The following is a 69,483-nucleotide window of genomic DNA, read 5'->3' as shown; positions in this document are numbered from 1 at the left end:
TGCTTTTTTCTCTTTCTCTCATGAGAGAACCACAGAATCGGCAGAGGCACATGTGGTGTGGTGAGATCATCCCCTGAAGTGTGTTTGTGAATTCTTGTATTTTAAGATGTTCGCTGTTTTAATTTTTAATGTGGTGACGATGAATAGATATATCCAGATAAACAAAAGCTCTTTGAGGGTCTCAGTTTGTAAGGGGAATACGTTTGAGAAAAGCTGCCTTAAAGCAACCACTAGAGGGACGCCTGGGTGGCTCAGTTGGTTAAGCGACTGCCTTCGGCTCAGGTCATGATCCCAGCGTCCTGGGATCGAGTCCCACATCGGGCTCCTTGTTTGGCAGGGAGCCTGCTTTGCCCTCTGCCTCTGCCTGTGCTTGCTCTCTCTCTCTCTCTAATAAATAAATAAAATCTTTAAAAAAAAAAAAAAGCAACCACTAGAAATACTACACAATACATATAATACACGGAATACAGTATGATAAAACACAATATAGTAATTAAAAAAAAGAAAAGCAAAGAAGTAGAATTACAAAGCCAATCTATCAATGAAATTGAAATGGAATTCTGAACTGGCTTAATTTGCAGGACTGTTTCAAACAGGGTGACCTATAGAAATCGTCCTGGTTGGTCTGGGACTGAGCCGTTTCCTGGGACACAGGACTTTCATGACTAAAACTGGTTCAGCCCCACGCAAACTGGGACAATTAGTTATTTCTAGTCCTTCAATCAACTACTTTGTCCCCTTTCCCTTGGCCAAACATGAGCCCCTGAAGAGCAAAACCCTCATCTGTGCTGTGTGTGGGCCCCCGACAGATGAGAGGACCGGATGAAGGAGGGAAAGGAAGCAAGCTATGAATTATAAGTGCACCACGTTCACAAAAATAGAAAACATCCATGAGAACAATTGGAAATGAACGGGACCGTCTTAGAACAGAGGGATGTGGGTGATTTAAAAACGGTTTCTCTGGGGGCGCCTGGGTGGCTCAGTCTTTTAAGCTTCTGCCTTCAGCTCAGGTCATGATCCCAGGGTCCTGGAATCGAGCCCCACTTTGGATTGCTTGCTCAGCGGGAAGGCTGCTTCTCCCTCTCTCACTCCCCCTGCCTGTGTTCCCTCTCTCACTGTGCCTCTCTGACAAATAAATAAATAAAATCTTAAAAAAAAAAACCAAAATGGTTTCTCTGTTTTTGTTTAATGTTATTAAATCACTTTAATAATTATGAGATAAATGTGTTTAGAGTCATAAGTGTGTCCAGGCAGCTCTTTCTAAGCCAGACAAGATCAGAAGGGTGAGGCCATGGATCCTGAAGATGGTGCTGGACCCTGGCTCTGGGGGCACGTTTAATCTGCCTGATTAATGAAGAAGGACTTTTTGTCCTTCGATAGAAACTCAAGCCAGGCACAGATCCTTTCAGCCTTGAGGGGCTTCTACCTAAAGACAAGCTGAGAGCCCGCCGTCCCGTCTCCCCGCTGTGTCTCTGATTCTCACACCTTCTGCACCTGTTTCTGGGTCCATTGTATTTTGTTTCTCACTAACTAAGGAGAGGCAGAGGGCAGAAGCAGAGAGGGGCATAGTCTCTGAAGTTGTGAAAGGGCAGAAAGGAAGCAGAGGGAGTACATCTTGTGAGTGCAGGAGTGCAGGAGAACATTTTCAGTTTGGATTTTTAGTTTTAGTTTCGAATTTTGAAATTCCTGTTGGTGCTGCCACCTGCTGTCCTGCATTGGGATGGGCCTAGGAGGAACAGGAGGTTTTCCTGCAGCCTCCGTTAGACCCCAGCATTCAGAGGGGAGTTTGCTCTTTCTTGGAATCCAAATGGCCATGGGAGACCCTGGGTTGGCAGAGGTGGGGGGGCAGTTTCCTGTCTTTAGACACCTTGCCCTGGGCCAGGACACATTGGGGCTTTTATGCCCCCCATCAGGCAAGGAGAGAGGTACAGGAAATGTGTCGAAAGCAGAGGGGGCTGAGGAGGCCAGGGTCAGCTGGATTGAGATCCTGGGCTTACATTCCTAATGGACACTAAAGCTGTGGGCAGGGATGCTTGGGTGGCTCAGTCAGTTAAGTGTCTGCCTTCAGCTCCCGTCATGATCCTGGGGTCCTGGGATCGAGTCCCTCATCGGGCTCCCTGCTTAGCAGGCAGTCTGCTTCTTCCTCTGCCTGATGTTCCCCCTGCTTGTGCTCTCTCTCTCTGACAAATAAATAAAAAAAATCTTAAACAACAACAACAACAACAACAGCAAATGGAGCTGTGGACGATATTTAGGGGATGGGAGTGACTCTAACAAGAGTTGAGTCTGTCCTGCAAGCTCCACTCTCCCCAAGTCTTCTCAAGTATGCAAGTTAGGGCCTCGATGCCCATAGGTTAGGGATCTTTGGGCAGAGGATAAATCAGTCCCGAAGGAGTGTCAGCCACTTGTGTTGGCCCTCCAGCCTACCTTCCCTCCTCTGTCAGCTGTCTGTCTACGGCATCAAGGGGTCATGCTCTTCCCCAGCTTAAAACCTTTCAACGAATGCACCCTCTGATCCACAACGTGAAGCCCAAGCTACTTGACCGTTGTGCCCCATTCTTCATTCATACTTGGGCTCTTCTTGCCTTATGCCCTGCGGTTCCCTCCCGTCATATGTGTTCCAGCCTTACTGGTGATCTTTCTCTTACTAAACATTGCCTTATATTTGCACCCATGACTTCTTGGCCAGTTCTGAGAGTTTTCCAGGTCTCAGAGACCAAAAGATAGCATAACACAGAGGCTAAAGGAGTTGGCTTCTAAGTCAGATTCACCTGGTTCAAATCCAGGCCCTGCCTCTTAGAAGCTTTGTGACCATGCCCAGATTATGCAGTTTCTCTGTGCCTTGAAAAGTCCTTACCTGTAGAAGAAAGATGAAGACAATTGTGCCCATTGGGGTGTTGTGAGGATTACATGAGCTAATAACCAAAATGTCTTTGGACAGTGTCTGGTATTTGGTAAACACTCGATAAATATCTTACTTAGAAAGCCTGGTCAGTGGTTTTCAACCAAGAGCAAGGAAAACTTGAAAATATCTAGAAGTTTTTGGCTTTCACAGCTGTGGGGGTGCTCCTGACAGCTAGTGGACAGAGGCCAAAGACGCTGCTAAGCATTCTACAATGCGTAAGACAGCACCTCCACGACAAAGAATTATCTGGCCCAAAATTTCAATAGTGCTGAGGTTGAGAAGTTGTGGGTTAAGTGGTCAGTCTCCTCTAGAACCAATCTGTTTGGGTTCGAATCCTGACTCTGCCTTTGATAGGCGACCTTTGGCAAATTAGCAAGGGACTCTGTGTTCCTTAATTTTCGTGATGGTTAATTTTGTGTGTCAACTTGCCCAGGTCAAGGGATGCCCGGCAAGCTAATTAAACATTGTTTCTTGGTGTATACATGAGGGTGTTTCCAGAAGAGGTTAGCATTTCAGTTGGTGGACTGAGTAAAGCAGGTTGGCCTCCCACTATGGGGGAGCATCGTTCAACGCATGGAGAACCTGCCTGGAGAGAACAAAAAGCAGAAGAAGGGAGGATTAGCTGGGACGTTGGTCTTGTGCCTTTGGACTGGGATTTACGCCACCAGCTCCCCTTGTCCCCAGGCTTTCAGACTCAGACTACAATTACACTGCCCACGTTCCTGGGTTTCTATCTTGCAGCCAGCAGATCATGAGACCTGCCTTGGCCTCCATAATTGTTTGAGCCAATACCTTATCTTAAATCTCTGGAGAATCCTGACAATACAGTTTCCTTACCAGTAAAGTAAGGATAACATTATGTTATAGGATTCTTGAGAGGAGTAAATGAGTTGAAAGGCCATCCATTATTATTACTTCCCCCTCGTGGGTTCCCTCCTCTGGGAAGCCCTCCTGGAGTCATGGTTAGATGACTTCCCTGTGCTTATCACACATTAGCACTCATCTTGATGTACCATAACTGCCTGTGCTCGTGGCTATCTTTCTTACAAGACCATGAGCTCCTTGAGGGAGGAACTGCTCTATTGCTTTCAATATCCCCAGGACTGATCATGACGCCTGGCGCCTGTGTCTGTAGGATAAGCTCATGGATGAGGTAGAGAGGAATAAGATGGGCCAGGCATTGGAGTTTCCAAGAAAGGTGCCCAGGGAGGAAGAGAGCATGGGGTAAATAGGCAGGTCCAGGAGCTGAGGTTGGCGGTAGGGACAGATGCTCCAAGAGAGGATGTCTGAACTCCTTTCCTGTTTTCCCGATCTGGAGGGAGAGGGAGTGAAGTTTACCCCGAGGATAGCCCTGCCCCATTTATTGTTCCGCAGGCCTATGAATACAACAGGTCCTTGAGAGGGCTCAGCTGGTTCTTCCCGGGGGGGGGGGGGGGGGGGGGGGGGGGGGGGGGGGGGGGGGGGGGCGGCTACTACCCTCTCTGGTCTTCATTAAGTAATAGAGCTTTGGGACCTGATGTGCATTCTGTTTCTCTTCGGTGGCAGCAGAGGTTACTGTACGGCAGGCTCAGGGGTTGCCCATAAGCCAAGATTGTTAGGGAGAGCATGGCAGAACAGAGAGCCATTAAAACACCTTCCCTGGTGTTCCTCTCTTTCCAGCCATCAGATTTGGCTAAACCTGCTGGCCTCTGCAATAGCCCTTTCCCATCTGTGTTTCTCTGTTTCACCCTCCCTCTTTTCAACAAAGAAATCTTTGGCTCGGGTATCACCAGGCTGGCCTTGGAGGCCTAGGGAGGACCCCAAAGATTCCTTACTCTGCAAGGGATGGCTGGCCACCCAGGTGTGGCTCTCCGCCTTGTATGTCTGGACACCACCTTCTGCTCATTGCTGCTGGTCCTCAGGACTCCGATGCTCTGTCATTGCAGAATTTGTCTATTAGCTTCCCACAAGCAAAAATCTGATGCTATCTGTGATATTCTCCCTGCCCCTGGATGTACAATCTCTCTAATGCTGTGAGGCTTATTGAGTTGTATTCTGCTGCATTTGTCCTATTAAAGCCACAAGGTAAGTTTACACATATGTGAAAGTGGGGGGGTATTATCTAAAGACGTTGGACATTCTTTTTAACAATTACCTAGGGAAAAGGTGGATTCTCAGAAAGTATTCCAGCAGGTGGAGCTAAGAGAGGAAAGAAAGGAGGCACCTGCCTACCTCTGAACTTCATTTTCTTTAGACTTCTAGGGGGGCACACACTGAGATGTGGGTTCCTGGCACTGGAGACTCAGGTGGTGTGTGGGCCTAGGGCTGGGATGGAAGGGCCTAGGACACTGAGTGTAGAGCTAGACCTTTTTGTGGTTGGACAGGTTTTTATTGCCCTAAGTTACTTGCTCATGTCCTTTAGCCAACTTGGCAAATATTGAAGCTGTGGTGCTGGGAAGAGGGTCATTTATGATGAAATTCAAAGCTGAGAAGAAGTGTTAGTTACCTGTTGTTGTGTAATCAATCACTCATACATTTAGCAGTTTAGAACAGCAAACGTATTATTTTACATAGTTTCTGAAGGTCAGAAATCCAGAAGAAGCTTGATGAGTAATATTAGCTGAGTCTCTCATAAGGCTTCAGTCAATGTGTTGGCCAGGGCTGCACTCATCTGAAGGCGTGACTGGGGCTGGAGGTTCTGCTTCCACAATGGTTCCCTCCCATGATCGTGGGCAGTTCACTCCCATGCCCCTGATGTAGTGTAAGAGAAGATTCCACAAGAATGGGAATGCCAGGAAGCAGGGATCATTGGGGGCCATCTTGGAGATTGGTCGAGTATCACAGACCAATTTTTAGCACAATAAATGCCGAAGACCAGCTAGTAGGGTGTTATTTTTGTTAGGTATGGTTGTTTTCAGATGCATTAACCTGAAGCCAGAGTGCCGTTGGGGGCTCTGACCCTCTCCTTCACCTTAAGACCTGAAGGGCTCCTTCACTCATCCCCACCAAGTAGCAGGGCCATACAGATCAAAGTATGACCTACAGGAGACCAAACACCAAAGAGGTGAGGCTTTGGGAAGAGAGCAAAGAATTAAAAAGGACCAAGAAGCTGTCAAGAAGGAGAAAGGAAGAGAAGCAAGGAGAAGCCCTAAATAGAATGCCTTTTCCAACCTAAGGGACAGTAACCATAGCATGAGTCTTAAGAATCTAGGACAATGGTCCCACATCAACAGATTGTCTAAAGGGACAAGTTCAGAGGCTGGAGATTCCAGTTCCAAATCTCCCATGTCCCATGGGCTTTGTGTGGACTTTCAAGCCTGAAATAAAGTCCTTTAGTAAAGAACTCTTTAAGCATACTGTGTGTGTGCTTTGCTTGTTAATAGCAAGGCTGTTCTGCCGTCTTCTGTACCATCCTTCCATCCACAATGAGTTGATGGGTGAGGCTGCATTTGTACCTCAGATAATTAACTCCTATATTACTCTCTGTTCTATTTCATTTTTGTTTTCTCCAAGGCTTTCCTAAACTCTTATTTTACATGGTTCACCTTTCTCCGATCTGTGCTACTCAGCAAGAACTGAGTGGTGGGGAAGCAGACCAGGGCGGTGAGTGGCAGCCGAGGTGGGGGGGGGGCACCTCGAAGAGAGAGTGCTCTGTGATCTAGCTGTTCCTTCCCACATTGGAATTCTTTCTCCCGCCGCGGCCTTGCAGGATAGACTTCAGTTACATGAAGGATGACAATTTCCCGACTGCTGGGTCAAGGGCAGGGAAAGAGAAAGGAAGCCAAGGGGAGGCTGTGGGTGTGGAAGTCAAGATAGTAGATCAGTCATAGAACATCGAGGCTGAGCAGAACGAGTTCTGTGGCACAGAGAAATGAAATAATTTGCCGGAGATCACACAGCGAGGTGGCAATAAATGACTCCTCAAGTAGGGCTGTTAGCTCTGCCTCGCTTGTCTGCTTAGGTCAATGAATACACACGGCTATTGTTCTGTGCATGAAGGAAAGAGAAGAGCAGGGACTGGCTCTCAGCAGTCTTGTAGAACAGGGGATGAAAAGGCCCACACGGGCAACACACACATCTCTCCCCACACACTGTCCTCTGCGGAAGAGACATTGTGAGACAGACTCAGGAGGGATGTGCACATTTGTGTGGAAGGAAGACTGCCATTAATGCTGCCAGGACCCTCCTCCTCCTGGCTCATCTGATGGTCAGCAGGGCTGCGGAAGCCCTACTGAGGCTTGAATGGAGCGGTTGCTGGGGCTTCACCAGTGCTCCAGGAGGACCCAAGATAATTCTGCAGGGGACCTGGGGCAGGTGGATGGAGGCCTCTCAGGCAAAGGGGAAGCATGAGAAAAAGCCCCAGGGCAGGGGTCAAGGTGCTGGCTGGTTTTGGGTTTTGGCATCCATAGGCAAGGACAGCGAGGATGGAAGTGGGGTGGGGGGACTGTCAAGGGAAAGTGGCCGCACCTGCAGCTGGCCACTGGAGGCTTCTGGAAGCCTAGTGGGCAGAAGGAGAAGTAGCCGTTCAGATTCCAGCACTGGAATGGCCCAGTCTGGGATGGCCCATTTGTACTCATGGGGAGGAGGGGGACACAGGACAGAGGGAGAGGTTCTGGTTCTGGAACCCCCGAGTAGACTGATGTTTTATCTGCCTGAATAGCCAATGGGAAGGTGATACTATCTCTAAATCTTTGGTATCACTGAACACTTCGGTATAAATATAAGCCACTCTGGGACCTCAGAGGCCCTGGCGGTGACGCCTTTTCCTTCACTTCCAGTTAAAGAGAATTTCAATCAGCAAGTGAAGGGGTAAGAGATAACAAAACTAATAATAGCCAAGATTCATCAGTTCTTTCTCTATTCCAGGCATTATGCTGAGTGATTTTACATGGAATCGTCACAGAATTCCTCGGAGGAAGGAAATGCTCTTGGAATTGTTTTGTGTGACCAGCAAAGCTGTCTTTTTAACTGTAGTGGCTTATTTGGTGCTTGGATACGCTCACACAGCTAGTAAGATGGGGCAGTTTGACCCCAGAGCCTACTCCCCTGACCACTGCGTAATACTCCTCCCCAGTTTTTGGGTGTGATTTGAGGTTGACCTAGAACTTCTGAGGCAAGTGATTTATCCACAAACTCAATGGTCTGGCTAGGCTGCTAACCCTCTCTGCTTGGGCACTGGCCATGGGGGACAGAAAGGAGGCTCCCAGGGCTGCCCATCTCCGCAGGGGCCAGAACAAAAGCGAGGGCAGAGGGAAGTGAAATGTGGGACTGGGTAGGTGGAGAAAGGCAGGAGGTCTACCCCCAGTTAGGCGGTGGGCCGGGAAGTCCTGGAGAGAACAGTGGTCTCCTTGTTCTTTCTGGAAGGTCAGCTCCATCTTATGCAGAGGCCAATTAGAATTCAGATGCCTTTGGAATCTAAATGGCCTCTGGTGAGGGTGGGTGTATAGTGTGGAGCGTAGGTGCCCACAGAGCTGGCCCAGAGCCATCCTGTTGGCTGAGATCTAGAGGAGGAGGGGGAGGGTGTGATGGGTACTGTTTTTGGCCCCTGGTCCGGCAGGGTCACTGCTTGCACGTTTGGTCTCAGTGGCTTTGGCTTGCTCTTTCCTTCCTTCATCACTTTCTCCCTCTCTCATCCCTTCACCTCTCTTTCCTTCTTTTCTTTCTCTCCTCCTCCCTCCCTCCCTTCCTTCCTTCTCTTGACGCAAACCCAGGTGAGCCTTTCAGAGTCCTTCCCAGAGCTCCCTGATTTGGCCATCAAGTCCCTTTCATACCCTGCTATACCTACAAGGTCTTCTCCATCCTCACCTGTCCATAATCATGGGTATAGCACTAGGATGACTCCAGATCAGTCCTTGGGGGGCCTGATGGCATGGGTCCTGCTGTGGTTGAGGGGCTTATAGCCCAGGAAAGTCAGGGGAGACATCCCAGAAAGCTGAGTGGCGGTGCTAGAGGTGGTTCCCAGGCTGGGTAGGAGCAGCACGCTCCAGAAGAGGAAGAGCCCATGGCAGGGAGAGGCAGGAGGGAAGGAGCAGGCCATCCTTAGCTATATTGGGAACTTCTGGCCTCATAGTAGCCTTTGGGTATGTGAACCTAGACCAGAGTTGTTCCTGCCTTGTAGGGGATAACATTTGTGTTGGCGAAAGGGGTCAATATGGACAGGCCTCTGCTCTCTCTTGGGATCCCAGGATTTGCAGTGGCTTCTGAGGGTCCCCTGCTGCCAGTAAGGGGTCCAACTGTGTTATAGGTTGGAGCTCCTGGCTGGGATGACCTTTGTACTTTAGAGTTGAGGAATGTCCTCTTTTGCCTGAGCTTTCTTTTCAACATGCAGGTCTGGGCATATGGGGTGGAGGATCACATGGGAGATCATAGCTCAAGTGGGGGAGGAGCAGCGGGGAGGGGTACTTGGCTAGACTTTGCTGCTCCTGCCTACTTTCTGGTCTCCTACCAGAATGTGGAGCCCGAGGCCTTGGGCAGCATGTGGTTCTCTGCTTCAGCAGGCATACACCTACTCTTGGTGCTTCCACCGTTGGTCACTTTCTTCTGGGAAGAGGGATCTGTAGTGATTCCCTGTAGGGAATCGAGACCAAAGGATCATCTGAAGTTCAGGCCAGAAGTTTGTGAGCATATGGTGCTATCTGGGCCTGAGGAAGAGGGAGTGGGGTAGGTGCCTGGTGCGGGGCTGGCTTAGAAGGGTGCCATTATTCCCTCTCACACGGAAATAAACATTTTGGATCGCTGACTATCTCCCTGGGGGCTAGGACACTGGTCAACAAAGTAGTCAAAGTTGGTCCTGGATCTGCAGCGTGGGGTGCTCCAGGACAGGCTGGGGGCGGGGAGGGCTATTTCCCTCCCTTCTTTCCCAGCTGGTGCTCTGGTAATCATCCCTTCCACCTGAGGACAGATGGAGAAGGCTGATTGGAATGAGAGGTTGGGGTTTTGTCAGGGTGAGTATGCAGGTTGGGAATTGGCGGTGGTGGTACAGGGTGTGTGTGTGTGTGTGTGTGTTGGTGGGAAATGGAATATTCAAGAAGGTGGTGGGAGGGAGGATTAAACTTGGTGTTTCTTTGAGACTCCCACTGCGGAGATCAGCGCCCCCCTGCGGCCCACAGGGGAAACAGCAGCGCGGACTTACAGGTCCCAGTAGGTCCTTGCTCCCGCCCACCCCCTTGGTGATGTTTCTGAAGCTGCTCAGTTCTCCTCTAATTGCTTGTATTCCTGGGGATCTCCAGGCTTCTTGTTGGACCCTGGCTCCTGAGGAGGTAAGGTCAAGTGAAGGATGTGGATTTGCAGTGTGGATGGCTTGACGCTCATGTCACGGGAGATTTGAAGGGGTTTAGATTGGACCTAACAAGTCACCATGGGGGCCTCCAAGCTTCCGGGTCAGGTCCTCTGGCAAGACTGCAGCAAGGAGCGCTGGGCCAACATGAAGGGCACAGAGCACAGTCCTGTGGGGAGAGGCTTGAACCTGCACTGTGAACTCAGAGGGGCGAGGACAAAGCATTGCCCTCGTGACTTAGGCAATGGGTAACTATACATGGAGCATCTTCCTTTGGCTTCACTGTGCCTTGGAAAGGGACAAGGTAGGATCCAGCAGTCCCCAGAGCTCCTGCTGGGTGGCTTTGTCCGGAGGAGGGCTCTCTACTCCCCACTCCACTGGGAACATCTGCTGAGAGGCTGGCAGGGAATAAGCTATTCAGTTCCACTCTGAGTTCTTTTCTTTTTCTTTTCCAAACTCATTTCAGGACATCTAGTAAGATCAGTGTTTCCAAACTAGTGATTGTCTTGAACGTGTAGGGGTTTAACCATTGCAGGAAGAGGAGTAGGGGTGATCATGTAATAAGTACAGGCCAGGGACTTTCCAGCAATCCCTACCTCCCACACAGTCAGGCTCTGACCCCACATGGCACTGAGCCCTCTTCTCCCGACTCTTGCCCCACAGGACTTTTATTCTGAAAGGACCAATGCCCCTGGGGGTGGGGAGGTATCCAAAGGCAGGAGCTGGCCCTGATCCAGAACAGGCCCTGCCCTTTGGGCTCTTTTCCAGGGTATTCTGGGACCCTTAGGGAGGGGCCTTGCTCTTCTCCCTTCTCCCTCTTATCCTCTGTTCCAGCCTTCCTGGCCTTCGAGCAGAGGGTCCCTATAACCAGGCATGTCCTTCTTCTCCCTGCTTTTGCCTTTACACCCCCATGTCCCTCACCTTCCTAGCCTTGGCCTTGTATTTTCCATCTGTCTCTCCTTTCAATCTTTTCTAGCCTTCTTGCTGCCTATCCTTCCCAAGGCAGACACGGAAGCCAGGTCACTGTTCCGAAGCTTCATAACCTCCTCCAGCACTAGACAAAGGTCTCGCCCTGTCCCATCCCACTTCCTCAAAATGTAGCATGGAAATATAAGATAGCCAGGTCTGTTGAACTCTGTGTGGGTGAGGGCTTGCCTTGGGCCTGGTTCTGCTGAGCACATGCGGCTTTCTCGAGAATAAGGACAGGAAACAGACAAAAGATTCTACCAGTAGTTCCTGTTTAAATTCTTGAACCCCGGTCAATTTTCCCAAAGTTCTACCAGGACTGATTTCTCACTTGTCCCCAAATGCTCAAAGCTCAGTTCTTTCGTAGACAGAAGATAAGGGACCACATGAACTAAAGACAGTTGAGATCCTTGTTCTCAAGGGGTCTTTCCCCTTTGCCTGGTTCTTTCATCCAGGAGGCCACACCAGGAATTGGGTCTGACGCCATAGTTGGGCAATGGAGTGTGAGGAAAAGGACTTTGGTCCGGGGGCTGCAAGTTATAGATTAACATGGGGAGGGGGGAGGAGGGACCCAGAGGCAGAGTAAGTGGCCCAAGGAAGGGACAGCTGACCTGAGATACTTTGGGCTTCAAGGGGTATGAGCGAGAGGAGTCTGGGGACCCGTGCAGTCTGGAGGGGCCCTCAGTGCCTCTCTGGCTACTTGACCTTCCTGAAGACCTGCTCGCACACTGCATCCCTTGCAGTCAGCTCCTGGGGACAGAGTGGGAATAATGAGGAGAGAGAAAGAAGGTTCTTCCCAGCCGGAGCTCCTTTCTTAAGGTCCTTGAGCTCTGTTTAGTCCTTCAGGATACAACAGCTAGAGCATTTGATATATGGGGAATTGTATCATTGTCCCACACCTTCAAGTTTTCACCCCAGAGGAAGGAAGAGAGCTGGGTCACGGAATGGGAAGTGGCTAGTCTCCATCTCTAGTCACAATTTATGGACATTCATCTGACTTGTAGCCAAGGCCCACCGGTCCCTGGATTTCTTCCTCTCTCTACTCTTCCCAGGGCTTTTGTTTTTCCTTTCTCGGTTGCCCTCCTTGGAGGGGGGCAGGGAGTAGAGTAAGGGACTGATTTGATTTGGGCAAGGGGATGAGTCCTGGGTGGAGGCCCCCTTCCTGGCCCAGCTTACCAGATACAACTTCTCTCCCTCCAGCCAGTGTCTCCAGCCTCGGTTGGGGACCTCCCCTTTCTGCACACATACCAACTGCTCCTCCTCCCAGGTTACAATGGTCTATAGGGAAAGCAGGAATAAGGGAAGATTTGGGGGCTGAATACCCCAAATGCATCCAACTCACTTTGGCTGGGCTGCCCTCGTCACATCACAGCTGATACTGTCTAGCTCCAGCCCCTTCATTCTGAATAAGATGGCTGCTCTGATTCAGCAGGACTCCCCTCCCCAACCCCCAAAGGGCACAGAAGGGAGTCCACAGTTTGTCTACAGCGACTGCTAGGGCAGATACTGCTAAGTATCCTGGAGCAGGATAACCAGGGGTAAAACTGGGGAGAGGGTGGAGGGTGATGAAGAACAAAGACCGTGTCCTTTGGATACTTCCAGCTGGACTTAGAGGGTCTTTCAGGAAAGAAGAGGATTGGTTGGGAATCCCAGCAGGGAATCTCTCTCCTTTCTCAATTTCAAGGACAGCTGAAGTGTCCCTGAGAGTAAAAGATCATCACCCACTCACCCCCGAATCAGAGTGGGGTGGGCTTGGGCATTCCAACTGGCATTTATCAAACCCTCCCATAGGATAGGCCCTGCTAACCAAGACCCTGCTAACCAAGGAGCTCCGAATCTTGGTCAGACAGAGCAGGAAACAGGTGCCTGTGATGCCAGGCAAGGGTTGGGGATGGGAGTGGGGAGGCAAGCGCTGAGTCTTCAAGGAAGTGAGGAGTTAGTTCGATTGGAGATACTGGGCAATTTCTAGCAAGGGAAGGAGTAGCATAGAGGTAAGAAAGAAGGGCACATGGTTGTAAGCGGCTCTGAACTAGAGTGTTTGTGGGAAAGACCCTTGTATGCCACGGACCTCATCTGGAATGTAAAGGATTGTCTCTGAGAGGTTTCATTCATGATCACTTTTACATCCTCGGTAAATCCTTCTGGCTACAGTATGCAGAGTGGGTTAGAGAACGATTAAGACTGGGGGAACACATTCCGGCACCAGACGAGAAATGAGGGCTTGGCTGAAGGTGGCACTACGGAAAGGCTGGAAAGAATCAACAACGTTCAATGGAGATACAGTGGGCCATGAACACAAGGTCCATTAGAAAATGCAAGATCCCTAGTAGCTGTGTTAGAAAAGGAAGAAGAAACAAGTGAAATTAATTTTAATAATATATTTATTTAATGTAGAATATCTAAAATATTGTCTTTTCAGTATGTGATTAAAATAAAAATTACTGAGATGTTTTACATTTTTTGGTATTGTCTCAAAAACCCATTATGTATTTTACGCCTATAACACACTTTATAAGTTTGGATCAGTTGCATTTCAAGTGTTCAAAGGCCGTATATGGCTAGTAGCAACTATACTGGACAGTGAAGAGAAGTTATAAAGACTTCCTGACCAACTAGATGGTGTGTGTGTGTGTGTGTGTGTGTGTGTGTGTGTGTGTGTGTGTGTGATTGTTGGGGTGGAGGGGTGGTCTGGGTTGTTGGGGTGGTCTGTGGTCTGGCTGGTTATTGCCATTAATGAAGACAGTAAATACACAAGCAGAGACAGTTTGGGTAGGAAGATAGTAAATTTGGCTTTGAGCTTGGGGCATGTATATGGAAACATAGGCAGATGAAAACTTCACCGTGGAGCTCAGGAGGCAGCTCTGGCTGGAGAATCCATGTCAAGGGCAGTTTATAGATGGTGGCAGGAAGCATGGGTATAGATGATTTAGCCCATGCTTTGGTGCACAGACAAAAGAGAGAAAGTCAAGAACAAAACACTGGGGGAAACCCCAGTTAAAGGGATTCATAGGAGAGCTAGGGTCTGCAAAGGAGACCAAAAGGAAGGCATAAGAAGCAGAAAGAAAGAGAGGAAAGGAAACCCATAGAAGCTAAGAGAATAGAGATTCTGCTTTGACCAACAGGGTCACAGGCTAGAGGGTGAGCCATTTCTTCTTTGGGTTGGGGTGACCTACCCTCTTCGTCCTTTTGGCTGGCAATGAGCGGTTGGGGGACTGTTACACTGGGGACTCCGCAGCCTGCTGTAGCTGTCCCTCTCTCTGGCTCGAGTTGGGGGAGAAGGCATTTCATTTTGCCCCGGATTGTTAAGAGCCACCTGCCTGCTCGCCCACGTGCCCTCCCCCAAGCCTGAGGAGAAGTACCTGGCATTTTCGTCCATCCACGATCCTTAGATCCTCCTCAAACTCAACTCCCACCTCGAATTCCAGAATGTAGTTGTGGAACGTGCTGAGGGTCTTCACTATCATGTGGTTGCCCTGGTGGTCGATCTCCTTGTCTGGCTTGAGCAGCAGGGCTATCTTCCGCAGAGCCACGCTGATGTCTGTGGGGGCTGTCTTTTAGTGGGGCTCCTACAAGCCACCCGGGGGGCTCCCCCACCGGCAGCAGTACCATGGGGCTGTAGGCCACCCCTGAGCTGGATCTGGGACGGTAGACTGACTCTTACCAATGCCCTGACTAGAAATGGATCCCAAGTCCGGTGCTACCACCTGAACCCTTCCATAGCATCCAACCCCAGCACCCCCTCTTCTCCATGGGACAGAGAGGCAGAGAGGGAAAGGGGAAAAGGGGAGGGAAAGGGGTCTGGGAGGGTGAGGCCATTACTTAGGGCTTGGAGGTAATCCTCCATGTTCTTCTGGGAGACAAAGCGGTAGTAGCCGGTGAGGTTGGGAGGCATTGTCTGGGCTGGCCAAGTTGGAGATGGAGCTTTCTGGAGCCTAGAGCTGGCAGGGTGCGGAGGGAGCGGGTGTTGTCTGGCAGGTGAGGCTGAGAGAGTCCGGGCTAGCCTAAACACACACACACCACACACACACACACACACACACACACACACACACACACACACACACACAGAGGCTGTGTGAAGGTCTGTGCTTACCAGGGTTTTTATAGGGCTGGGTCCTGCTGCAATAAGAGTTCCTACCAGACTTCCTCCCTCCTCCCATATTGAGTTTGGGGCTGGTGCCTGGAGCCTGAGGGAGGGGTAGGAACTTGGCCAGTTGGTGCCGACCTCGACTTTTCCTGAGGAAGGAACCTGGAGCAGAACCTGGGGCTGTCAGTCATCCAAGACCTGAACCTTTTCAAAGGTCAGTTTTGGCTTCCAGCCCATTTTCAGCAGGCTTGGGAAATGTCCCTGAGCTCTGAGGTCTGGTCTTGCTGTGTGGAGTGGGGGCTTCCGGGCTTCTCCAGGAATGAGTTCTAACAATATCCTGAGACCCCAAGACTGAGTCAGGATCCCGAAAGGTATCGGGGGAAGAAGTGGAAAAAGATGGGGGATAGTCAGCTGGCCAGGAGGCCACGGTGAAGGAAATGCTAGAGGGCTGCCTCGCACAACTCCCTCAGACAGCTTCCCTGAGCTGGGGCTGCAGCCCTGGCGTTCCAGACTCTTTGTCCTGTAGGGCCATGAGGAAGGAGGCAGAGCAACTGCTCTTCCCAAGCACAAGAAGGGCTTGCCAGCATGACAAGGTGTTGAGTTCAAAGTCTGGAGTAGAAAGTGAGAAAGTTTTGTTGGCTATTCTGGAACATTTTGGCTTGGACCCAGGGGTTTCCCTCTCCCTCTGAAGTCAATGATGCAACCATCACTTCCAGTCCCCAGTCTTTGGACAGCTCATGCTTACCAGACGCATTACCACGGTGGGGGCTGCCTAAATTATTGTGTACCTTGCCTTCACCCTCCGAGCTCCTTCTCTCTCTCTCTCTCAAACATACCAACTCCCCTGGCTTCAGAATCAGCTGGGTTGGTTCATCATAGTTTAAGATGGGAAATTCGTAGAGAGGGAGGCAGGGAGCCTAGGCAGTGGAAGAAATCCCACCTAGGAGTAAATCATCTGGACAGGTGTGTGTGTGTATGTGTGTGTGTGTGTGTGTGTGTGTGTGTGTGTGTGTGTGTGTACACAAATCTCTAGCTCTTCCTCCAGTCCTAGAACACTTTCCATCTCCCTGCTGACCATCCCATGGTTTTCTCAGACACCTGGGGCTGGGAACGGAAATGCTAGGATCTCTTGGGTTCAGGCTGTGGGTGTTGCTTCTAGGCTCCCAGGAGGCACGCAGCAGGGACCTGCTGATGAGCTGAGCTGTGAAAAGAGGTTAATGCAGAGTTGGTTGTGGTGATGGTGGTGGTGGTGGGGTGACGTGATACTGCCCCTCCTCTCCTCCCTCAGGTCTCCGTTGACGTCTCTCCATTTCCCACCCCCAGGGCTTATAGAGCTTCTCCATTTTCCTGATGCTCCTCTTATTTCCCACCCCCTCTACGGTTTTCCAGCTTCCGCCCCAGCCCCCGCAGTTTCCTTGCTCCCCCAAATTGCAGTCTAGGGAAAAAGCCCTACCACAGTCTCCCGCCCCTGCTCCCTAGTCCCATTGGTTGCCTCCCCCCCTGCAGCACCTGGCCCCCCCCCCAGCCATCCGATTGGCCAGCGGCCCCATCAGTCCTCGCCTGGCCGTCCTGACGTCATCCTGCAGTAGCGGGGATGGGGTGGGAATGAGGGAGAGAGTGAGGACGCCCGTCTCGAGAGCGAACGGGAAGCCTCTGCAAGTCCCCCACCTCAGCCACACAGGTTGGGGTCTGTCTAGGTCCGCTCTATGCACTAGTGTGGACGGCAGGCTCTTTTCTGTCCCTGCCCTGCGGCCCGCTGTCTTCCCTTCCCTCCTTGGAGAGCCTCTGCATCCCTCCCCCAAGGTGGAATCAGCCGGCTGCAGGCTCCTGGGGGCGAGCGGTCGCCTGGCCCTGCCCTGCCCTGCCCACACCACACCACACCATGACTCTCCTGCTGTTGCCCCTCTTGCTGGCCTCCCTGCTCCCCTCCAGCTCCTGTAACAAAGGTGAGTGAGGTGGGGGAAGGGGGGCACTGAAAAAGGGGTATCCGGCAGAGCCATGTGGGGGTAGGGGTGAGCAGGGGCTGTTGAAGCTCTCTGGCAAATGACAGGTGTGGGTTCTTCAGACCATTCCCCTTCCCATCCGTTTTCTGAGAGCTGCCCCTTCTCTCCCTCACATCCGCTTCTCCACATCGTCCTCTCTGGGCTGTTTCTACCCATGTGCTTCTCTGGCTCCCATTTGGTCCTCATTTCCATCCTGGGGTCTCCGTCTCCCCCTCCTCCAATTTCTGCCTGCGGGAGATACCTCAGGTCAGAAGGACTTGCCCCGAAAGGGTGAGACACATCTCTGGACGGTTCTCCGTGTTCACTGGGGTGTGCCTGCACTAAGGGTGTGTGACAGATCCATCTGGTTCATCTCCATCCCATCCTGGGGAGAGACAGTTCCTTGCAGCTCAGCGATTCGGAGCACGTATGTTTTGGCGTGTTGCTCCGGATCCGTACCCTGCATACAGCTGGGCTGAGGGTTACCAGAGCTGCCCTCTCTGGCAGACAGCAGAGAAATTCAGCTGGGTGAGGCCATCAGAGGGACGAAGGCGGAGGGGGGCAGGGAGAGAGGGGTTGGGGGAAGAGGGCTCAGGTAGGTGGAGAAAGGCAGGTAAGGGCAGAAGTGGGTGTGTGGGGGGGGCACTTAATGAGTGGTGAGAGGGAAAGCTGAGAAGGACGAGGGAGATGGGGCGTGGGAGGCGGTGAGACAGAGGGTGAAGAGAGTAAAGGTGGAGGCAAAGAAAGGAGAGAAGACTGAAAGGGGAGGCAAGAAGAACAGGTGAGGAGAGGGGGAAGGGAAAGTCAAAGAGGGAAGGGCAGGGAGCCAGGAGCCAGTGAAGGAAATGAACACCAGGAGAGTCTGTGGCAGGGAGACCTGGGGGCGAGCCGTGGAGAGGGTGCCCAGCATGGGCCTTGCTGCTCTGCAGGTCCTTCATCTTGAGGCTCCTCGCCTCAGTCTCTGACCTCAGCCCAGCTTCTTAGCCTCCTGCCACTTCCTGTGCTTGCTTTCTGAGCACCATCTTGTGGCTTTCTCCTCTGCCATTAGACAAGGGGGTTTTGGTGGTCATCTGTAAGAAAGGGGCAGGCATTCTGGTACCAGAAGGCTTTTTTGTGCTGTGGTTGGAGGAAAGAGTGGAAATCAGGCCTTTTTATTCACTGTCACATACTGGGCATGTTTTCTTTTCGTGACTCAGTTTCCCTCTGATGATATGTCTTCCTCCACCCATGTTCCACGGATAGGCCGTCACAAATGTGCTTTGGGAGCCTGGTGGTTGGCACGGGGGGATTAGATAGAGCAAGCAGTAGCAGTTGGGTTGGCGGGTGATTAGAGGGAAAGGGAACACATTGTGCCTTCCCCGTAGCCCCTCACCAGGCTAGTGGGAGTTGGGTCCTGGGGAGGAGACACGATTGAGCGAGCTGAGTGTGGCAAGGAGATGGGGAAGTCTAGAGGCTGAGTGGGTCCCGCATCCCTCCTGGTTGGCTGGTGGTTGAAGGGAAGAGGGGTGGGGTAGGCAAGAAGTAACATGAAGTCATGAGCCTGTATACGAAGTGAGGTTCAGGGAGTGTGGGGTTGGGGGGGACACAGAGTTGTGCTGGCTGTGAGTGTGCTCTCTCGGGTGTAGGGATGAGAAGCGGGGAGGGGATCCGTCATGTTTCTAGGCCATCTCAATAATCCCTTAGGATGTCGGCTGTGCTGGGTCCAGTCATTTGGCATTGATTCCCCTGCTCCATCCCTGCCCCTCTCTGTCCCCCTCCTTCTGTCCTATATTTTCCCTCCTCTTAGGTTAAATGGACTTAGGTTGGGGCTTGGCTGGGAGAAGTGCAGAGTGGAGGGATCAGGACTGAAATGGGATGATGGTGGTCGTGGAGAGTGTAGATACTCATGATCTCAGGAAACATCTAGATCTTTTTCTAATCACAACTCTGCCCTTAATCTATGCCTTCCCTTTCCCGGGGCCTTCTGATGGCCTACCACTGCTCCCTGAATCTCCAGTCTGCACTCTCTAGCACTTGAAATCCCTAAAGAAAATTCTTCACCCTCTGACCACGTTTCCCAGGGAAGATAGTGGTCCCCCACCTCCCCCAGGGCAGGCTGTTGCCACGGAAACTACCAATCCTGCCACAGAAGGCGGCTGTCACAGATACTCTGACTCCTTTAATGCTGATTTCTTGTCCTCAGCCCTTCCTTCTGCAGGTCCTTCTGCAGCGGGTGGGAAGGGTGATAAGCTGGAGTGTGTCTGAGTTGCGTGGGAGTGGAGGGTCAGCTCACACGTGCTTTCTGTCCTCATCCTGGGTGGGGGTCAGCCAACAAGCACAAGCCATGGATCGAGGCAGAATACCAAGGCATCGTCATGGAGAATGACAACACGGTCCTGCTGAACCCACCACTATTTGCCTTGGACAAGGATGCCCCCTTGCGCTATGCAGGTGATTGGGGTTGGGGGATGGCAAGGTGGGTAGGGCAGAGAAAAATGGTTGGGAAGGCAGAGGGCAAGGGAAGAGAGGGGAGGAAGTCCCTGGAGGGAGAGCAGTGGAAGCGGGGAAGAGACCTTGGCAAAGTGGTAGCAGTAGGCTTAAAGATGGTGGCTGAGTAAAGGGAGCCAGAGAGAAGGAGGTGGGAAGGCAGGGGTTAAGCACACTATTTTGTCAGATCTCAGACCCAGTAGCTCTGAGAGGTTACAGCTCGGGGGAAGCTGGTGTTGGAGCTGTATGTCTGATGATTAACATTTTCACATGTACAAGAGAAGGGCTGGGGTTTGGAGGGAGCGGTGAAGCCGAACCAAAGGCAGGGAGGTTGAGGCTGGGAAGAAGATGCTGGAAGTGGCGAAGGAGAAAGAGCCTCACCCTCTCTCCCCATCCTGGGCCAGGTGAGATCTGTGGCTTCCGGCTCCATGGGTCTGGGGTGCCCTTTGAGGCCGTGATTCTGGACAAAGCAACTGGAGAAGGGCTGATCCGGGCCAAGGAGCCAGTGGACTGTGAGGCCCAGAAGGAGCACACCTTCACCATCCAGGCCTACGACTGTGGCGAGGGCCCAGACGGAGCCAACACCAAGAAGTCCCACAAGTGAGGAAGCCCTTGTCTCCTGCTCCCTGCTGCTGGGCCCCCCTCTCTTCTCCCAAGCCCCTCACTGTTTTCTGCCCATGCTCTCACTGATACCTGCCCCTCGCCTGTCTATTCATCGGGTCAGGGACAGGGAACATGTCCTCCTGAGCCTTCACTCAAGGTGACGGAAACATGTAGTAGACTCATGGGATCTAATTCTGGTTCTGCCTCTTATGACCTTGGGCGACTTACTTAGCCCTTCTGGATCTGCTTTAAATTCTCTGTAAAATGGGGAACATGATGATCCCGATTTCCCTAGGTTGCTGTGAAGGGTAAAGGAGATGGTTTGTGTAAAAAGCGTGTAACAGCGCTGATACATGAGAAAGGCTCAGCACATGGAGGTATGATGATGAGGAGGGTAATGAGAAGGGCGATGAGCACCTCGGCCCACGTCCTGATTCCTTCCGCCTGCCCCACCATATACTCACACGCATGGGAAACTCATGCATAGTGCGAGGGTGGGCAGGAGAGGGCTCTGGCATGAATGAAGCCGGGGCCTGAGAATCCTATGACTGTGCCCAGCTAACTTCTCATCTGAGAATGGGAAAAAAATTGGCAGTCAGGGTTCCTGGGCTGCTAGGAGGCATTGGTGATAAAGGGCTCCTTGGGATTCAGTTTCCCATTTGGAGATAGGACCCTGCCTCTGAGACCTGGGCACCTAGATCTCGGCAAGGGGGCAGGGCTCAGCATGAAGGGCAGAGGGCTGCTCACTCCATGGGGCCCAGGTTGCGGGGAGGCACACTGGACATGCACATTGCACACGGGTACACAGAAGGCAGCACTCCTCTTGCACTCATGTCAAATGATTTATGGCTTTTATATAAATACCACTTCCCTTTTCCTGGTTGGTCTTAAAGATTTTATTTTATTTTAATTAATTTAGTTTTTTAAGGATTTATTTATTTATTTAGAGAGAGAGAGCATGGGCACGCACAGCATGCAGCTGGGAGGGGCAGAGGGAGAGGGAGGGAGAAACTCAGGCAGACTCCGTGCTGAGTGGGGCACCCAATGTGGGGCTTGATCTCAGGACCCTGAGATCGGGACCTGAGCCAAAACCAAGACTCAGCTGCTCAACTGATGGCGCCATCCAGGTGCCCCATAAGGATTTTTATTTTTAAGGAATTTCTACACCCAGTGGGGTCTTGAACTCACAACCCTGAGACCACGAGTGGGTACTCCCCTGACTGAGCCAGCCAGGCACCCCATACCCTGGTTGGTTTTAATTTGGCTTTTATTCTATGTCTTCCTTGATCATCCCATTGGATTTGATTATTGTGGAGGAAAAACCAACTGGATGTAAAATTCTGTTTTACCCCGTGTCTTGGCACCCAACCTATAGCATTCTGTACAGGAGTCCTCCAAGTCAACTGCTGGTGTCCCCTTCCTTTACCCCTTACATCAGTCACCCCTTCCCTCGTGGAGCCTGGAGTCCTGGGGGGTGGGATGGGCACGCCCATGGCCCTAGGCTCAGGGCACACTGGTTCCCGCCAGCTCTGACTCCAGTCTGCATTCCTACTTGTGCCTCTCTCCACATTTTGAGGCTGACTGACTCTTCCCTGTCCCTTCGCCTGCTCTGGTACACAGGGCGACGGTGCATGTGCGGGTCAACGATGTCAATGAGTTTGCCCCTGTGTTTGTGGAGCGGCTGTACCGGGCTGCCGTCACCGAGGGGAAGCTGTATGACCGCATCCTGAGGGTGGAAGCCATCGATGGCGACTGCTCCCCCCAGTACAGCCAGATCTGCTACTATGAGATCCTCACCCCCAACACCCCCTTCCTCATCGACAATGACGGTGAGTCCATCCCTTGCCGCCCCGATCGCCCTGCCCGGTACACCCCACATTCATCAGAACGCCCTGGCGCTGAGCTCTCCACTTGTGCCCCTCAGATCCTCATTCAGAACCTCCTTCCCAATGTAGAGTCCTTTTCCCCCCAGACACCCCCTTCCCAACTTCCTGCTGCCTAATTCACCCGCTGCTCAGTTGACACGTGAACCCTCTAGGAAACCCTAGGCTTTCCTCTAGTGTTCCTTACCCTCTTTGTCTCCCCCCCACACCCATCCCAGGAAACATTGAGAACACGGAGAAGCTGCAGTACAGTGGCGAGAGGCTCTACAAGTTCACGGTGACGGCTTATGACTGTGGGAAGAAGCGGGCAGCAGATGACGCTGAGGTGGAGATCCAGGTGAAGCCTACCTGTAAGCCAAGCTGGCAAGGTGAGGAGCTCCGCTCTGTGGCTCGCCTTGTGAATCCTCTTCCCCTGGGTCTCCCTTCTTGTCCCTTCTGACAGTCAGAGCCCTAGCTTAGGAGCCAGGGGAGAGATATTCAGGGGCAGGCTTGCAGCTGTCTATCCAAGAGCGTCAGGGGACACGACAAGGGCAGAATGGATAAGAGGGGCTGCCTTCCTCGCCTCTCTCTCCACTTCCCTCTCCCTTTCCCCTATGCAGGCTGGAACAAAAGGATTGAATATGCACCAGGTGCAGGGAGCTTGGCTTTGTTCCCTGGCATCCGTCTGGAGACCTGTGATGAACCTCTCTGGAATATTCAGGCGACCATAGAGTTACAGACCAGCCACGTGGCCAAGGGCTGTGACCGTGACAACTACTCAGAGCGGGCCCTCCGGAAACTCTGTGGTGGGTGTGCCCTCCCCCTTTCCAGACCTCTCCTGGACCCTCCTCTGCCTCTTTCCTAAGACTCTTGCCTTACTCCTTCCCTTGCCCACCCACAGGGGTAGCTATCTGCAGAGGTTATAGCATATGGTTAACTCTGTGGCCTCCAAAGCAAATCAATATGTCGTTTGCAAAGACGGGTGATTCTAGCACAAGACCATCACCAGGTCCCTTGTGGAGCAATGGTAGGGTGAGAGGAAGAGGTGCAGAATGAGTGAATTGGAGAGCCGTTCCTAGAAGAGGGGTCCACCCTCTGGGGTCTTTGAAAGGCCAGAAGAGGCCATGGAACTAGCTGGGGGATATCTCTCTCCTTCAGTCCCTGTTGCCCTGGCTGCTTCCTGTCTCTCCATCTGCTGCCTCCCAGCTCTGACACTTGTGTCTTCTGGGGCTTCTGCAGGTGCTGCCCCTGGGGAGGTAGATCTGTTGCCCATGCCTGGCCCCAATGCCAACTGGACGGCGGGACTCTCGGTACACTACAGCCAGGACAGCAGTCTTATCTACTGGTTCAATGGCACCCAAGCTGTGCAGGTGCCCCTGGGTGGCACGGCTGGGCTAGGCTCTGGACCCCAGGACAGCCTCAGTGACCATTTTACTCTGTCCTTTTGGATGAAACATGGTGTCACTCCCAACAAGGGCAAGAAGGAAGAGGAAACCATCGTGTGTAACACCGTCCAGAATGGTGAGCCTTCCCCACGGTACTGGTCTGAGAGTGAGGAAACTGGCTTCTTATCCTGCCTCTGTCACTGCCCAGTTTGTGGCTATGGACAGGTCACTTCCTCTCTCTTCCTCTGCAACTTGGCAGTGCTAGGTTTGACGATCCCTGATATTGGGTGGCTTACTGCCTGCATAACTGGTTGAGACCCTACTGCTCTCCAAGTGCAATGGAACTACTCGCTGCCCTTCTCACCTACAATCACTGAGTCTCCCTGCATCCCACCATGTGGTACACTGTCCCCCAGTCTACTCCCATTAAGCCTGTCCACTGCAATGGAAAAGCTTGGATAGTGGTGTACCCCATTCTTTCGCTCCCACCACCATCCCGTCCTCCTCTTAGAAGGGCGAGTTGGCTCCACCTCCAACTTCCCCTCTTCCCTCAATCGCAGTGGCACAGTCAGTCCCGTTCGGCTCCATCTTGTCCTGACCTTTTATTTCTGCTGCTTCTCTAAGCTCACTTCTCTTGACCTGAAAAGGGTTATCACACATGGAGCTTGCATCAACCAAAGGACCTATAGAAATCTGGGTGGGAGCAGGCTGGCCAGTGTTCCACCTTGGCCAATCAGAATGCTTGAGAAGCCCTAGTGATCCATTGGCTTGGACTCTGTGTGTGTGTCAGAGGGGGAGAAAGAGAGAAGACTTCAGGGAATATGGGAGGGAGAGCCCCTGAGAGAGTGATGAGAATCCTGTGTCCTCGCCCTCTGGGGCTTTGAACCTGTCCTTGCCTCAGGCCCTGTGTTTGACCCCTGTCTCCATCCTCTCCCCTCAGAGGATGGCTTCTCTCACTACTCACTGACCGTCCATGGCTGTAGAATTGCCTTCCTCTATTGGCCTCTGCTTGAGAGTGCCCGCCCAGTCAAGTTCCTCTGGAAGCTGGAGCAGGTGAGGCCAGTGACAGGTTCCTCGGAGAGCTGGGTGGGTGTATCTTACTTCAAGGGAAGGAGGGTCCTGGGGCAGGGGTTGGTGTTTTCTGGGTTGCCCTGTGCCCCCTTCATGCTGCATTTTCAGTTCCTGACCATTCTACCCCTAAGTTCTCTTGTTCTCCTCTTCCAAGTCTTGTCTCCTGCAGAAAGCACTCTGGGATTAAAAGGAAATTGGGAACACATTACTACTAACATCATACCCAACAAACATCTTTTCTCCTTTGTTTATTTCATCCCTTTCTTACCTAGAACCTTCACAATACATATCCCTGACTCTGAAGCAGTTAGGATGTTGTAAGCCAGAAAGTAAGTAATTCGGGGGTATGCAGATTGGGTTTGAGTCTGGCCAGGGCAGCTCACTAGACACGAAATCTTCCTTGGTGTGTCTACATCTCAGTTTCTTGGCCTATGAAATGGGAATAATAGGAATTGTTGTTGCAGGACTGTTGCAGGATTAAAGGATGTGATAGACCTTTTAAGTCAGGAGGAATGTTAATCTTCATTACTATTCTCTGCGATTATGAAGGATAAATAAAAAGAGGCAAAAAATGTGTAAAATCCTCTCTTCAGCTGACAGTTGCAGCCTGTGCTTTATTCATTCTCTAAGCTGACCACGAGAAACAGTGGAACTAATTTGAGTTCCCATCTCCCTTTTTTCTTGTAAGCCCCAGTGGAGCACTGAGTAAGCAAATAGCTGAAAGAAGGCAGGAAGTGGGAGAAAGAGAACAGGAAAGGAAGGGTCTAGAAAATCCACAAATTGGATAATTGAGGGCTGTCTACAAAGGCTTTTGCTTTCTGTGGCACTCTTTGAAAGAGACAGTCCGCCATTTGCTGCTCCTTGATCTTTCCCCCTTGTTGCTAATATTAGTAACATGACTCTGCTTTTCTTCTCTCTTCCTTTATTTAGTCAACAAATATTTGTTAAATACCGAGTAAGGCTCTATCAATCTGCTTCATTCTGGGGATACAACGGAGTATAAGATAGAACAAAATCTTTGCCTTTTCGAGCTTACATTTTAGTTGGAGAGATAGATTTTTGAAGAGTAAGAAGTCATATACAAAGGGTAAATTGTAATACATTTTCTGAAAGAAGCAGCAGGGAACTGAAGTAGAGAATGGGGGAAAGGCAAAGAGAGGGGAATTCACCTTAGGTCAGATGTTCAGGGAAGACCTGATGACGTGAAATTTAAGTCTTGCTCTAAAGGATGAGAAATGGGTGAGAAGAAAGTGCTTTGGGCAGGCAGAAGAACTGATGCAAAGGCCCTGAGGCAGGAAAGCGCTCAGCATGTTCCAAGCATGGAAGAAGGCCACTGGGGTTAGAATACAGTGAACAAGGGGGAAAAACTGGACATGAGTTTGGAGAGATGAGCAGTGATCAGGTCGTACAGTGGACTTTGACAGCTGGGGTTTGTTTAGGTATTGTCCTATGAGAGGCAGGAAGCCTTTTGAAGGGTCTGAAGCAGGGAGGTGATCTGATCAGATTTACATTTTAAGATGTAAACTTGGCAACTATGGGAGGAATGTATTGAAGAGACCTAAAAGTGGAAGGATCCAGATAAGGCTGTGGCCGCAGTAAAGGCTGAAGACTTGACTGATGCGTGGCAGTGTAGAGAACTGCACAGAAACCTAGAGCTTTTAGCTCTATTTGGACCTAGGATCAATAGCGCCGCTGATGGATTGGGTGTGGAAGGCAAGGGAAAGAGAAGGATCAAAGGTATCCTGCGGGTCATCCATTTGAGAAACTGGATGGACTGTGGAGCCTTTATGCTGCCTCAGAGAGAAGTGAGGGGACTGGGAAGGGGTGTGGACTTCCATCTTGCATGTGTTAAATCTGAGAGACCTGTGAGACATCAAGTGGAAAGCCCAGCATTCACAGGAGAGCTCTGGGCTGGAGATGTAGATTCTGGAGTGATCGGCATAACTATGGTATCTGAGCCCATGGGAAACAGTTACTTCCTAGTAACTCCCAGGAATAGCCTGTAGAAAGAAAAGGGAGAAGAGTCGAGGTTGAATCTTAAGACATTCCAGCACTTAGAAGCTGATAAGGCAGAGAACTCTACACCTGATTCCTCTATTCCCCACCTCCATCTTGACTGACCTTAGGAGAAACTTCCAAGGAGCCTCTTTGTTTTACTGTTGGGTTACAAGTTTCTCTAGACCTTCCAGTGCATGCATGCATACATACATACATTTTTGGGCAAAGATTTATTAACAAAATAGTGTGGTCCTCCTCTTAGGAACGTTTATAGTGTTAGAGATTTGCCTGAAGAATGGAATTTTAGATACTTGCTTGGTTGGTGTTGATAGATTTTGGGTAGGGATGTTATTTCTGGAACTGGGTAGGCAGCAATTCACTAGTAAGCCTTGCTGATAGAGCGGGGAATGTGAGGGACTGTACACTGTCTCCCAGGAGAAGGGGTAGTACCTTGTATTGGTTCCCTGAAGATAAAGTAACTGAGTGTTCTTGCCCTTATGCTGCCCTCCCCCCAGGTCTGTGATGATGAGTGGCACCACTATGCTTTGAACCTGGAGTTCCCCACAGTCACACTTTATGCCGACGGCATCTCATTTGACCCTGCCCTCATCCATGACAATGGTCTCATCCACCCACCCCGAAGGGAACCCGCTCTCATGATTGGGGCCTGCTGGACTGGTAAGTCCCCTCGAGCTTCTCAGTGAAGACACTGAAAGTTAGCGCCTCTAATGGCTTAGGATTATTGGTGAAGGAGCAAGGGCAGCTTGACTTGTAGTTGGACAGGATGATTCAGAGAGATCTCCAGGGGAGGAGACCACAACCCCCCTGAACCCCCTTCCCCCAATCTGTAACCTATTCAACTAGTCATCACCTCAGAGAGATTCACTGGAATCTCTCTTTGTGTAACTTTGGGCAGTGCCCATGTTGTTTCATCAAAGGGATGACTTCCATGGTACATTCCCTTGCTGGAGGTCAGTAATAATTAAGAGAGTCACCAGTTTTCCTTAAGCTATTCCTTTCATTTTTTTTTTTTCCTTATGGGAGCATGTGTGCATATGTGTGTGTGTGTGTGTGTGTGTCTTACCAGAGATCTCGTGTTTTCTCAGCAACATACTTGAGGGTTGGTCTCTAGCAGAGGCGGGAGAGATTAGATGTAACATCGGCGGACAGCAGTCCTATGCAGACGGGACAGAGCAGGGAAGACCTCTTCCTCACTGCCAATCTGTCCCCACAACCCTAAACTCATTGCCACTTTGTTTTTCCTCCAGAGGAAAAGAACAAAGAGAAGGAAAAGGGAGGAGACAACAGTACAGACACCACACAAGGTACTCTGTGATTAAGAACTGGAGACCAGAGAGTTCTCACCTTAACTTTCTGTGCTGTGCTTCTAATTCCATCCCAACCCTAAATCCCAGTCTGCCTCATAGTTACTACTGCCCAGGCCTCCAGGGGGCAGAGCCTGCACGAACTACTGCAAGGCAGGGCTCCCTTGGCGAGGTAAGGCCAGATGGAGCTTGGTGGCATCCTGGGTGTCCCTTCATGCCCAGAGAAGGAAGTGGAGGAGTTCTCTTGCTGGCTTTCCACATAGTGTATCGGATTGTGGGAGGCAGGAGGTGGTCCCAGGCAGGGAGATCTGGGCAACTGTGAAGCTCCACACGTCCCCCTGGGTCCCCTTGCATGCCCTATGACCACGCCCTCTCACCTTCTCTGCCTTTTCCTCCACCGGCTCCTCTTTCCTCCTTTTGGTTCCACTCCTGTCCTTCCCTTTCTGCCTCTCCTGGGAGCTTTTCTCATTTCTGTGGCTTCTGTTTTTCACCCTTCTCCTCTCCTTGGATTTATTCCCTCTCGGTCTTCCTTTCTCCTTTCTCGGGTTTCCCAGCCTCACTTCCTGGTCTCTTCTTTTCATTTCCATATTCTTCTCATGCTCTTCCTCCAGCCTTCTGCCCTTCCTCTCTGCCCCCTTTCCTGCTCCAGCCACCTCTCCCCTCTCATACTCTCACCTCCCGTCCCCTGTGTTCCTGCCCTAGGAGACCCCTTGCCGATCCACCACTACTTCCACGGCTACCTGGCTGGTTTCAGCGTGCGCTCAGGCCGCCTGGAGAGCCGCGAGGTCATCGAGTGCCTCTATGCATGCCGGGAGGGGCTGGACTATAGGGATTTCGAGAGCCTGGGCAAAGGCATGAAGGTATAGCCCCTTCCTCTAGCCCTGCCCTTCCAGGCATGCCCCCAGCCCCCGAGCCCTGCCCACCTCTCCTCCTCTGTGCCCTTCCTCTCCCACGGCCTGCCCGGTCCTGCTCTCAGCTATCTGTGTCTGGGGCCCAGGTCCACGTGAACCCCTCGCAGTCCCTGCTCACCTTGGAGGGGGATGATGTGGAGACCTTCAACCATGCCCTGCAGCACGTGGCTTACATGAACACTCTGCGCTTTGCCACGCCCGGCGTCAGACCCTTGCGCCTCACCACTGCCGTCAAGTGAGTGTTGGGTGGGGAGGGCAAATCTCAGAGCAGAGTCAGAAGGTGTCCGAACTCCTTGGCCTTCGAGGTCCCCCAGGGCTAGACACCCCTCCCTCACTGTATGGATGGGGAGATTGGGGCCCCCAGGGACAACGGACCTACCTACCTGCTTAGTTGACATAGCAATGTTTGTGGAAGAGCCTGGACTACACTCAGAATTCATCAACGGATTCATTACTCCTTCCGCCAACCACCCTTCCGGGACTTTGGGGTTTTAATTTTCCCTGTGCCTCTGTGCTGATATATAAAGTGGGACAGACAGGGTTCTGGATTGGGAGCTGGGAGATCTGACATTAATTCTGACTCAATACTAATTGCCTGGATGAACTTGAGCAAATAGCTAGGGCTGTTTCACCTATTTTAGTCTTGATTCATCAAGTTCTTACAAGGTCAAATAAGATGATCTAAATCTGGGGGGTTGGCAACCTAGGCTCTGGGGCCAAATCTGGCCTATGGCCTGATTTTGTAAATAAAGTTTTATTAGAACACAGCCATCCTCATTCATTTGCATATTATTTCACACTAACATGGCAGAGCTGAGTAATTGGGACAAAGTCCGTACTGTCTGGCCCTTCACAGAAAGCTTGCCGACCTTTGAAATCTAAGTAAATAATTTTAATTCTTTAAAATAAAAATTGTACATTATTTCCAGTTTAAGTATAGTAGGTGTTTAAAATACAGATTGAGAGGTAATGAAGGCATAATAGTTATGGACATAGAGTCTATTCACATTGAGCAAATGCAGGGATGACAATAGAATCTAAGTCACAGAATTGTTACCAGAGCTAAATGATACAATCCAGATCCAATGCCTGGCAGAGCGCCTATTCCACCAATGGGGGTGATTATATGCAAGCATTTTCAACCCCCACAACCCCCGAATGTTTGTGGGGCAGATTTTTTCTTTTTAAGATTTTATTTGTTTATTCGACAGAGATCACAAGTAGGCAAAGAGGCAGGGGTGGGGAGGGGAAAGCAGGCTCCCCGCTGAGCAGAGAGCCCTGATGCAGGGCTCCATCCCAGGACCCTGGGATCAAGACCTGAGCAGAAGGCAGAGGTTTTAACTTGCTGAGCCACCCAGGCGCCCCTGTGGGCCAGTTTTTAGGACATACTGCCATCTAGTGGATGGATTACGCAATGCAGGAGTCAGGATTCTTGAACAAGCAGTCCCTTCTCCCCAGCTCTGCCTCAGTTTCTCCATAAGCGAAACGAAGATAAACAGCTCTGGCTTGTCCCTGTGCTGGGAAGGGTGGGTTGAGAGAGGAGAGAGGAGAGAGCTCTGAGCCCTGCAGAGTGATTGGGCATGCTTATCAGGTCTCACAATTAGAGCTCTTGGAAGGTGAGGGCAGCAGCTTTTGGGAATTGTGCTGCCAGCCTGTGGTGTGGTCACGGTGTGGAGCTGAAGGCAGCAGGTAGTTGGAGTCATGAGGGCATAGACCAGAGCTGAGTGTTCTCTCCCCACCGCTCCCCCCCACCTCCATGTTCTAGCTGGAACTCTAGCTGTTCAAAGGCAGACATGTGGTTATACAAGGTTTAACTCACCAGAGATCAAGCAATTGGCTCATGCTCTTTACTAGACTCAGGAACCCTTTCGGAAGGGAGGGCATTGTCCTGTGGCTCAGGGTGGGGCTCTGCAAGGGGAGGGTCCCGCAGCCGGAGGGGTTGACATCCTCTTGTGTTCAAGGACTCAACTGAATTCCTCCTACCTCTTTCGTGCCCCCGGGAGAGGCTTATCCCAGGGCTGGGAACCTGACTTTGGCCTTTTAGTAGAGGGAAGGGGCCTTGTTTTCTGTAGGAGGTTGAGAAAGAGAGCTCATATTTTTGCATTCATGAGTCTACCATGGGGTTAGTGCTAGTCTAATCCTTCTTTGAGGTCATTGGGGAAAATAGAGGTGTGTGTGTGTGTGTGTGTGTGTGTGTGTGTATGTGTCTGTGTGTGTGTCTCTCTGTGTGTGTGTTCGTGCTCCTGTGAAAGAGGGAGAGCCAGGGGCCTAACAGTACCTCCCTTTCTCTGATACATAGCCTCACCCTAGTCCCTGTGGCTTCCCTGGGTTCTAGAGTTCAGTTCTTGGATCTCTGTTCATTTAGAGCCAGATATCTGCAACTGTTTGGTCAGTGTAGATTTTCCCTAAGGTTTTTTATCCTCTCTTTCTTGGAAAACCCATCTAGTTTGTGACATTAACCCCTGAATAAATGGCTGCCACATCTTTTCGGCTAACTTTGTCCTTTTCCCTTAGCCCTTGACTCTCTGCCTGTATCTTGCTGTAACCTCTATCAAGAAATTCTGCCAGCACCTCCAACAGATGAGCTGAAGGTGGAATAATGACCTCTGTTACCCAGACTAGGCCCTCTCCCTGAATTCTCTATTTCTGTGATGGTGTCTCTGCCTTTGCAGTCACTCAGGCTGGAGACCTCTGAGTCATCTTGGACTTCTCCACTGTCTGTCCTGCATGCCCCATCAGTTGGCCAGGTCACCTTGATCCTGCCTGTGCTGGATGTCAGGGAATCTTTCTCCTTTTTTCCCATTCCTGCTGTTAAGACTCCAGCCCTGGCTCTGATTGTCTCTCACCTGCCCTATTGCCGTAACCTCCTCACGAGTTGACCCATCTCTAGTATTCTAACTTCAGATCACCCTCCCCGGGAGGCTGGGTTAGTAGTGGTCACGCATGAGAATTTTCATCCTCCTATTTCCCTGATATAGAAGATATCAATGGCCTCCTGTCAGCCAGTGCTCAGAAACTGCCCTCAAAGCCCTCAACCATCTGATCCCGGCTTTCCTGCTGCATGTTCCTCTATTTCCCTCGGTACACTCCTCACTATCCACTCGAGGGTCTACCTTCTTCCTGGTGAAGTCCTACCCTCCCTCCAAGGCAGCTCAGCCGCTACTTCTTTTGACTCTTCCTCCGTTCCCTTGCCAAATGCCCCAGTGCGGTCCTAGCCAGAAATCACGTCTGCTTCTCTAAACTCTCAGGGGTTTTTGTTTGTTCCACTTCCCTGATGGTGACGACGTTTGCCATTGCTTTGAGGTTGTGTGCCATAGCTGAGCTCTTGACCAGATCATTAGTGCCTTCGGGTCAGGACCAGCCCCCTGTTGCCCTTTGGGTCTCCTTTGGATTGCTCACTACAAGGCGGACATGTCTGTTGGAGTCCGAGCTTTCAGGGTCAGCTGGATCTGGGCCCCTTGGGATGACCATGCAGATTCTTAGGCCCCACTCCTTGTGGCGCAGGAACTCAGCAGGCTGTGGATGCCGATGACATCATGGGCTCTGAGTTCATCGTATCTGCTGGGGTTGCCCTTTTCCCTTCCCCTTTTGGCTCCTGTGGTCAAGCCAGGCATGCTCAGTAGCACTCCCTCAGTTCGCACAAGCATAGGGACCATTGGTCCTACTTCCAGTTACCAGCTCCCTTGTGAAGGCTGCTTGTTCAAGGGGTGCTTCTTTATAAACAAATTTGGTGCAAACCCAGGCCCCAAATAGTGGGCTGTGGTTCAGTGAAAGGAGTGTGACCTTGAAATAAGAAGAGTAGGTTTAAGCCTTGGCTCTGACACGTATTTCTCGTGTGGCCAAGATGCTCGATCTTCTCTGGTTTCTTACCCCAAGTCCACAGTGTTGCAATAAGGTGAATGAAACAATGTGTACAATGCCTCAGAAACCAGTGAGTGTGATGAGAATGTGTGGTGTCATTCTTACTGATTGGCAAAACATGGGGCTAGAGGTGACCCTGGGAACACCTTCCCGAGGAGCTGTCCTGTGGGTTGGTTGGCCTGGCCGAGTGCTTTAGGAAGTCTTTCCTGGCACTGAGGTCAGTGAGGCTTCATGGGACCATGGATGCTGGTCCAAGATTGTCACATTAGCTCACCTACCAGCGTAGGTTTCTCTGATAGTGAAGGGAATGAATGGAAGACACACCAAGGGAGGAGGACATCCTTGGAGAGGCTCCCCCACCATATCCCTCCCCTCCTCTTTTGTTACTGAGTATTTCTTTAAAAAATTTTATTTATTTTAAATAAAATAAGAATTTTATTTATTTTAAATAAAATGAGAGAGAGAGAGAGTGCGTGCACGAACATGAGCAGGGTGAGGGGCAGAGGGAGAAGCAGACTCCCCGCCAAGCAGGGAGCCCAACGTGGGGCTCGATCCCAGGACTCTGGGACCATGACTTGAGCTGAAGACAGACACTTAAACTACCGAGCCACCCAGGTGCCCCTGTTGAATATTTCTGGACATGTATCTGCCACATATTTTTCTGAACACAGGTTTTAATTTAAATCTCCTGAGTAAAGCACTGTGTATGTGTAAACATTTTTGTAGGTTCAGCTTGTAGAATGAAGTTTGATAGATGTTCCATAATCTTGGGTGAGGGCATTGACAATGGGCTCATCCCTGCAGGTTGGGGTTGCCTGATCTCTCCCTGACCCTTTCCCACAGTGGCATCCTCCCAGGAAGGCTATCTTCCCTCCAGCTCTGCTATGGAGGGCTAGTGATGCTGCTGCATAGACACTGTCTCTCTCTTCCCTCGCCCTCCCTGACATGGGGGACTCTGTTGTAGAGATGGAGGCCCAGAAGGATGAAACAGAATATGGATCATAGGGGAGGAGGTGTTGGGGTCACAAGCTGCCTCTCTCCCCTCTTGTCATACAGGTGCTTCAGCGAGGAATCCTGTGTCTCCATCCCCGAAGTGGAGGGCTACGTGGTGGTTCTTCAGCCTGATGCCCCCCAGATCTTGCTAAGTGGCACTGCTCATTTTGCCCGCCCGGCTGTGGACTTTGAGGGACCTGAGGGGATCCCCCTGTTCCCCGATCTTCAAATCACTTGCTCCATTTCTCACCAGGTGGAGGCCAAAAAGGATGAGAGTTGGCAGGGCACAGGTAAGGATGACTGCAGAGAATGATGTCATCCTGAGAAGCGGCCCATGTCTGGAACCAGAGGGAGGGAGAAGAAAATCTGGGGCTAGAAAATGGGAATGACTTCATCCCACATTTTGCTTGCCGAGAACCATTTACGCGAGGACAGAGAGCCAGGAAGAGACCTGTGGGTGTGAGGAAGAGGGGGTAGTGGCATTTTTGAACATGTTGCTGACTGCTCTCGGGGCCTGAGCCTGGAAGGGGAGGAAGAATGGCCACGAGGTGGGCCCCTTGGCTGTGACTTATATGCTGACTCTCTCCCATTCAGTGACAGACACACGCATGTCAGATGAGATCGTGCACAACCTGGATGGCTGTGAGATTTCCCTGGTGGGGGATGACCTAGACCCAGAGCGGGAAAGCCTGCTCCTGGACATGGCATCCTTGCAGCAGCGAGGGCTGGAACTCACCAACACGTCCGCCTACCTCACCATTGCTGGTCAGTGGGGACTGAGAGCCTGTCTTCTTTTTCTGTGGGTGCCCCTTCCCATGATCAAGTCTCTGGGAGTTCCAGAGAATCCTCCTTCCAGGCCTAGGGACATGGCCAAGTGCTATCTTGCACCTTTCCGGCTTGGAAGCTCCTCTGGCTTCCAGACTGCCCCTGGAGGTACCGGTATGCTGGGGTTTGGGCTCCCGAGTGGTTCTTTCTCCCTGCTTCTCTCCACACCTTGGCTCCCCTCTCTTCCTGGTTTCCCTCCTCCTGTGGACCAGTCTTCCCTGATGAGCTTCCAGTCCTCCAGCTGTTCAGTCCTAGCTACCTTCTCTATGTCTTCCACCTCTCTAATCTCTTGCACACACCAGATCTTTAACTCACGTGCCCACATCTTTGTGAATAGTAGCAATGACTTGGTAGCTTCAAAAGGAAGCCTGTTCTTCTCTGCAGGACTCTCCCTAAGGGAGGATGGGAGAAGATGGTCATATCTGGTTCCCTCCCATTTCCATCCCCTTCCAGAGCCTTGCCGAGGACTTCTGTATTTTCTATTCTCTCCATTTCCCTCCTGCTTGCCGTCTCCCTCTGTCTTGCAGGGTGTCCTTATTGCCATCTCTTCTGCCCTACCCAGAAGCCTCAGAGCTTTTGGAGAAGAGCAGGGCAGGAAATGGACCCCAGTCACTTTATCCCAGTCAGGCAGAGCCGGGGTGGGGGTGGAGGGGGACATCTCTTGGGAGAACTCAAGTCATAACCTTGTGGAGGAGATGGGACAGACCCATGCTGCGGCTGCGTGTGCTGTCAGCTGGTCTGAGGGAGCGGGTCCTGCCCTGAGCTGCTTCCTCCTCCTGCAGGGGTGGAGAGCATCACTGTGTACGAAGAGATCCTGAGGCAGGCTCATTACCGGCTAAGACACGGAGCTGCCCTCTACGCCAGGAAATTCCGGCTGTCTTGCTCAGAAATGAATGGTCGCTACTCCAGCAACGAATTCATCGTGGAGGTATTCAGAGTCTCCTTCCCTCCACAGCTCCCTGCCCAGCTGTCGAGGAGGAGCCTGGGTGTAGCGGACTGAGACCCAGAGGTGGTGGGATGGCAGTGGGCCTCGAAGCATGGAGGAGCCCTCGGCGGTGGTGGAGAAGGAGATGCTGTGGGGCAGGCTTAGTGATGGGCTCTAGAAAGTGGAGTGGGGCGAGCAGAGAAGCGGGTGCCCATTGAGCTCTCCTTCCCCAGGTCAACGTCCTGCACAGCATGAACCGAGTGGCCCACCCCAGCCACATGCTCAGCTCCCAGCAGTTCCTGCACCGTGGTCACCAGCCCCCCCCTGAGATGGCCGGACACAGCTTGGCCAGCTCCCATCGAAACTCCAGTAAGTAAGCCCGAGCCTGGTCAGGCAGGGTGGGGCAGTGGTGGGGAATGGGCTGGGCTCGGGCATCTTCTCCACCACCGGGAGGGGAGGAGGCTAGTGGAGCGGAGCTACAGTTCTGTTCCCTGTGCTGCCTGACTTTACTGACCACTCTGTGGTCCGCTAACTTTCCACCAGGGAGACTATGAGCCTGTGTCATTCATGGCGGGGCTCGGAGGGGGGCCGCTCATGCCCAGAATCATAAAGTTGGTGTGCGGTTTAGGGGCCTTTGTTGTTCCTGCTGCCTCCCCCCAGCAATGTCAAAGTAGCCTTGCACCTAGGGACCTTCTGTAGTGAAGCTATCAATATTTATGAAGCACCTCCTGTGTACTAGCATGGTCTTAAAGTGCTATTAGGAACATAAAAGAATTATATGCTGGATACAGTTTCTATCCTCAAGGAGAAGGTTGGTGCTATTACGTGTATTATCATGTGCTATCTGGAAAGTCATGAGTCTTTCTAAACCAAAGTGTGCGGCTTGGCAAAGTACTAAATCTAGATGGACAGCTGCCCTTCCAAACAATCTTGTTCCCTGGCGGTTGTCCTTTACCAGTGAGGCAGAGTTTAATCACCAACTTAAGAGTTGCTTAATTGTAGACAAACTGGAAACTACAAGTATAAAGATGAAAAACCAGCCATAATTCCATCGCAGAGAAGAAATCATTGTTAATGTTCCAGTTTTTTTCCGTGCCTATTTTTTTTTCTTTTTACAAAGGTGAGGTCAAACTATTTTATAAACTGGTACTTACACCTATATAAAATGATTTTCTTCCACATTATTAAAAGCTGCAAAATGATTCTGACGATGCTGAAAATGATTTTTGGAATCCCTTTTAGAATTGCTTTCAAAGCCAATTTATGTGATACATTTATTTTTTTCATTTTTTAAAAAAAGATTTTATTTATGTATTTGACACAGAGAGAGAGATCACAAGTAGGCAGAGAGGTAGATGGAGAGAGAGGAGGAAGCAGGCTCCCCACTGAGCAGAGAGCCCGATGCGGCGCTCAACCTCAGGACCCTGAGATCATGACCTGAGCCCAAGGCAGAGGCTTAACCCACCGAGCCACCCAGGTGCCGCTGCATTTATTTTTATTTCTTTTTCGATACACCTTGCTTTTGACCCGTTTCCGTTTTACCCAGTTTCATCAGACACTTTTGTCAGAGTTGCTCTGGATGTCATTTGGAGTTTTTAAGCATACGACCTCCTCTCAGAGGGCCCAGATTTGTCACTTCTGAAGAAAGTCAAAAGGTGTATCACTGACTCTGAAGGCAATTCCCTAAGGAATTCTGAAAATATTTCCTTGGAAGAAGTCCATGTCACCAAACATGACTTTGAAAGTTACAGAGCTCATAGCAATACATTTAATAAGAATAGTGAACACATCGATGTGTACTAGGTGCCACGCTCATGGACTCTTACACACATCAACTTTAGTCCTCACAAACAACGAATGAAATAAGTACTAGAGATATCCCCTTTAAAAAAGGCAAGGGAGGGGCACCTGGGTGGCTCAGTGGGTTAAGCCTCTGCTTTTGACTCAGGTCGTGATCTCAGGATCCTGGGATCAAGCCCCACATCCCGCTCTCTGCACAGAAGGACAGAAGGGAGCCTGCTTCCCCTTCTCTCTCTGCTTGTCTTTCTGCTTATTTGTGGTTTCCCTCTCTATCAAATAAATAATAATAATAATAATAATAAAGGCAAGGGAATGGAAGCCCAGAGAGGTTAAGCGCTTTATCCAAGATCACAACAGCTAGAGAGTGGTAAGAACCAGGATTCAGATCCAGGCAGGAGGAATCCTGAGCCTGTGTACCAACCATTGACTTCCATATTTTCTCCGGTTATGTTTGATGCTTTCTTGCTTTTCCTTTTCCTTACCTTTCCTTTTCTTTTTTTCTCTTCTCCTTTCTTTTACCTTGCCTTCTCCTTTCCCTCCCTCCCTCCCTCCCTCCCTTTCCCTCCCTCCCTTTCTTCCTTCCCTTCTTTCCTTCTTTTCTTATTACTTTATAGTTTAATCTAATTTGGAGGAGCTCCAAGGGCTTCCTAGGGCTTTTTCGACTGAGGCTAACTCCCTCGTATCCCCAGAGATTCTGTCTTGTTTCTCCCTTAAGTGGTGGCCACCACTAGAGTCTCTTGTGTTGCCTTTCCCTGGGACTGGCTCCCTTCTTCCTTGCTCTTTCTGAAAACAGCTGCAGGGGCCTCTCTAAGTGTTCTTACTCACTATAACAAAACAATTGGAGGTAGGGGTGGAGAGAGAAGGGAAGCAGGGGTGAAGAGAGAGCTTGATGCATAACCAAGTTGCAAAGGTTCATAGAAACTTCACACAATCTTTAGAGACCTGTGAGCAAGTTAAACCCATTTTTGTTAAAAAGACCCTTGGGCCAGCTTCTGCACCCTTCCCCCTCATTATGATCCCCTAGCTCTTTCTCCAGTTCTTTCCTTGGGAATCGTCCCATTCAACTTCATTGGATACTGGGTCCTGCTACTCAGTTTAGGCTCAGAGTAGACAAGGATTGGCCTGGCTGCTGGCCGGCTGAGATTCTCAGTCCTCGTTTCTGGGAGGCGGGAATCCCTGTTGTAACTACCACAGAACTTCATGCCCTGAGTGGCCAGCTGCCCCACACTGGCTGGCCTGACAGGCCATGTTTCTCACCCCTCATCCCCTGAAGCTGCCTGGGGGTGCTCCAGGGGTGCTCCATCTTCCCTCTCCACTCTTCTGAGCCGATGTCTAGGCCAACCACACTTCCTTATGAGATTTCAGTTGAGAGAGGCAGCTTGCTTTTGCTTTTCCCCTTATTTTGGTCTGAGTAGGATGCTGAGTTCATAGCTCACCTAAAGCCATTGGTGACAGACATCTCCTGAGTGTACCTGTTCCATATGTCTTCTCTGACTCTTCACGGTGTTCCTTCCCCTCACCTCCTGACTGTCCCCGAACCCTCCCAACTGCAAGTGTGGGGTTACGGAGTCATGGCTTTGCCATTTCCAATTGTGCTAGCCAGGGGGAAACCGAAGGAGACATAGTAGTGCCTTCCAGTGGGATGGGGGTTCATTTCTCCCAAGCTCCTAAGATCGGCGTGAATTGGGACAGTCTGGGAAGGTTTGGGGACGCAGGTAGAGTTTAAGCTTGGACCCTGAAAGGTAGAAGGGATTTTGGCTGGGCAGGAGAGAGAATGAGAAGTTGAGAATGGGGGGCGGGCAGCTGGTTTGGGGTGTTCATGGTTAGGGAGAATAAGGTCGTCTCCCAAGGGTGAGGCAAGATGATGAAGACAATATTTATCTAATTATCCCGGACTTTGATACACATCAGATCGGCTGGGGAGCTGTAAAAGTCCTTGGTGCCTAGGTTACTTTACGCCCCATACTAGTTAAATCAGAATGGAGGTGGGAGCCAGGCATCAGTGGGTTTTAAAAATCCCCAGGTGATTCCAGTGTGCAGCAAGTTTGGGAACTGTTTCCCTGCTTTGTTCCCTACAAGTATCTGAAGCTTTGCAGGAAGACACGCAGCGAAGTAGGGTTAAGTGTAGGGACACCTGGGTGGCTCAGTCAGTTAAGTGTCTGACTGTTGATCTCAGTTCAGGTCTTGATCTCAGGGTTGTGAGTTCAAACGCCACATCGGGCTCCACGCTGGACATGCGGCCTACATTTAAAAAAAAAAAAAAAAGGAAATAAGGGAAGAATAGAAAATGAACTAGGGAGTGAACTAAGGACAGTTCTGAAAGAATAAGGTGCCAGGGGGAGTGCAGTCCGTTCACAAAATACATACCCTGAGATATATGTGGTTGCTGGAGTGGGCCAGAATTTGGTTTCTGAGCTTAGGCAAAAGGAAGCCTGAGCAGTTATGAAGGTCATATGATATAAGCCGACCAGTATCTCAAGGGAAGTTCTGGGACTGAGAGCAGAGAGAAGTTTCTACCCAGGATCTTCAGAAAGAGGGCACCAAGCGGGGCTGTGGACAGAGCTTTCAACAGTGTCCTCACAACCAAATGAAACCAGAAATTTCACAAGGGCTGTTTGATAAAACAGCTCTTCCTGCTGGCTGTGCGGGTCATCCAAGGCCAGAATTAACTGCTTGGATCTAAGGCAGCAAGGAAGGTTGATTGCACTTTTTATAAACTCTTGATTTTTGTCTGTCGCTAATTTAAAAATCCTGCCATCTCGCTGGCTTCCAGGCTCATTTTAAATTAATTAACTCTACTTGTTTGCCCGCAGACACAGGGTCTGCATTTTGTCTTTCATGGGGCCATTTCTTATTCCTGGCAATCAACTTGTCGTTTTCTTCACCGGGCTTGGGGCTCAGAAGGACAAATACATTTGATTAAGGCACAAACTAGGAACTTTGGCTTGTCATCATTGGGCGCCTAGAGCAACTTTGCCTGCGATGGCCTCCTCTCTGAGTCGGGGGAGCATTCTCTGCTCCTTCTGGAGCCTGGGCTTAGCCACAGGGGGCATCTCTTGGCAGGATTACTGCTCCTGGATCTTGCCCACTGACATGGAGACCTGGCCTCCCAGCTCTCTCATTTCCTGCAGATGGCCAGAAAAAGCACCTCTGTCCCCTTCTTCCCTCCTCCCCCATCCCTAGGCAGTTGAGAAACGCTGAGCTGGCCATCTCTGCCCTGGAGCCAGTACCCAGGGAGCCTCCCTGCCCTGTTTAGCAGGATCGGCTCTCATTGGCAAGTGGCCCCAAGTGAGTTATGGGTCGGGTCAGGACAGGGACCAGATTGGCAGAGAGCCATCAGGGTGGCCCCCCAGAGGTGTGAGGCTGGTGTGCCTGCTCAGGCAGGACATTCTCCACACTCCTGGCTGGCCCTGGAGCTCGTGGCAGTCTGCAGGTGCTGGTGGCTGGGAAGGAGGGGTTTTGCCACAGCCAGTGTGTGCGGCTCCTCTGCCCTGTGCTTTGCGTTCTGCTTTGTCTCTCAACATGTGAGTCTTAAAGGCTGTGGGTGAATTTGGGACCGGGAGATCTACCTGCTGGCTGCATGTGTGTATGGGACGCTTACATGTAATCATCCCGTAGCCACGGGACAGTCCAGATTCTGGGCCTCACGGAGCCCTCTGCGGTGGGCCGGGCTTCTGTGCACAAGACCGGTGAGCAGGGGGTGTGCCCCATGTGGGGTGCAGTGACTCAGCAGTCCATGCGGGCCCTCCGCCTGGGGACACGGGTGGGGGCTCGCCACCTTCACGTGCTGTCTGAGGGGCTGTGGGCTCTCCTGCTGGGCCTCGTCCTGCCGCTCCAGGTGCTGCTCGCGTGTGTGCGGGAGGGGGCCAGGGCCGTGCTTGCGGCTGCTAGCTCTGCAGCACTCAAAGCCCGTGTCTGTGCTGTTTACACCTGCCTTCAGGGGGTGGCCTGGGTTGCCCGGCTGCTGGGGGGCTGGGTGGCGCTGCACCTACGGCTCTCCTCTGCCCTGCTGGAGACCCTCAGATGCATCCCTTTGCTCCCACTGTGCGCGCAGGCTGCCAGGTGGCTGGTGCGCACGGGGGTGTGGGCCGGCGGAGTCTTGGCTCAGGTGCGGGGTGTGGTGGCTCTGGTCCAGCTGTGTGCCCACGCGCTCTTCCTGGGCTGGTGTTTGTGCTTCCACATCTGCTTTGCCGCCATCAGCTCTAAGGTCCGTGTGTGGGTCCACGGGCCTCTTCCCATCTCACTGGCCTTCAGGGCTCATGCTCCCCTGAGCCTAGGCATCAAAGTGAGCCTACCTGGCCAGAGGCGCGACAGGGCCCGGGGGGAGGTGGGTAACCCTCAGGGGGAGATTTGGGAAGAGCAGGAGCCCCAGATGCCCAGGAGCCCTGAGCCCACAGGAAGAAGAGAGGTGTCACAGAGCAGGAGTGAGCTCAGTTCAGGTGGGTGAGTAAAGGGGCTGCTCTTTGCCCCTGGGACCTGTCCCCCAGTCTGGTTGCTACTTCTCCTCTTATGATGCAGGAGGACTGTCTCCTCTTGCACCACTGGGCGTGTGTGGCTGCCTCTCTCCTTCCCCCACTGAACACCAGGTACCTCTTCTCTAGGCTGAGTGGTCCCTGGGGAAGGCACAGGCAGAATGACCTGGGTAGGCTCCAATCCTTGCCCTCTGTCTGCTGAGAATAGAGCTGCTCATGAGAGCATTGGGCCGGCAGCTCTCCTCCCTTGGCCTGTGTCCCACTTTGGACACCTCCCTCCCTCTGTCTCTGTCCCTCTGGCCTCAGCAGCTCTTCGACCACCTTTCCTCCCTATCTCCTGCTCTTCTCAGTAGGGCTCTATTTCTCCTCCAGCTTGCACAGGGGATTCCCTCCTTCTGGGCCATCAGGTTTCCTGTCTTCTCCTACTCTAAGGCTCTCTCTTCCCCTGGGTGCCCCCCACCATTGCCCACTCCCTGCTGTGCCAAGCCCCTGCAGTTGTGCCCGGCCGGTGCCCTCACCGCATGCTTTCCCTGCAGTGGTCCCTAGCGCGGCGACTCTCATCATCGTGGTGTGTGTGGGCTTCCTGGTGCTCATGGTTGTCTTGGGCCTCGTGCGCATCCACTCCCTCCACCGCCGTGTCTCCGGGGCCGGCGGGCCTCCAGAGGCCTCCAGCGACCCCAAGGACCCTGACCTCTTCTGGGATGACTCAGCGCTCACCATTATTGTGAACCCCATGGAGGTGAGTGGCACTGGGAAGTGGGCAAGTCCACAGTCAGGAGGCGGCTGGAGCATCTGCATGGCCAGGCCCTGGGCAGAAAGCTCCAGGCTGAGCTGCCCTGGGTGAGGAGGAAGGTGTAGAGGGGGTGGGGTAGAGGGCCCAAGGGAGTGCGATCCTCGCAGGAGAGGCTCTGGGCTCTGTGCAGACCCCTGAGCTCCATGCTCTCTGCTCTTACCTTGTCCAGTCCTACGAGAATCGGCAGGCCTGTGTGGCGGGGGCTGCCGGTGGCCAGCAGGAGGACGAGGACAGCAGTGACTCAGAGGCGGCGGACTCCCCCAGCAGCAATGAGAGACGCATCATTGAGACTCCTCCACACCGCTACTAAGGCTGCACCCCTCCCCAAACAGAGAATTCTGCCCGGTGAGACAGAGACACCCCCAGAAAAGAAACAAGGACATTCTGAGAGAAGAGACCAAGAGGGAGAGAGCTCTTCAGAATGAGTCGCCCTTTAATCCCCAAATCCCAGGGGGCCCCGCTGGGATCTGCCTCCCCTTATGCCCCCAGCCCACCTCTCTCCTGTCCGTCTGGGCTCCTGTTCCCCAGAAGACTCTGGCTGCCTTCTCTGCCCCCAAGACAGCGACGCCCTAGCTTGCCCAGGTCTCTGTCTCTCCCCTACCAACCATCCTCTCTATGGGGGGCTGGGGACATCACTAGTGGCCAGGGGTGGGATCAAAGGGAACCCTTCCCTACTCTCCTGTCCATGGAGGCCTTCCTTCCCCGGGACTCTCTCAGCTGGGCCTTTATGGCTTCTCTTCTGCCCCCTCCTCTCTCTGTCTTTCCACGTCACTCTGGGGACCCCTGCTTCTTCATCTCGCCCACTCTCCTTCCTTCTCTGTCCTCTTTCCTCTCTTCCCCTTGCCTGAGGTCCTGCAGCCCCTGCCCCTTCCTGTGTGACCCGGCCACGGCCAGGTTGTGGGGATGGCAGAGGGAGAGTGGTGGGGGGGCCCAGGTATTATATATAATGTATATTTTTTCATGTCGCTGTGAGCGCAGCCCCTGTGTTCTGTGTGCAGCTCACAGCCTTGTGTGTGTGTGCGTGGCATCGTCATGTCCTGGGGTGGGGGTAGGGGGATGGGTGTGGTGAGGGAGAGGATACACCCTAGGGTTTTCAAATAAAACAACCAGAAAAAACCCTTCGAGCTGCCTCCTGCCTCATCCTGTGTGGGTGCTGCGTAGGTGGCAGGCTCTCCGGTCCCAGGGCCCGCTCGGGTTTCTGAGCAGGGCCAAAGTGAGGGGACAGGGTATCAGAGCACCCCCCAGGTAAATCTCCAGAATCCAGGGCACTGGGATGTGACACGATTGGCCCTACTGCCTTCTTCCTCCAGCACCCCCTAGAAAAGCATAGACAAGTCAGGGAATGCCCCAGAAGCCTGGGCTTCAGGGGAGACACTGTCAACCCCTCCCCATCGTTTGGAGATTCTGCCTGTATTTTCTAGCCCAGGAGCCCAGGGCGGGAGGGCAGGCAACCCTACTATCTGTATAAGAGGACAGGCTCCTGTTCATGTTCCCAGGTAGTGGGGAACAGGAACAAGATGGGCTCATTTCAGAAGAGGGGACTGTATTGGGAGCATCCTTCTGGTCCCCACCCTGTCCCAGGAAATACCAGGGATCCACATCTTCATTCATTCCTGTCCCATGAGGAGCTTCAAGCAACAGCGGTTCTCTATCGTTCTCAGGAACACAGTTTGGGTGGAGATGGAGCTCATTGGCCCAGCTGAGGCTCCATCCAGGCCTGGTCTGACCCCTGCCGGGTGCCCTGACCTTACCTATGGTTTCCTCCGCCAGCTGTATGTTGACGCCTCCAACCTGTGTGTCTCCCTCCCAAACCCTTTCCCCACCCCTGTGTGCAACTATTGTTGTCCCCACATTGTTGTCCCCACCCAGGCAGCTGGTGCCTCAAAGCCACCCTTTCCCCGATTTCTGCTCTCCTTACTCCCTATTGCCTATCCCTTTCCCCTTTTGCGGAGTACGGGGGAAGCCGAAAGCCTGGGAGTCCATCTCTATTCCTCCCTCTCCCTTAACCTCCTGTCAATTTTACCCCTTAAAATCTCTCAGATGTGTCTTTCTTTCTCTTTCCTCTACTGCTATTGCTGTCTCAAATCCTACTGCTTCAAGATATACAGGTTGCCTCTCTGTTGAAAGAGCCTCCTCCTTCCTACCTGTTCTCCTGGTCCCGGGGTGTCTTGCTCTAGTCCCGCCCAATGGGTCTGCGGGACCTTTTTACACCTCTCTCCTACTGAGTGGCCCTGTCACTGCCAGGGTCAAGTCCTGAAACCTTGGGAGGTCCTCTAATGCTCCGGCCCTGCCTCCCTCTCGCCCCCCCTCTGTCTGCCTCCCCCACCCCCTGCCCCTGGGCTCCGGTCACACGAACCACTGGTGCTTCTCCCAGCTCACCCTGCTCTTCCGCTGCCGTCCTGTCTTTGCGTGTTCTGTTCCCGGTGCCCAGCGCGCCCCTTCCCCTTTGCACGCCTCACAGTCTTCCACCTATCCCTGGAGACTCCGTTCGGATGTCAACTCTTCCAGGACGTCCGTGCTCCCTTCCAGGTCATCTGTGCTCTGGTGCCCCTTGATTGCGACTTCACCATGGCAGCCCCTCCTGCACTGTGGCACCCGTCTGCCTCCCCCGCGGCTTCTGCTGTATCCTCAGCACCTTGTGCAGTGCCCGGTGCAAGGGCAGGAGCTCCATGGATATGGAGCAAGGGATAATGCGTGGCTCTCAGACTGAGAGAGGACTTTATTAGCAGGAGGAGGGGCTCTGGTGGCCTCTGGCCTGGGGGGTCCGTGCACAGAGCACCCAGCAGTTGCTCCCCAGCAGCCTCCTGGATGCCAAGCTGATGGTTCGAGGTCTGTGGGAATATCAAGTGGGAGGCAGCCGGACCTGGTCAGCCGAGAGGCCCTCAGAAGCTCAGGTGGTGGCTGCGTAGGTAGAGCCTTCAGACATCTGAGAGCCTTCGCTCTCAAAGGGGTAGAAGAGAGAGTTTTTAGTGAGTTATCTCCCTCTTCTCCTTGTTGCCATCCTTCCAGTCCTCCCCTGGCCCTGGTCTTGGGGACTACTGCTTCCCACGCAGTGGGTCCCATTTTTCTTGTGTTGGTCCTTGGAGCCCCACCCCAGTGTGACTGAGGCTTGGGGTCTTCACCGCTGGCTCAAGCCATGGTACGAGGGAGCAGGTGGAGGAGAGGGTAACCTTGTTGTGATCTCTGCCCACCCCCACCCCCACCCCCAGTCCTGTCCTTGACGTCCAGACTCCTAGAGCCTGCAGAGCAAGTGGTGACGTAGAGACTTTCTCTTAACATCTGCCCAACCTTGGCCTGACTCTCGGTCTTCCCGGATCATGTCTCGGGGACTGAACAGGGGTTTCTCCTGAAATGTATCATTCTGCATTTGTTTCTTGGAGACTTGCTCCGTAATTAGAACCATGGATCACCGATTAGTTCTTATAGGTGTGAGCTTTCCTGTCTCTGCTCTGCACCTTCCCTCGTTGTCTGATACCACAGATCTCAGGCCTTGATGACCACTATCTCCCTCTATGACAACTGGACAGGCAGATGTGTCGTGTAGTCTGAGGGTAGAAATAGGAGCCTGGAGGCCTACAGAAGACTTTGAACTCCTTGGGCCACCACCTGCCCCAGACTGTTGCTCTTACTGAACAGCCTGCCCTACCTCTCGCAATCTCTCTGTCCCTGTCTCTTTGTATCTCTCTCCGCTTTACCCGCCCCACCCACTTCACACCCACCCACCCACACACACACACAAATAGGAATCAGGAGTGAGGCAGGATGCCAACTACAATCATGTAGAGAAAGGGCACCAGGCAGGAGTCCAATGGGTTTTTATTTTGTTGCTCAAGATCTCCTAGAAGGTTGCTCTCTAACCTCCCTCCCAGCAGCTGCTAAAGCCTCGGCATGCCAGGCCTTGGACAGGGTTTCCAGTTTGCCTGTTCTCAAGTTCATCAGAAACAGCGAACACATCTCTCTTGGCCTAACTCAGATCTTTCCTTCTGCACTGGGAGGCTGTTTTCCCATTAGGTCCCTTCTCTGCAGTGTAAATTGATGAGCTTGCTGAAGGGTGTGTGATGAAAAAGCTATGCCCTTGGGAAAAGCCATGCTGTCACCACCGGTTCAAGAACAGAGTGTGTCCTTCTTCCTGTTACCAGACTGGAGACTTGAAAACTCACCTGCGCCTTCTGGGCAGGTGGACACAGACACACTGGTGGTGTGTAAACCCAGCACGCACCCTGACCCTTCAGGAGTTTCTGATTCCACTCTGCACCCTTGGGGCTGATGCACTAATCAGTAACAATAAGGAAGCCTCCATTTCCCCACCTACTAGCCCCCACCCCTGGGGCTCTGTTGGGAGAGGTCAAGAATGACGAAATTGCTCCCGGTCTTCTAGGAGCTATGGAAGATCTCATATTCCCTTCAGATTTTGATCTCCACTCCTGAGAGCGTGTCTCCTGGATCCCCCAGACTTAGGACACCTCAGGGCTCCTCTGGACTGTGTGTTGATCCATCCAGTGAGTCTCTTGGACACTGGGGTGTTTCACGGCAGTGTCTGCAAGTGTGGACCAAGGAGGAGTTTGTGTGCATTAGGTCCCCCTGTGGTACTGCTGGGACCTCTGTGGTACTGTGGGTCCTGTTTTCCCAGACTTCACCTCCTGGGGATCCTCTCCTCTCCCAGTGTCCTGCTGAGGGCTCCCAGTGAGGTCCCTCCTGGGAGAGAGTCAGAGCAGGGGTCAGGGGGATAGATGGGAGGTGGATGGGGGAGTCCCTGGCGGGCGGGTGCGTCTGACAGACAGAGGGGAGGAGCTGGCATGCTTATTTTCACAGCGCTGGTGTCCCTGCCTCTCCTGTGGCACCACGCTGTCACTCCCTTAAAATACTCGCATCCTACAGGAAAAGGACAGATGAGGGTTTAAATATAGCAACAGTGGGTGGGAGGAGGGGGGATAGAGGCGCTGGGATGTGGTGGAGCTGGCTGTGTCAGAAAAGGAGTAGGAACCCCATGGGGCCTGGTGAAGATTCTGACCCACACGGATAAGGGAACCAGTCTCAAAGACCTGACCCCAAATTTTCAAGTTCTCACCCCACCTCTATAGCCCTCTGCCACCTCCCCCATCACATGCAGTCTTTTCTCCTCAAGTGTGTGTGGCTTGGGATTATGCTGCCCTTTTTCCATGGGCTGCAGTGTGGCTGGCTCTCTAGGGCGTTGTTAAATGGCCAAAGCAACATTTGGGAAGACCAAATGGTGGTTTTTACTCAGGCCACTGGAGGGGGACTAGTCTTCCTTCATTCCATGTCATTACAGAGAGAGTAGAGTCCAAAAGGCAATGAAGAGAGGGTAATGCAACTTCCACCCAACAACTGGGCAAGGCACCAGGGTACCAGTCCCAAGGTGCACTTGGGCTGTTCATACTACCTTGTCCCTGGAAATCCAGCCTTCCCCTCACAGACCACTGGTAGTCCTGAGACTACCTCAGGACTCTACTCTTGAGCTGCCATCTTGTTGTTTTGAGAAAGTCCTAACATCTGGCACCTCTTGCCAGGGGAGGCGGTGGGTGAGGAGGAGGGGTTGAGATGGGCTTTGCTGTCAGGCTTCTGTGTTGGGATCCCAGCAACTTAGAGTCCAGTCTTGGTCTTTAATTTCTCTGAGCTTTGGTTCATCACTTGACAAGGGGAAATTGCTTACTCAAAGGTTTGAATGAGGCTTAAATAAGGTGACTTTTTCTGTAGTATCTCAGAATCAGGATATTACATTAGTTATCATTATCATTGATTCATTGATTATCGGGAGATGGGCAAAGCCATCCCAGGCCCCAGTGGCAATGGGGTCTTCAGAAACGCAAGGTCTTGGGGATGGCAGGATCCCTGAAGTTCCTTTCACCCAAAGCCCAGGCTTGTGGTTTTGAACACATACTTTGGAGTCAGGCACACTTGGGTTTTCTCTTACCTTGGCAGCTTACAGAAGCTTGTGGCTCATGCCCATAGGAGAGTAACTCTCTTTATAGCTTCCAGGCTGTTTTAAATGGGCACAGGGTTATTTTTTAATAGGTGGGGGCTTCAGCAACAGGAATTGCTAGGGTCTTAGTAGTCAAGAGCTCACAGGGGCTGACTCCTGCAGTTGACCTTGGGCTAGATGGGCAAAGGTGACCTGAAGCTTCCGTTAAAGCAAACATAGAGATTAGTTCACATAGAGATGGTCTTTTGATCTCACTTCAAAATAGGCAGAATTTTAGCTATGCAGTCTTTCCACATCAGATGTTGGTGGATGGAATAACTTTTTGTTCTGCTATGTTTTTCAGTCTGGTTTTCAGGCTGGGCCTCAAATGTCAAAGGAGCCAAGTGTCACTCCCCAGCGTGTTTGTGTGTGAACTTTGTGCAGGCCTAGGTGGGCTGTGCCTGGTCAGCCTCTCATTGTCACTGGGGACTGTGTTATGCAACAAGGGAATGGGGTGTGGGGAGGCCTGGAGTTCCTTCCAGTCATCTCAAGGTGGCTCTGGAATTGTGTCCTTTATACTCCTTTGGCTAAGTAGATGGTCCTTGGTCATGAATTTGAACCTCGTAGACCCAGACTGCAGTTTCACCTACCAAGGTTGGCATACTTTTTCTTTCCAACAAAAGATCAAAAGAAGGGGGGTCCTTTATTATATATAGGGGATATACTACTTTCCTATTAAGATAAATAATTGAACTTACAGAAACCCAAAGTCTCAGGAAGGTGATTAATAAGGTCTGTGTCTGGAACTTTCTGGTTCTAAGAATCATGTTTGCTCAAGAAGTCGGGAAGAACTGCTTAAGAACAACAACAATCACTTCTCGGCCTTTTGGCTAAGATCATTACTCCTGGAACAGGACAGGTGGGAAATTGAAAGAAAAATAGAAGGCTGATTAAACTAGAGGAAGGGATAGATTTCCCTGGAAGAAAGATTTACGGTTTTTGAAGACAGGCTAGACACATAGGAAAGGAACATGGGGTCTCAGAGGTCAGGCCAGGGGGTGCGAATGGGAAAAAATTAATGTGAATTTGATGCCCCTTAATTAGAGGATTAGAAAAGAGGCCAGTGACAGGGCTAGAGAATTGGGTAAGACAAGCAAAACAGAGAAGGAATGGAAGACCTAATAAGTGAAGTGAAAATTGCTGAGAGATAGATGGGGTGCAGGAGGCATTCATCTATCCAAGATGGGAAGCACGTGAGAGATGCTCTGATTTGAACTGTGAATTGTGAGCTGGTCTAACTGAAAGCCCAGCGCTACAGTCCACACAGGAGGCTCTGCCAGGAGGATTTGCAGTGAGTTCACTGGGGAGAATTATCCTGACTACATGCAGCCCCTTCACCTCTCTGGTGCCTCCGTCCTGCTCTTCAATCTGATAACTAACTGTTTCGTTGGCATTAAATTTTTGAACTAATAACCTCAGCCTTCCTGACGTAGTCCAACCAATCTTCTGAGAAGGTATAAAATTTGGTATAGAGATAATGAAGTAAATCATAATATTTTGATGTTAAGCTTATGGTAAGTTTAAAAATCTGAATTTAAGTTAAGTTTTGCATTTTCAACATGGAATATCGTTGATTTTAGAGTTATGACTTTTAGTTGAAAGTTATAAGATAGTGCTCAAGCTTATAGACAGTATTAGAACATTTAAGACAAATCTAACATCTGAACAGGGTAAATGAAGTAATGAGATTTGTAAGAGTCGCTTATGTTATAAGAAAGATTTTTTTTTTGGTAAGAAAGATTTTGCATGTAAGGATTTTAACCCTACCTTGCCAGGCCATTACAACAAATGACGAAAAAAATCAAATGTATTAAGCATATGAATGCGGTTTAGTAAGTTTGTGGATGGGACTGATTGTTAAGGAAATTTGCATCTGTTCAAGTTGAGTTAAACACCAATCAAAGAACAAGTGGAAGTGATTAAAACGTACCATTCGGCACATTCATAAATAGAATTTCAGGGCTTGTAAGTTGAATTTAAAGATTAAAGCAAAACCAGATTTTATTCTTACAATTTTAATAAATTAGCTATTAAAACCCAGGTAACTGGAAGTAGTCTCTTCCACATACACGGGACATGATAGCTCTTCACAACGATGTGCTGTGTGTCAGTTGTTGAATCAGAAACAGTTAAGGGACCTAAAGAAATCCGAAATGGAGGAGACGTGTCCCAGAAAAGACCAGAGATCTCATGAGAGAGCTCCTGGCCAGGGCACAGCCCAGAGGTGGCTCCTCAAAGTGTAGTAGAGATGGGGCCACTGAAAATCAGAAGATTGAAAGATTGAAGATTGGCAGATTAAAACAGCGACACCAACCTGTTGACTGGCAAATCCTTTCAATGGAGTTTAATTTCATAGTCATTGGCATAGCCTGATACTGGTGAGCAAAAGGGTATGTGATTCACATACCGTATTTGCCTTATTAAAATCCCCAAAGTTCTGAACATGGAGACACATCTGGCTCCAAGAGTTTAAGATGAAGGACTGTGGACCTGAGAAAATGTGGGTCTGGGTTGTACATGTATTGTCCTAGATTCTAGGATATATCTTGCTTGGACTAATCAGTTTTGAGTTAGAATCTCAGGCTAATACCTTCTGGTGCTTCTGCCGTTTTCAACACATGATTTCCAAGGTCATAGGGATGGATGGCTGCACCACGCTGGAAAGAGCAAGAATCTGAGGCTGGCACATGGGGGGATTTCAGGCCAGACCTGGAAGTAGTGCTTATCATTCTGCTCAGGTTCTGTGAGCTCATGTTTAGTCCCCTGGCCACCTTAACAGCTGAGGAAGCTGGGAAATGTAGTTTGGCTGCATGCCCATTCCTCCCATGAGGAGGAATGAGGCTTTGTAATTAGCTGGCAGTCTTTCTACGACAGTCCATTCTTCTGGTATTTTTGGCAAAATATCCATCTTATTCTTCTTCCCATATAGGGAAAACACTCACCCCTCTCCCAAAGGACACACCCAAGTCCCAACCACGCATTTCTGGATGGTGTGAGGTATTCTCTAGGTCACTCCTCTGGGTCTGGTGACTTGGGAGCTAAAAGACAAGTTATCTGAACGCTGCTAGGACTGCACGGGAGTTCAGCTTCTTTCTTCGCTCAGCCCTGCTTTCTTTGCTCCACCACACATACTGATCCTAGAGGCACTCCCCAATAAACCTCGTGCATGCAAATTTCCACATTCAAGTCAGCTTGCAAAGGAGTCCAACCTGTGACAAAAGAGATATGTGAAGTAGTCTCATAATTAAAAAAAAAAATCCCGTTTTTTAAAAATTATTTTTTCCTTGTCATTTCTTGTTTTGTGCATTTAAATTTCCCCTTCTGCCTCCTTGACTAGGTTTGCTAGTAGTTTATGTATTTTTTTAACTTTTCAAAGAACCATATATATATATATATATGTATATATATATATATATGTATACATTTTTTTAAAAGATTTTATTTATTTATTTGACAGAGAGAGATCACAAGTAGGCAGAGAGGCAGACAGAGAGAGTGAGAGGGAAGCAGGCTCCCTGCCAAGCAGAGAGCCTGATGTGGTACTCGATCCCAGGACCCTGAGATCATGACCTGAGCCGAAGGCAGCAGCTTAAACCACTGAGCCACCCAGGCGCCCTGTATACATATTTTTAAAAGATTTACTTATTTGATGGAGAGAGACATAGCGAGAGAGAGAGAACACAAGCAGGGAGAGTGGGAGAGGGAGAAGCAGGCTTCCTGCTGAGCAGGGAGCCCGATGCGGGACTTGATCCTAGGACCCTGGGATCAGAGGCTTATCGACTGACCCACCCAGGTGCCCAGAACCATATATTTTTTAAAAGATTTTATTTATTTATTTGAGAGAGAGAGAGAATGAGAGGGGAGAAGGTCAGAGGGAGTAGGTCAGAGGGAGAAGCAGACTCCCCATGGAGCTGGAAGCCCAATGTGGGATTTGATCCCAGGACTCTGGGATTATGACCTGAGCTGAAGGCAGTTGCTTAACCAACTGAGCCACCCAGGCACCCCCAGAACCATATTTTTTTATATATTTGTTTTGCTATTTATTAATTTTAAAAAATTAATAGACTTTAATTTTTAGTGAAGTTTTAAGTTTACAGAAAAACAATTCCAGGTTTTATAGAAAAATGAGCAAGAAATATAGAGTTTACATATACCTTCTCATACCCTCTTCCCCCTATTATGCTTTAGTGCAATTATGTTCGGGATAGTTGATGAATCAATACTGATATATTATTATCAACTAAAGTCCATAGTTTACATTGGAGTTCACTCTTTTGTGTTGTACATTTTATGTTGTTTTTCCTAAAGATTTTATTTATTTATTTGGCAGAGAGAGACACAGCGAGATAGGGAACACAAGCAGGGATGTGGGAGAAGGAGAAACAGGCTTCCCACCGAGCGGGGAGCCCAATGCAGGGCTTGATCCCAGGACCGTGGGATCATTACCCCAGCCAAAGGCAGACACCCAACAACCGAGCCACCCAGGCGCCCCCATATTATGGGTTTTGACAAATGCGCAATGTCACGTACTTGCCATTATAGTATCATATAGAACAGTTTCACCTTGTTCTCCATCTAGTCTTCTCTCCCTCTTCCTGTCCCTGCTGGAAAGCACTGATCTTTTGATCTTTTTACCCTCTCTGTAGTTTTGTCTTTTCTGGAATGTTACATAGTTGGAATCAGAGTACGCAGCCTTTTCAGTTGACTTCTTTCACTTAGGGTTCCTCCATTTCTTTTTTATGGCTTGATAGCTCTTTTTTTTTTTTGAGAGAGAGATAGAAAGGAAGTGCGAGTGTGCATGAAAGCTAGGGGGAGGGGCAGAGGGAGAGGGAGAGAGAGAATCCCAAGTACACTCCACACTCAGCACAGAGCCCGATGTGGGGCTAGATGGATCTCACAATCTTGAGATCAAGGCCTGAGCCCAAATCAAAAGTCAGATGCTTAACTGACTGAGCCACCCAAGCACCCCTCATTTCTTTTTCTTTTTAAGTTTTAGCACATTTCTTTTGTTACTGTCATTTGTCATTTGTCTTGTATGAATGCATCACAGTTTATCTATTCACCGACAGAAGGAATCTTGGTTGCTTCCAAGTTTTGGCAATTATGCGTAAAGTCATTATAAACATTCATGTATAGGGTTTTGTGTGGACAAAAGTTTTCAGTTCATTTGGTTAAATACCAAGGATCACTATTGCTGGATTGTGTGGGAAGAGTATGTTTAGTTTTGTAAGGAATTTCCAAACGGTCTTCCAAATGGCTGTACCATTTTGCATTCCCACCAGCAAAAAATGAGAGTTCCTGTTGCCCCACATCCTTGCCAGCATTTGGTGTTGTCAGAGTTTTGGATTTGGGCTATTCCAGTAGGTGTGTAGTGGTATCTCTTTGTTATTTTAATTTGCATTTCCCTAAGGACATAAAATGTGGACCATCTTTTCATGTGCTTACTTGCCATCTGTACATCATCTTTGGTAATATGTCTCTTCAGATCTTTTGCCCATTTTTAAATTGGGGCTGTTTATCTTTTTTTTAAAAAATATTTTATTTATTTTACAAGTAGGCAGAGAGGCAGGTAGAGAGAGAGAGAGAGAGAGGAGGAAGCAGGTTCCCTGCCGAACACAGAGCCCGATGCAGGACTCGATCCCAGAACCCTGGGATCCTGACCCAAGCCGAAGGCAGAGGCTTTAACCCACTGAGCCACCCGGGTGCCCCGGGGTTGTTTATCTTCTTATTGAGTTTTAAGAGCTCTTGGTAAAATTTTGCTACCACTTTTTTTTTTTTTTTAATCAGGCATGTGTTTTGCAAAATTTTTCTCCTAGTCTGTGGCTGGTCTTCTAATTTCCGTGAATTAATACTTTTTAGAATCAATACATGTAGAAGAGGTCTCAGTGGAAGTTGGGTTGGGAAGATGGGTGGGATGGAATGTTCCCATTTCCCATGGAAAGGGCCGGAAGTGTTTGTGTGTGGTGGTGAAAGAGGGATAGGTAAGTTTGAACCCTGGGAGGGGATTTAAAGATAATGTAAGTATCATGGTAAATGCCCAGTACCAGTGTCAATAATAAGGAATTAAGGAATTAGCATAGGGATTTGAGCTCAGTACATACTTGCTGATTTAGTGAATAACTGTCTGTCTCTTATACTAGACATTTGATACTACTCACTGCATGATAGTCACAGATTTTAGAGATGGAAGCCTTTTAGAGATCTGATGAATCCTATCCCGTCCTTGGTCATAAATGAGAAAATGAGGTGTTGGGCCAAAGTTACTGCAACTCATAGATGGTGAATATAACTAACTAGTGGGAGAGACTGGTGATTCAAATCCCAGGTTTCATGCCTTTACCTAATGCTTATTTCAAAAAAACAAACAGTGGTATAACATTGCTTCAACTATCAAACATATTTTAGAACACTCAAGCACACTATATTTGTCCATATTTTTGCTTAATGTATTATTTTCTTTTTTCACGATATTGCAGTTGTTTTTTTTTTAAAGATTTTATTTCTATTCATTTGACAGAGAGAGAGATCATAAGTAGGCAGAGAGGCAGGGAGAGAGAGAGGGGGAAGCAGGCTCCTTCTGAGCAGAGAGTCCGATGTGGGGCTTGATCCCAGGACCCTGGGATCATGACCTGAGCCGAAGGCAGAGGCTTTAACCCACTGAACCACCCAGGTGCCCCACGATATTGCAGTTTTTAAAAAAAATTTTATTGTTTCCCTTCTGCTCAAAGAACTTCCTTTAGCCATTCATTTAGGGCAAGTCTGCTGATGACAAATTCTCTTCATTTTCTTCCATTGAGTATGTCTTCATTTCCCCATTCCTGAAGGATATTTTCACTGGGTATGGTACAGAACAATGTCCCTCAGGCCAGCTCCCGGCAAGCGGCGGAGCAACGGAGCACAAAATCAGGACTTTTAAAAGTCTGTTCCACTGAGGGACATTACTCCAGAGGCTAAACCAGGGTGAAGCCCACCGGGGTCAGCGTGGCCCCAGGCCCCGCAGGGTCACAGAAGGATCAGGGGTGTCGGAGTGTCGCAGAGCTCGCAGGTATTAGAACGGAGAAGCCGGCTGCAGAGACAGAGCCGAGGACTGAACTCTCAGCTCGGGGTTACCTTGAACTGGTCGCGGGCTGGGTGAGCTCGGAGCGTGGCTAGAGGCTGGGGATACGGGAGTGATTGGGTGCTGTCCTCTGGGGGCGCACTGAGGAGTGGGGCCCCAGGCTCTCGGTTCCTCCGGGCCGGAGACTGGGAGGCCGCCATTTTCATTCCCGTCCTCCGGAACTCTACGGAAAGCGTTCAGGGAACAGAAGCTCCCAAAAGCGAACCTGAGCCGATTACTTAGTCCGGCCGCCGCCGGTAAGGGCGGTGCAATCCCGCCTCGGGCAAAGACACTTGAGAGTCACTACAACAGGCCCCTCCCCCAGAAGATCAACAAAATATCCAGCCAGGACGAAGTTCATCTATCAAGGAGAAAGCAGGTTCAATTCCTAAGACAGCAGAGCAATTCCAGAGGAGGAGAAAGCAAAGCACGGAACTCATGGCTTTCTCCCCATGATTCTTTAGTCTTGTGGCTACTTCAATTTTTTTTTCTTTTTTCAATTTTTTTTTCTTTTTTCTTTTTTCTTCTTCTGCTAAATTTTTTAAAACTTTTACCCTTTTCTTTTTTAACGTTTTTTGACTAGTTCATCTAAATATATATATTTTTTCTTTCTTTTTTATATTTTTTTATTTGTTTTATTTTTTAAATTTTTTTTCCTTTTTTTTTCTCTTTTTTTTCCTTTTTTTTTTCAGAACCTGTTTTTATCCCCTTTCTCCCCCCCCACAATTAGGGGTCTCTTCTGATTGGTTACAGCGCATTTTTCTGGGGTCTTTGCCACCCTTTTAGTAGTTTATTTGCTCCTTCATATCCTCTTATCTGGACAAAATGACAAGGCGGAAAAAATCACCACAAACAAAAGAACAAGAGACAGTACCGAAGGCTAGGGACCTAATCAACACAGACATTGGTAATATGTCAGATCAAGAGTTCAGAATGACGATTCTGAACATTCCAGCCGGGCTCGAAAAAGGCATGGAAGATATTAGAGAAACCCTCTCTGGAGATATTAAAGCCCTTTCTGGAGAAATTAACTAAAATCTAACCAAGTTGAAATCAAAAAAGCTATTAATGAGGTGCAATCAAAAATGGAGGCTCTCACTGCTAGGATCAATGAGGCAGAAGAAAGAATTAGTGATATAGAAGACCAAATGACAGAGAATAAGGAAGCCGAACAAAAGAGGGACAAACAACTACTGGACCATGAGGGGAGAATTCGAGAGATAAGTGACACCATAAGACGAAACAACATTAGAATAATTGGGATTCCAGAAGAAGAAGAAACAGAGAGGGGAGCAGAAGGTCTATTGGAGAGAATCATTGGAGAGAATTTCCCTAATATGGCAAAGGGAACAAGCATCAAAATCCAGGAGATGCAGATAAACCCCCTCACAGTCAACAAGAATAGGTCCACACCCCGTCACCTAATAGTAAAATTTACAAGTCTTAGTGACAAAGAGAAAATCCTGAAAGCAGCCCGAGAAAAGAAGTCTGTAACATACAATGGTAAAAATATTAGATTGGCGGCAGACTTATCCACAGAGACCTGGCAGGCCAGGAAGAGCTGGCATGATATATTCAGACCACTAAACGAGAAAAACATGCAGCCAAGAATACTCTATCCAGCTAGGCTATCATTGAAAATAGAAGGAGAGATAAAAAGCTTCCAGGACAAACAAAAACTGAAAGAATTTGCAAACACCAAACCAGCTCTACAGGAAATATTGAAAGGGGTCCTCTAAGCAAAGAGAGAGCCTAAAAGTAGTAGATCAGAAAGGTACAGAGACAATATACAGTAACAGTCACCTTACAGGCTAATAATGGCACTAAATTCATATCTCTCAATAGTTACCCTGAATGTTAATGGGCTAAATGCCCCAATCAAAAGACACAAGGTATCATAATGGATAAAAAAACAAAACCCATCAGTATGTTGCCTACAAGAAACTCATTTTAGACGCGAAGACACCTCCAGATTTAAAGTGAGGGGGTGGAAAACAATTTACCATGCTAATGGGCATCAGAAGAAAGCTGGGGTGGCAATCCTTATATCAGATCAGTTAGATTTTAAGCCAAAGACTATAATAAGAGATGAGGAAGGACACTATATCCTACTCAAAGGGTCTGTCCAACAAGAAGATCTAACAATTTTAAATATCTATGCCCCTAACGTGGGAGCAGCCAACTATATCAACCAATTAATAACAAAATCAAAGAAACACATCAATAATAATACAATAATAGTAGGGGACTTTAACACTCCCCTCACTGAAATGGACAGATCATCCAAGCAAAAGATCAACAAGGAAATAAAGGCCTTAAATGACACACTGGACCAGATGGACATCACAGATATATTCAGAACATTTCATCCCAAAGCAACAGAATACACATTCTTCTCTAGTGCACATGGAACCTTCTCCAGAATAGATCACATCCTGGGTCACAAATCAGGTCTCAACCGGTATCAAAAGATTGGGATCATTCCCTGCATATTTTCAGACCACAATGCTCTGAAGCTAGAACTCAATCACAAGAGGAAAGCTGGAAAGAACCCAAATACATGGAGACTAAACAGCATCCTTCTAAAGAATGAATGGGTCAACCAGGAAATTAAAGAAGAACTGAAAAAATTCATGGAAACAAATGATAATGAAAACACAACAGTTCAAAATCTGTGGGACACAGCAAAGGCAGTCCTGAGAGGAAAATATATAGCGGTACAAGCCTTTCTCAAGAAACAAGAAAGGTCTCAAGTACACAACCTAACCCTTCACGTAAAGGAGCTGGAGAAAGAACAAGAAAGAAACCCTAAACCCAGCAGGAGGATAGAAATCATAAAGATCAGAGCAGAAATCAATGAAATAGAAACCAAAAAAACAATAGAAAAAATCAATGAAACTAGGAGCTGGTTCTTTGAAAGAATCAATAAGATTGATAAACCCCTGGCCAGACTCATCAAAAAGAAAAGAGAAAGGACCCAAATCAATAAAATCATGAATGAAAGAGGAGAGATCACAACTAACACCAAAGAAATACAGACAATTATAAGAACATACTATGAGCAACTCTACGCCAACAAATTTGACAATCTGGAAGAAATGGATGCATTCCTAGAGACATATAAACTACCACAACTGAACCAGGAAGAAATCGTAAACCTGAACAGGCCCATAACCAGTAAGGAGATTGAAACAGTCATCAAAAATCTCCAAACAAACAAAAGCCCAGGGCCAGATGGCTTCCCAAGGGAATTCTACCAAACATTTAAAGAAGAACTAATTCCTGTTCTCCTGAAACTGTTCCAAAAAATAGAAATGGAAGGAAAACTTCCAAACTCATTTTATGAGGCCAGCATCACCTTGATCCCAAAACCAGACAAGGATCCCACCAAAAAAGAGAACTACAGACCAATATCCTTGATGAACACAGACGCAAAAATTATCGCCAAAATACTAGCCAATAGGATTCAACAGTACATTAAAAGGATTATTCACCACGATCAAGTGGGATTTATTCCAGGGCTGCAGGGTTGGTTCAACATCCGCAAATCAATCAATGTGATAGAACACATTAATAAAAGAAAGAACAAGAACCATATGATACTCTCAATAGATGCTGAAAAAGCATTTGACAAAGTACAGCATCCCTTCCTGATCAAAACTCTTCAAAGTGTAGGGATAGAGGGCACATACCTCAATATTATCAAAGCCATCTATGAAAAGCCCACCGCAAATATCATTCTCAATGGAGAAAAACTGAAAGCTTTTCCACTAAGGTCAGGAACACGGCAGGGATGTCCATTATCACCACTGCTATTCAACGTAGTACTAGAAGTCCTAGCCTCAGCAATCAGACAACAAAAAGAAATTAAAGGCATCCAAATTGGTAAAGAAGAAGTCAAACTATCACTCTTCGCAGATGATATGATACTATATGTGGAAAACCCAAAAGACTCCACTCCAAAACTGCTAGAACTTGTACAGGAATTCAGTAAAGTGTCAGGATATAAAATCAATGCACAGAAATCAGTTGCATTTCTGTACACCAACAACAAGACTGAAGAAAGAGAAATTAAGGAGTCAATCCCATTTACAATTGTACCCAAAACTATAAGATACCTAGGAATAAACCTAACCAAAGAGACTAAGAATCTATACATAGAAAATTATAAAGTACTCATGAAAGAAATTGAGGAAGACACAAAAAAATGGAAAAATGTTCCATGCTCCTGGATTGGAAGAATAAATATTGTGAAAATGTCTATGCTACCTAAAGCAATCTAGACATTTAATGCAATCCCTATCAAAATACCATCCATTTTTTCCAAAGAAATGGAAAATAATCCTAAAATTTATAAAAGAAAAGACCTCGAATAGCCAAAGGAATATTGAAAAAGAAAGCCAAAGTTGGTGGCATCACAATTCCGGACTTCAAGCTCTATTACAAAGCTGTCATCATCAAGACAGCATGGTACTGACACAAAAACAGACACATAGATCAGTGGAACAGAATAGAGAGCCCAGAAATAGACCCTCAACTCTATGGTCAACTAATCTTCGACAAAGCAGGAAAGAATGTCCAATGGAAAAAAGACAGCCTCTTCAATAAATGGTGCTGGGAAAATTGGACAGCCACATGCAGAAAAATGAAATTGGACCACTTCCTTACACCATACACGAAAATAGACTCCAAATGGATGAAGGACCTCAATGTGAGAAAGGAATCCATCAAAATCCTTGAGGAGAATGCAGGCAGCAACCTCTTCGACCTCAGCTGTAGCAACATCTTCCTAGGAACAACGGCAAAGGCAAGGGAAGCAAGGGCAAAAATGAACTATTGGGATTTCATCAAGATCAAAAGCTTTTGCACAGCAAAGGAAACAGTTAACAAAACCAAAAGACAACTGACAGAATGGGAGAAGATATTTGCAAACGACATATCAGATAAAGGGCTAGTATCCAAAATCTATAAGGAACTTAGCAAACTCAACACCCAAAGAACAAACAATCCAATCAAGAAATGGGCAGAGGACATGAACAGACATTTCTGCAAAGAAGACATCCAGATGGCCAACAGACACATGAAAAAGTGCTCCACGTCACTCGGCATCAGGGAAATACAAATCAAAACCACAATGAGATATCACCTCACACCAGTCAGAATGGCTAAAATTAACAAGTCAGGAAATGACAGATGCTGGCGAGGATGCGGAGAAAGGGGAACCCTCCTCCACTGTTGGTGGGAATGCAAGCTGGTGCAACCACTCTGGAAAACAGCATGGAGGTTCCTCAAAATGTTGAAAATAGAACTACCCTATGACCCAGCAATTGCACTACTGGGTATTTACCCTAAAGATACAAACATAGTGATCCGAAGGGGCACGTGTACCCGAATGTTTATAGCAGCAATGTCTACAATAGCCAAACTATGGAAAGAACCTAGATGTCCATCAACAGATGAATGGATAAAGAAGAGGTGGTATATATACACAATGGAATACTATGCAGTCATCAAAAGAAATGAAATCATACCATTTGCGACGACGTGGATGGAACTAGAGGGTATCATGCTTAGTGAAATAAGTCAATCGGAGAAAGACAACTATCATATGATCTCCCTGATATGAGGACATGGAGAAGCAACATGGGGGGTTAGGGGGATAGGAGAAGAATAAATGAAACAAGATGGGATTGGGAGGGAGACAAACCATAAATGACTCTTAATCTCACAAAACAAACTGGAGGTTGCTGGGGGGAGGTGGGATTGGGAGAGGGGGAGGGGGCTATGGACATTGGGGAGGGTAAGTGCTATCGTGAGTGCTGTGAAGTGTGTAAACCTGGCGATTCACAGACCTGTACCCCTGGGGATAAAAATACATTATATGTTTATTAAAAAAAAATTTGGAAGGGGAGGCGAACCATAAGAGACTATGGACTCTGAAAAACAACCTGAGGGTTTTGAAGGGTCAGGGCTGGGAGGTTGGGGGAACAGGTGGTGGGTAATGGGGAGGGCACGTTTTGCATGGAGCACTGGGTGTTGTGCAAAAAGAATGAATACTGTTACGCTGAAAAAATAAATAAAATGGAAAAAAAAAAAAGAAGATCTCCATGTTATAATGCCCAGAACCTGTGACTGTTTTAGGAAAAAATGGTTGTAGATGAATTAAGAGTGCTAGTCAGCTGAATTTAAGATAATATGAGGGAGCTCAATATAAGTACAAAGGTCCTTATGAGAACCTTTAGAAGAGGGAGGCAGACGTGAGAGAACCAGAGAAATGGCAGGCAGGGTGACAAGAACTTGGCCCGACCTTGCTGGCTAAAGATGGAGGAAGGAGGCCATGAGCCAAGGAACACGAGTAGACTCTAGAATCTGGAAAGACAAGGAAACAGATTTTTCCCTAGAGTTTCCAGAAGGAATATAGCTCTGTTGACACCTCAATTTTAGCCTGACGAGACCAACTTCAGACTTCTGATCTTCAAAATTGTAAAATAATCAATCTGTGTTGTTTTAAGCCACCAAGTGTGTGATGATTTGTTATAGCAACAATAGAAAACTAAGGTTAATATATTCTAATAATACAGGATTCTGGGTCGATAGCTCTTTTCTTTGAACACTTGAAAAACATTGTGCTGCTTCTTTCTGGACTTCTTGGTTTCTGAGGAGGAATCTGCCCAGGTTTTCCATTTGCCCTCCACTGACATGGAGAGGCTGAGACCGCTCTTAACTGAGGGGCTGGGTAGGGGTATTAATTCCAACTCCCCACTTTGTGTCCACTGACACTGTAGGAGATGGAGGAGAGCCTCATTACTGGCCTGTGGGAATGGGCTCCCTACCTGGCCTTCTTTGATTTCACCCCATGGTAGGTATTAGGGTATCTTGTAGGTATCTTGATACAGCCTCATGAGGGAGGAGATCTGGGTTCCACCTCTTGGCCTTTGCAGGTGTGAGTGCGAGTAGGGCCACAGTTTTTTATTTAGTGTTTTGCTGGAGCAGAATTGCTGTCTAGAAGATTCTGTTTTGCAGGCTAACCCTTTCCTGTCTTTTGGCTAGAGAGAGCAGGGCTTTTACTGGAGCTCTTTTTTTGTCTGTTAATGTTGGTGTTAATAGGATGCTGACCTTTCCAGTGCCCAGTCTGGGATATAAGAGGCAAAGAGAAAACCCATAAAACTCACTACCATGTTGTTCCTTGGGTATTGAGGTCCCTAGCTAGTCTGCTTTCTTTTTTCCACCTTTTGGAATCTCCTTATATTTATTTTACATACAATGTCCAGGATTTTTAGCTGTACTTAAGTGGGAGGAATAGAGAAAATATGCCTACTCCATTATTCTGAGAGCAGAAGTTTTCCTGAAAACAAATATATTGCTTATCTATCTATGTAAGCTATGGATATTTGGTGAAAAATCCTGAAGAAGGAGCAAAACTCATTTCGGGAAAGACTCCCAAATCAAAAACCGTGACTTCTTTTTTTTTCTTCCTTCCATTCTTTGAGGGAGAGAGGATCAAAACTTTCCCAATTGGATTTGGTAAGAGTGACATACTCTGAAACTTCTCTGGATTTCTAAAGGTGGTAAAATTCTGCTATAAGCAGGGGTAGAGGGAATGTGTACCACAGTCCTTATTGATACCTGGGGGAATTCCCTGCTCTGTGTCCAGGAAATGGAGTACTTTGCATCGAAAGCTAGGTTGGTAGTGTGGGCTACACCTACACATCTATATGTAGGTGTACCTATACTTAGGTATATCTAGATCTCACTATTCTTTTAAATTTTTAAATTTAAATTCAATTAATTAACATATAATGAATTATTAGTTTCAGATGCAGAGTTCAGTGATTCATCAGTCTTTTATCATACCCAGTGCTCGTTACATCACATGTCCTCCTTAATGTCCATTACCGTTACCCTATCCCCCAACCCCTCCCCTCCTGCAACTCTCAGCTTGTTTCCAATGATAAGAGTCTCTTAGGGTTTGTCTCCCTCTCTGATTTTGTCTTATTTTATTTCTCCTTCTTTTCCCCTATGATCCTCTGTTTTGTTTCTTAAATTCCACCTATGGGTGAGTAGATCTCATGATTCTGAACACTTAAAGCAAACTGAGATTTTTGTCCAGGTATATTTAGATGGGGCAGCTTTGGGATTTGCTGCATTTCACTACACATACAGCTTTCCTCCTCTACTGAGTTATCCCTGCCAGTGATGGTACTGAGGCTGATAGGCTGGGGAAATCATAACCCACATGTCCTGCCAAATGTACGGGTATAAAGACAGTACCTTGATTTGCAATTTCCAGAGTATGGACAGTTCCATAATGTTACATGTCATGTCATTAAAAATTAAAGAATCAAACCAGGTAAGATGGTTCCCTATTTCCAACTCTGTCCCCCCAACAAAAAAAAATATAGAAGTCAACACTTCTACAAAAATTTGTTTGCTCCAGTGAAGTTGAGTAAAGAAATTAGTTGCACCTAAATGGGACAATAAAAACTGGGTAAAATTGAAACCCATGAGTCAGGTATCATATTAGTTGAAGGACACGGCCTTAGGAACTATGATACAGCAGAAAGAACTCATCTCTAAAACTGGGCTGAGACTGTTTGCTTGTTATTCAGACAGCACTGTCTTGTAGCTCCTAAGTCTTGTGCCTTGTCTCAAATCTCTGACTTTTAAGGACCTTTTACTACGGTTCCAAATTTAGCCTAGTAACCTTGACCTCCTGAGCTAGTAAATTTACTTTTCAGAGGTATAAGTAAGTGACTTTATGAATTAAAATATTTGATGTTTAAGAGAATCTGATGTATTAGCCTTCAATTTGGGAAGTAAAATTTTAGACTTGAGAATTTAAGAGGATGAAGGGAATTGGACAAATATTTATAAGTTTGATTTATTAGATGTACAGGGTTGGGTTAATTTAGAAAGGTTTTGCCTGATAGGGTTATTGGCCTTGGCATTCAAAATACTTAAAATATTTATGTATATTAAATGCCATGTAGTTAAAAATATTTAAAGAAATGTAATTTTATTTTTAAAAAGGGGAAGTCTAGTGTCATGTTTAAGAGCATGGCCCCTGGAACCAGATTATGTAGGTCAAGGGTCATTAAACTATGGCCTGTTGCCTGTCTCTATACAGTCTGCAAGCTAAGGATGGTTTTGACATTTTTAAATGGTTAAAAAAGATCAAAAGAATACTTTTGTGATGTGTGAAAATTATATAAAATTCAAATTTCAGTGTCCACAAAAACATGTTATCGGAATATGACCATGCTTGTTCGTTTGTATATTATCTTTGGCTGCTTTATGCTATAAGAGCAGAGCTGAGTGGTTGTGACAGAGGCTGTGTGACCTGAAAAGATAGGATTTACTGTTTGGCTCTTTACAGATAAAGCTGGGTGATCCTGGTGTAGGTTCCAAACACACCCTAGCTACTTATTAGTATGAGGTTGGGTCAATCATTTATCCTCTCTGTGCCTTGATTTTCTCTTCTGCAAAATGGGTAGAATTATAGTTGCTATTATGAAGTTATTTTGAGGGACACCTGGATGGCTCAGTTGGTTAAGAGTGTGCTTTCAGCTCAGGTCATGATCCCAGTGTCCTGGGATCAAGTCCCCCATCAGGCTCCTTGCTTAGCAGGGAGCCTGCTTCTTCCTCTGCCTGCTCTTCCTGCCTCTCCCCTTGCTTGTGCGCGCGCTCTCTCTCTCTGACAAATAAATAAATAAAATCTTTATGGAGTTTTGTGAGGATGAAATAAATTGATAATTGAAAAATGCTTAGAACAATGCCTGGCACACAGTAAATATAGTCTATATCTAAAAATTGGAGAACTTTAACCTATTAAACTTGAGTTAATCAATCATTAGTTAAAACAATAAGAAGAATTTGGGGCGCCTGGGTGGCTCAGTTGGTTAAGCGTCTGCCTTCTGCTCAGGTCATGACCTCAGAGCCCTTGGATGGAGCCTCATGTCTGGCTCTCTGCTCAGCGGGAGGCTTGCTTCTTCCTCTCCCCCTGCTCCTCTCTTCGCTTATGCTCCCCCTCTCTCAAATAAATAAATAAAATCTTTAAAGAAAGGAATAAGTAGAATTAAAGTATGAAATGAAATTTTCATTTTATAAAACTTATTATGGGGGCGCCTGCGTGGCTCTGTGGGTTGAGTCTCTGCCTTCAGCTCAGGTCATGATCTCAGGGTTCTGGGATTGAGCCCCAGGTCTGGCTCTCTGCTCAGCAGGGAGTCTGCTCCCCCTCCACCCCCATGCCTGCCTCTCTGCTTGCTTGTGGTCTCTCTCTCTGTCAAATAAATGGATAAAATCTTTAAAAAAATTAGTTTTATGAATAGAATAAAAATTTAAAGTTGAACTTAGTATTTTAAATCTAGAACTTCAATAAATTGAATGTTTAACACCCAACTAGTTTTATTAGTCCTTTCTTAGCCTTGAGTCCCTCTTGGACTTGTAAGCCAGGTTCTGTGCAGAATTCTATGGCCTGGGAGACAAAGCTCTTTGGGACTTATACACAGGGCTTCCCTGAGACTGGGAGGCAGTGTTTCATAACAGGTAGGTATTTGGAGTTATGTCTGGATTGAATTTCGACTTCCTAGCTGTGTGATTTTTGGGTGTCATCTGCAAAGTGGGGTCGGAAATACCTATTTCATAGGGGTATTATGAAGATTAAAAGCACCACAGCCCATAAAGTGTTTAGTGCAATGCCTGGGTTTTAGTAAGCATCAAATAAACATCAGTTATTATCATTATTACCATCTCCTAGGAGGTGAGCACCTAATGAATTAATGATAATCAGTTATTAAACTCCTAGCAGAGCAGGTGCCTATGTGTGTGGTATGGTTTGTGGTACCGGGAAGTCCTTTCTAGTTGCCTTGATTTTCTAAAATTCTACTATATCACATGCTTTCACTTAAATATTCCCCTCTGCAGGGATCCTTTACATGCTACAGAGCGTCCCTTCCTCCTCGGCATGGTTTAGTTTACTAGGTACTAGTTATTTTCTTTACAGTGGCAGCCTGAGAAGAGTGAACATGCAAGGGCTGGGATTTGTGTTCTCCAGGGAAAAGGGGCGGGGTGGGGTGGGGGTTCTGAAGGATGGTGAAAGGTAAGGAAAAGGAGAAATTCTGCACAATCTCCAGGTTTGCCATGCCATTCTGTTCCCCTGTAGTGTCAGAGCAGCTTCTTTATTTTCCCAGGGAGGAGTTTACAGAGCCAAGCCCCTCTGATCCCAGGGGGCCTGCACCTTAGAAATCTGCGGGACAACCGGGAAACAAGTGTGGCCCAGGGCGCCACCTGCTGTCTACCTGTTTCCTCTCCTGCACCCTGGGATGGAATGGTGCTTCTTTTACTTCTGGTACTAACCTGTCCTTGCTCAATGACCAGCAGCCCCAACCCTCTTCTGCCCTTCTTTGTGGCACCAGGACTCCCTTGGTCTTGGAGCTAGGTGAGATATAAGGGTTTCTTTCCTGGAGACCTTGAAGTTTGACATCAGAGCCAATGCTGTGGCAGATGGTGGGGCCTGAGGCTTATCCCGTGATTAAAAATCATTTCTTGGATCATGTCTGGCTTTCCCAGTCTGGAGCAGTGGGAACAGGGCCACCGTGGTGACCTTGACCATGGGTGAAGGAGGAACGAGGGGGAGAGGAGTGATTCACTGTGCACCTTCTCTGTATGTTACCAGTTTGAGGACTGCGGATGCTTTGGACCTTATTTTAGTCTCCGGAACTTGTCATCATCCAGTGCTATTTTCCCCACTACGCACTGGCAGAGGGATTGGGGGCAGGCCTCTGTCTCCAAGGAGACTGTGACGATGTCCCACTAGGGGCAATTTGGAAGTGGACATCCTTAGAAGGTCAAATCCGCCTCGGATTGACCCTTGCAATTCCCGTGTGAGGACCTTTCTCCTACCTGCTTTGGGGCTTAGGAAGACTAGCCAGCCCCTTTTTAGAAGGGGAAACTGAGGCCAGAAAGGGCAGGGAATCCCCTTGGGTCACAGTGTGCCACCAGGGAACTCAGGGTGGGCTGAAACCAGGAATACCCTCCCTTGGCTCTCCCTCAAAGCTCAGAAAGCCCCTCCTAGCTCCATTCTTCTTTGAGCTTCCCATCAAACCTGTCCTAGTGCCGAGGATCCTTTTGAACGCTCTCAGCGTCGCAGCTCCAAGACTTTCCCTTTAAGGCGTTCTTCCCCTTTAAGATTCACGGCTCCCTCCGTCACGCTGCGTCGCAGCCTTAAGGCCCCGCCCCTACGAGCAGCTTTCCGCGGGGCAGCGACTACTGCGCGGCTGCCACGGCCCCTTTAAGCTCGAGCCCCGCCCCTTGCTTCCCGCCCCCTCCCCTCCCCCCCACCGTTAGCCCGCACCAGGTGCCCCAGCGGGTCGTGCGGCTCGGCGCGCGACGGTGAGGGCAGGGCTCTGAGGGGGCGCGGGGACGCGTTCCCAGTCTTCCCCCGTCCGGGCCTGTTCCTCGCGGGTCTCGGAGGCGGAGCTGGAGCTGCGACTGGGGCGGGGGAAATGGGTGGTCCGGAGCGCTGGAGGGGTGGGCCGGGACCCACCGAATGGGGGGAGGGGCTCAGGTGACTTAGGGGGAAGGAATGGGTCTCCGCGGAGCTCGCCGGACAGGAGGGGTCTGGGGGACTGGGCTTACGCTCTGGCGGCGTTCCCCCTCTTCCTTGCCTGTACAGCCCAATTGCGGAATTGTCCCCCTTAGACCCCTGGGGTTCCGGCCCCTCTGTGGGGGGCGACCCCTGGCCGGTGTCGCCGCCTGCGACCGCAGTCGTGGAGGCCGCTGGAGAGGCCCAGGCTGAAACCGGTGGCTTTTGAGGGGGGCGGCAGGAGGGCACCGGCCCCCTCTCGGACTCCTGGCAGAGGTGGGGGCCGTAGGAAAGGGCACAGGGGCGGAGGGTGGCGAGTGGCTAACAACCTGGGACGGACGTTCGCCTGCCTCCCCCAGACATGGGCTGAGTGTGGGCTGAGGAAGGATCTGGCAGCCGGACCTCAGTTCCAAACCTTCTTTGCCCGGCAGTGGGCTGGCGGTCACCATGGCAATGCGGGAGCTGGTGGAGGCCGAATGCGGGGGTGCCAACCCACTCATGAAGCTGGCTGGGCACTTCACCCAGGACAAGGCCCTTCGGCAGGAGGGGTTGAGGCCTGGCCCTTGGCCCCCAGGAGCCCCGGCCTCAGAGGCGGTGAGTGTTCTTGAGGTAGAAAACTCAAAGGGTGACCTGGGATAGAGGGGCCAGATGAACACGATGGGATAACTGCTTTCTCTGTTGTGTTGCAAATAATAGTAGTTATCCCCTAATGGGTGTTTACTTAACACTGTACTAAGCATTGTACATCCTTGTACAGATGAAGGCAGTCATTTTGTAGATGAAGAAACTGGGGCTCAGAGAAGTTTTGTGACTTGCCCAAGGTCACTCTAATGCTAGATCTGGAACCTTAACTCCTGTTAACGGAGTTGGGTATGTGGACTTCATTACTGTATCATATTGCTTCCCTTTTTTTTTCCTGTCTTAGGTCTCTAAGCCTTTAGGAGTAGCCTCTGAAGATGAGGTAAACATACCAGTCTCTTCTGCTCCATTTTTCTTCTGCCCATTGTATTTTTACTTTAAACATGGCTCATTTATATTTCATTCTTTGGAGCTCCCTGACCAAAAGAGATTTGCCTTATTTCTTCTCCTGCTTGGTGTTAAAAGTGTACTGAGTATTTTGACATCTGTAGTTTCTGTGTTTCCCTTTCCTTGTATTTGATGTAACTGTCTCCCGTTCATGGGGCCCTGTCTCTTGCTAAGTTCATGTCATCATCTTTCTCCTGGCAGCTGGTGGCTGAATTTCTCCAGGACCAGAATGCTCCACTTGTGTCCCGTGCCCCTCAGACCTTCAAGATGGATGACCTCCTGGCAGAGATGCAGGAGATTGAACAGTCAAACT

The 69,483-nt window shown here is 49.3% G+C and overlaps 3 protein-coding genes across 9 annotated transcripts in view; 2 read left to right on the top strand and 1 right to left on the bottom strand.

Moving 5' to 3' along the window:
- Positions 1-11,376: 11,376 nt before the first annotated feature.
- Positions 11,377-15,155, bottom strand: RBP5 (retinol binding protein 5). Its single transcript, XM_046012724.1, has 4 exons — positions 14,946-15,155; positions 14,486-14,664; positions 12,303-12,404; positions 11,377-11,876 (listed from the first exon to the last, which is right to left on the bottom strand). The coding sequence occupies exons 1-4, from the start codon at positions 15,016-15,018 to the stop codon at positions 11,823-11,825; spliced, it is 408 nt and encodes a 135-aa protein (XP_045868680.1). The 5' UTR covers positions 15,019-15,155; the 3' UTR covers positions 11,377-11,822.
- A 1,645-nt stretch (positions 15,156-16,800) lies between these two features.
- CLSTN3 (calsyntenin 3) lies at positions 16,801-43,527 on the top strand. The gene is made up of 18 exons (XM_046013447.1): positions 16,801-17,159; positions 19,503-19,625; positions 20,066-20,261; positions 21,885-22,093; positions 22,366-22,515; positions 22,747-22,932; positions 23,366-23,647; positions 24,452-24,564; positions 27,096-27,258; positions 27,849-27,905; positions 28,608-28,765; positions 28,903-29,051; positions 33,734-33,960; positions 34,265-34,435; positions 35,278-35,423; positions 35,654-35,789; positions 42,229-42,431; positions 42,655-43,527. The coding sequence occupies exons 1-18, from the start codon at positions 17,096-17,098 to the stop codon at positions 42,793-42,795; spliced, it is 2,874 nt and encodes a 957-aa protein (XP_045869403.1). The 5' UTR covers positions 16,801-17,095; the 3' UTR covers positions 42,796-43,527.
- A 24,309-nt stretch (positions 43,528-67,836) lies between these two features.
- Positions 67,837-69,483, top strand: part of PEX5 (peroxisomal biogenesis factor 5) — a 17,065-nt gene continuing 15,418 nt past the window's right edge. For 2 of the 7 annotated variants that reach the window (XM_046012348.1, XM_046012346.1), the window contains exons 1-4: positions 68,027-68,420; positions 68,576-68,738; positions 69,070-69,105; positions 69,372-69,483. The exon at positions 69,372-69,483 is cut by the window's right edge and continues 21 nt beyond it. In XM_046012348.1, the coding sequence (XP_045868304.1) occupies positions 68,592-68,738; positions 69,070-69,105; positions 69,372-69,483 (295 nt within the window). In that variant the 5' untranslated portion in view covers positions 68,027-68,420; positions 68,576-68,591. Of the gene's footprint in view, positions 67,952-68,022; positions 68,421-68,572; positions 68,739-69,069; positions 69,106-69,371 lie in introns of those variants that run through there. The other 5 variants (XM_046012343.1, XM_046012344.1, XM_046012345.1 and 2 more) reach the window with 5 other exon arrangements.

The sequence above is a fragment of the Meles meles genome, chromosome 7, assembly GCF_922984935.1.
Source record: "Meles meles chromosome 7, mMelMel3.1 paternal haplotype, whole genome shotgun sequence".
NCBI lineage: Eukaryota > Metazoa > Chordata > Mammalia > Carnivora > Mustelidae > Meles > Meles meles.
This window is presented reverse-complemented; position numbering and strand designations above follow the sequence as displayed.

Bases quoted from the DNA above. Each gene is read 5' to 3' on its own strand.
- RBP5 (XM_046012724.1), bottom strand. From the start codon at position 15,018: ATGCCTCCCAACCTCACCGGCTACTACCGCTTTGTCTCCCAGAAGAAC. The intron at 14,665-14,945 runs GTAATGGCCTCA...CAGCCCCCACAG, and splicing joins GGATTACCTCCAAGCCCTAA to ACATCAGCGTGGCTCTGCGG. The intron at 11,877-12,302 runs GTAAGCTGGGCC...CTCTGTCCCCAG, and splicing joins AGGGAGAGAAGTTGTATCTG to GAGCTGACTGCAAGGGATGC.
- CLSTN3 (XM_046013447.1), top strand. From the start codon at position 17,096: ATGACTCTCCTGCTGTTGCCCCTCTTGCTGGCCTCCCTGCTCCCCTCC. The intron at 27,259-27,848 runs GTAAGTCCCCTC...TTTTTCCTCCAG, and splicing joins GATTGGGGCCTGCTGGACTG to AGGAAAAGAACAAAGAGAAG. The intron at 34,436-35,277 runs GTCAGTGGGGAC...CTCCTCCTGCAG, and splicing joins CGCCTACCTCACCATTGCTG to GGGTGGAGAGCATCACTGTG.